We start from the raw sequence: 59545 nt of genomic DNA on the forward strand, positions 1-59545 counted from the left end.
AACATACAAACTTTCTTTGGCCTGCGAATCAATTTGATGGCCTTAGAGCCTAGTTTGTTTAGACTTGCATGCCTTTTAGTTTTTCTACTTTCAATTTCATCATGAGAAATAAAATATTGTGACTAAAAATGAAAAGAAATCAATATAAAAAATAAGAAAATTTGAAAAACATAACATATGAGAATATATTTAAAGATTTATATGAAAAGAACTTTGATCATTTTAATTGATTGATCCTTTAGATTAAATTTATTTTAAAAAATATGAGATAGAAAATTAAAAGATAAAAGTGCGGTGGACTAAGTTTCAATTCGTACTTATATTTGAAATAAGTAGAAAATCTTCCTTATTCCAATCACACTGTGAATCTGTGTGAAATAGAGAGCCTTCTCTTTTCAAATCAAAGGTAATTTTATGTGAAAAATAATGCACATACATTAACATTTTGAATTTTAAAATTTTATGTGAAAAATAATGCACATACATTAACATTTTGAATTTTTTAAAGAAGTGATTGAGACTTAATAATAAAATATATGGTCTCTTCGGAAATACATATCACTTTTCATTGTATCAATGGAGCACATTATAAAGCCATATAATTTCTTTTTTCTTTTTTATGGTAACTAAGGTGGTATGATTCAAGAGGATAAAAATTTTAAAAAATTTAAAAGTTTATTAAAAATTTTGGAAACAAAAGAACGTGATGATGATTGAATGAGCAATTTTAATGTCTTGTTTGTTATTTTTATTGTTATATTATATAGAAGAGATTATTAACCATCATAAAAAAAATTTAAAAAAAGTAAAAATTTATTAGTTTGACACTTGGCCACAATGAACAAGAGTTTAATTCTATTAAAAGATAAAAGATTGAGTCCCTTAAGAAACTGTTGTTTGTAAAACTATGTTATCTGATCAAATTTTTGTTATACTTGTACACACAAAGTCCTTGCCAGAATGGAACTATAAGGGGACCGAGGGAGTTCCCGCAGCACAACATCTCCTGATCTTGTTGTTGGAAAGAGGTCTGTTAAAATTTCGGTCATATTGTTTTATGTTCTTGGTGACCTTCTCCTGCACATTAATTACCACATTCAAGGTTGTCCTCTGTACTAATCTTATGCCAAATCGACAACAATGGATATAATCAGACCAGGTAGGTTTCAAGGGCCAAGAAGAAAACGGATTGGGCTTCAATACGTTAGCAAGCGAATGGTAACTTTTGAAAAATGAAACATGCTACCATAATTTGTCCAAAATGTTTAATATTTAGAAAATTTTACGATCATTATTAATTAGGCGTTACTCTTCATTTTTATCAAACTTAGTTTGACAACAATAATCCCGATCGTCTAGGAAAGTTAGATGCTAAGATCTATATATAGCGTCCCTTACGGGATTTCAAGAAGCTAAAAAATGATAGGCGCATCACAACAGGTTAGATTGAAACAAACATGAGAATGCAATTCAGAAGAACGTGTAGGAATTTGGAAACAAAAGAAAGTGAATGTAATAATAAGCATAGAATGAGGGTATCACTGTAATTTACACTAACTAAATTCATGTGATCAATAAAAATTTCTAAAGTATAAACATTTAGGGGAACAAAATGAAAGGACGTGCAATCTTTATTAATTATTAATTAAATATTATAGTTATTGGCTTTTCTTTTCTTTTCCCCAAGCTCATGAGTGTATGGCTCTGTCCATGATGTGCATAGGCAGTATTTGATTAATATATGCAAATAATTAATCAACCAAACTTGTAAAGCGTGTATAGATGCCTCTCACATGACTCGAATGAGCACGACTTTATCTAAAATCCCCGAAAGTCCATGAATCACTTCCAGAACCAAGCGTGAGAGGGTGACCCAAAAAGATTAAGAATATTAAATCGCCCTCTAACTAACTAACATATTTCTTTTGTCGGTGAGATCATGGTGCTTCCTCAGTCTATTAGATGAAAACAATCCCTATTCGAGCGTCGGCTTGATCCGGGTCACGAGATGTTTTCGGGTGAGTTTCGAATCAACGTACTACAGATCAAGTCCATTCACTGTAAACTCAATTTGTCGGTGAGCCACATCCTACTTTTTTTATTTTCCAAATCTTAAACCCAAAAGGCTAATTTTTCATATTATTGTTTCACTACTTTGTTGCTGATCACAAGAGCCTTATAGAGATTAAAGGATACTTAGCTTCAATCATACATGTCTTCCCCCTTTTTATCGATGTTTTCATCAATCATTTATGTCTCCTCCCCTTAAACATTCTTGGCCCTGTGCATGCTTCCTAATAATGCCTCTCGCACTTCCTCTCTCCACCCCCTTAATCTCATTTCTTTCTTTCTTTGTGATTTGTTTGGTTAGGGTTTTTTTTGCAAAGGGTGGCCCCAAAGGACAGCTCTACACAAAGGATAGAATACCATTTTCTTTCATGTCCAAATTCTGCACAATTAGCTTGAACATATATATGGTTTTTGTTTAAAGAACCAAAAGGGGAAGGGGCCTTATGTTCATTTATTCTCTTTATTGTGTGTCATTTTATCCTCTAAAATTTTCATTGACCCTATGTTGGTTGGCATGTGATTCTTTGAGGGGACTGTCCAATCATAAACTACTCATCTACTTGCTTCTCGATCATGTCTGCCCAAATTAATTGGTTCCTTTTGTACTCCGTTATAAAATAAGGGTAGAAAAACATTTAATTGAGGTCTGTTCATGATGGGAACAACTTCTTCAGCTGATCGATTGATCCTCTTCGATCTGGCCAACGAGCTCTAATCATCAGAGATTACAAAGAGGAGGCAAATATGGGGTTGATGGCCTCTTTTGAGCCCCCTTTAACGTCCAATTCAGTCAATGAGAGTATTTGGCGAAAAAATCAAATGGTAGAGACCAGTCAGAGAAAGAAGGAGCGCTTGTAAGTGTACGTGTTATGCGTGAGTAGTAGGAGATATTCCAAATTACGCATGCACGTTTTTTTTATTTTTTTGGAGACTTGCTAAATTTTTTTTCTTATAAGGGAGGATCATGAGCCACTAGTATAACAAAATAAAAATTTTAATAACTAACAAAAAGGCATGGATAATCCCAATACAAAAATTGAACCTACAACCTCTTGATTAACAGACAAGCGACGTTGAATTTAATAACCTCGGTAATTTTACTAAATTATTGTCTTGATATTTCCTTATGGCCACATTGGTTGCCCGACTCGATCAGGATATAAATGGAAGGACGGAATGGGATATAAAATTCCATGAAAATCAAGTATATCGTGTTTGGTACATGTTAAGGTATAAGATAAGATTGGGATATGAGATATATGGAATTGAGGGTACCATTGATCCGACAGGTCTTTGTCGGCATCAAAAGTTCTTGGCAACTTAGAATGGATAGTGAAAACTAGAATCGAGCCTCCACCATCCCAAAATCATCCCTCCCCTCTCTCCTCAATGAGAGAGAAAGAGAGAGAGAAGGGATGGGAGAGGGGACGGTCCGTGGCTTGATGCCGGTCACTACTACCCCAATCAAGGTATCTTATGACCTCATATATCCATAATATAAAAGGGAATAGGAACTAAGGTAGTTAAGGTAACTTCCATTATTTCAAAAATGCCCACTAAAAAAAAAGAATTCTAACTATTTAAATTAGAAAAAAATTAAAAAACAACTTAATAATTTTATTTAAATTATTGTCCAGTGTACACATAATATTAATTTTAACCATCTATTTTACCACTCCACTATTTTTTCTCACCTCTTCTTTCTCTTTACTTTCTTTCACCCGTCTCACAATTATTCTTTTGTATTTTAATTAATTTCATTGATTACTCGCTATACATTAACAGATAACTATACATACTAAAAAATTGTATTGTAACTATAATTGTAATTATTAAGACATATAAAAAGCTCAAAAAAATCAAAAAGGCTTGGTTGCCTACTCGGTCCGTGATATAGTCATAAAACTTTGAAAGTCAATGGTGCAAGTCACATATCACTCATCAATTTAACCCAATAGGGTTAGCCTTGTGATTAAGGAGTGTGACTTCCTTGGAGAAATCTCAAATTCAAGTTTGCTTCGTGAGTTTGGAGGATGTTCATGTGGACCGTTGAGATTATGGGCAAAGCCCGAAACTTCTCATTATATATATATATATATAAAAGACGCGAGAAAAAAAATAAAATAGTCCGTGAGTAATGCGAGTACGTTTCTTGCAGTCTTCTAAAGCAAAATTTGACTAGAGAATAGTACTAGTAGCTAGAGTTTGCCTACTAGAAATTGACCTGTTATACCAATAGATGATCTGTTTTAATGAAGTAGAGAAAAGAACAAGAAAATAAATATCTCGTGATTAGTGTCAAACTGCAGTCAAATATTGGAATTATTCTCAATTAAAAAGTTCAAAAGACATTTCACGGTCTTACCGAATTATTTATACCAACAAGAAAATTAATTTAGTTTTGTATTTTACTCCGATCAATGTCATACATATTTAAAAAATTGTTCAAGTCACACACCTCACTCATCAATTTAACTCAATAGGGTTGGCCTTGTAATTAAGGAGTGTGACTTTCTTGGAGAAGTCTCAAGTTCAAGTATGTTCTGTGAGCTTGGAGGGTATTCACGTGGACTGTGAAGATTATGGGTAAAGCCTGAAACTCCTCATTATTAAAAAAAAATGCAAGAAAAAAAATATACTATAGTCTGTGAGTAGCACGAGTACGCTTCTTGTGTTCTTCTAGTCAAATTTTGACTAGAGAATAGTACTAGTAGCTAGGGTATGCCTTCTATAAATTGACCTATTATACCAATTGATGATATATTTTAATGAAGTAGAGAAAATAATAAGAAAATAGTGTTTGATTTTAGAGTTAAGTAGAGTTGAGTTTTGATTTTAATTGAGTTGTAATGATTGTGTTGTTGAATTACGAGAAAAAGTGTAAAAAAGTAATGAATAGTTGAGGAAAAGTAATGATTATACTGTTGAATTGTGAAAAAAATAATTGATAGTTGAGATAATTTAATATTAAAAATTAAATTAAATGGTTAAAAAATTAAAGAAAAAAAGAAAAGTAATAATTGTGCTGATGATTTCTATTGTGTAGTGAGTAGAGTTAAGGTTATAATTAAAATTTTAAAAATATGATTGTAAAACCAAATGGAGCTTTAAAACATATCGTGATTAGTGTCAAACCGACGGTCAAATATTGGAATTAGTCTCAATTAAAAAGTTCAAAAGATATTTTGTGGTCTTACCGAATTATATATACCAACAAGAGCGTGACTTCCTTGGAGAAGTATGAAGTTCAAGTCTGTTCAGTGAGCTTGGAAGGTGTTCGCGTGAATCGAAAAGATTATGGACAAAACTCGAAACTCCTCATTATAATAATAAAAAAAGATGCAAGGAAAAAAATATACAATAGTCCGTGAGTAGCACGAGTACGCTTGGTGTTCTAAGCAATTTTTTACTAGAGCATAGTCCTAGTAGCTAGAGTATGACTACTATGAATTGACCTATTATACCAATTGATGATCCGTTTTAATGAAGTAGAGAAAATAATAAGAAAATAAATATTTTGTGATTAGTGTCAAACTGCGGTCAAATATTGAAATTAGTCTCAATTAAAAAGTTCAAAAGACATTTCACGGTCTTACCGAATTATATATACCAACAAGAAAATTAATTTAATTTTGTATTTTACTCCTATCAATGTCATGCATATTTAAACAATGGCATGACGGTACTAATCGGAACCTGCTCAGAAGGAGATGAAAGTGTCATTTAACTAACAGTAAAGATGATGTACCATAATTATTACGCAGGATATGTACAATGATGATGGTGTAGTGACTAGATCATAAATTGTTTATAAAATTGAACTGGACGACCAACATCTGTGCCGGGCCTGGCTCACCTTAATTAATATATATATATATATATAGCCACCCAAACCCAACGCTCTCATTCCATCCTATTCAATTTAGTTTCATCAATTTCTCTTCTAATTTCTGGGGTTCCTAAATCAAATGGATTCAAGCTTGAAGGCTGCTCCTACTCATGCTCATCCCGAGACGATGGACTTGCTATCTCGAGCGTGGTGCGACTTCGCCCTCCATCAAGCTCACCAACCCGAGTTGGTCCACGACCGATCAATCGTCCTCTTGGACCCTCCCCCTGTCAAGAAGCTCGATAGTGAACCCAACTCTCCCCTTCATTTCATGGTGAGTAGTACCACCTATAACAAGCTTAATTACAACCTGCAATATATAAGATTATCCATTTATCTTCCCGGCTTCAATCAGAGATATCTTCAACTTTCGCCAACGTATAAACTATATTATGAAGCACCTAATCGACTCATATCTCTAGTCTAACGGTTCTACGGTTTATCAAATATAAATTTTGCGCCAAAGTAGAAGTACCAAGTTTGGCTAATTTGACTGAGAATTTGAATATAATACAACCTCCGAGCGCAGGCAATGGAGAAGAGTGTGAAGATGCAGGACGATGCCGATTTCTCCCCGTTACCCCCTTGGAAATCCAATGATGTTAAGGTACATACATGAGAAGATATCGAAAACAATATTTATTACTTCCTTATATCATTCTGTCTGTCCAATGCGGTCTTTCAAACTCTATAATTTTACGCTCCATATTTATTTCTCATTAGCGCTCAAAATATTGAATGTAAAATCGGGACTATGAACGTCCTATTTATTTTTATGTTTTCCTAATTTATTTTCTTTTGTGCAGTCATGGATATGGATGCAGCAGGCAATGCACCCAGAGCTGAATTACAGAAGTTGTTTCAGAAAGAAATGGGTACACAGATCAATCTTCTTCTCTTAAGCTTCTTCAGCCTCTATTTATTAATGTTTCGATCGAGTGATTGCAAGATTTTATATACTTTCTTCATGCGAAAGGCTTCAAATGGAATCCCACCTTTTCTCCTTTCTTTTTTCTTTTTCTCTCTCTTTTTCTTTTTAATTCTGAAAACTCTTTATTTGGGCCTTCCCCACTTGATATATGTAAGTACAATAGATCTCGACTAATCAGTTTCAAACTAGATCGGCCTGCTAAAAATCTTCAAATTATAGATTATTTTTATTCACAATACTCGAATATGAAATCTTGCTAAAAAGAAAGAGGTGCCAAAGCACATTAATACGAGGAAATAATTTGAAAACCACCATTTGAATTAAATTTTGCAATTATAAATGTAACTTTTAACTCAAATTTAGTGGACGATTATAAAAATTACTTATACACACACATATATTATATATTTGTGGTCCATTTTTAGTTCATTGCTTAAATCAGCGACGGAGCTAGAAATTATATTTAGTGGGTTAAATTAAAAATTTTAATTTTAACAAAGACTTGTAAGAAAATTTTGAGAACAAGAGTCAAATAATAAAACAGATTAGGAGGGGTATTTATCTAGCTTAGGGTGCAAAATTTGAAAATTTAATAATATTATATGTTTAATTAATTCAAATTGCAAAATTCAAGGGGCAAGTGCCCCTAAAACTCTTTTTTTTTTTGTAAAAAATTATGAGAGACATTGCTCTCACAATTTCAAGAATCAAGTATCAAAGGTTATTCCCTTCAATAAGTATGTTCCTTGGATTCAAATTTATATTCTCCTTTTTACTCTCTTCGTCCCTAATTTAAATTCATATCTTCAAACATTTTATTACAAAATTATTAATTATTTTTCACAAATTTATGTCAATATTAATCAAGCTTTAGCTTTGTTTTAAGATTCGTAGCTTTGAAAAGACCCTTCGCGCAGGTGCAACTGACCATCATTGAGCTATCATCATAACGCTGCTTTACTGTTGTCTACCATGCCACCTTAGTTCAATAATATTGCATGAAATCATCTATACACCTATCATTACTTAAGGATATCGAGGGGCCGAGAGGGCAATTGCCCTCTCCCTCCCCCACCTAAAACAAACCTTGACGATCAATGAAAATTTACATATTATTTTCTGATTCTCGATAAAATTACTTATATTTGACCTTAATTCGAAAATTTTATACATATTCGATCCATTCATTATAGGTTACATGGAATAAGATTGTGCCGTTTAAATTGGCTTCAATCAAGAAATGGCTCAAAGAGGTTAAGCAAAGAAGGAAAGAGGAAGGAAGACTACAGAGAGCCGAGGTCCACGCCGCAATTTCAGTGGCCGGAGTGGCCGCAGCTCTGGTAGCCATCGCGGCCGAGAAAACCCAGAATGGGCGGCCGCCAACAACGAAGGAGGCAGCGGTGGCCTCAGCAGCCGCTCTTGTGGCGGCTCAGTGCGCTCAGGTGGCGGAGGCGATGGGGGCGAAGAGAGAACAGCTCAGTTCGGCCATAAATTCGGCCATGAGCAGTACAACCGCCGGTGACATCTTGACCCTCACGGCCGCAGCTACAACATGTAATCATCATCCTTATAATAATAATTTTTTCTCTTTAATGATTACACCCAAACTTTTTAATGAATTTTCTTTTGGCCCACAAATTTCAAAATTTGGAGCTTTAACCCAGTCAAATAAGAAAAGTTAATTTCGGCCCCTCCACTTTCAAAATCCTTCAATCTTATGTAAGTTTTACTACTTCTCGGCATGATTTGGGATTATCTTATCTCACAATAAGAAAATAATGAAAAACCAATAGACTAACAATTTGTAATGTTTCTTTTTGTGGGGAGGAACAATTTGTAATGTTTTTAATTTGTGTTGAAATTACTGTGTGAACCAAATATTAATTATTTCTAAATTTGTCTCTCCTTTTACTTTTCCAGCACTAAAAGGAGCTGAAATTCTAAAGGCAAGGACTGGATGCACAAGCAAATTAAACGGAGAGGCACCTGTGCTTCCAATCGAGGACTCCAACGACCACAATGATAGTAGTCACCATTTCGATTTTGATAAATGCCGATCTCTCTTATCTAAAGGGGCACACCTTACGATTGAAACTCCGGACGGTTCGCATCCAATCTAATCTTCATATTAGATTAATAATTAGGAGTTAATATTTGAACTCGACAGATTCTAATTAATTGGGGCTGATAGTTCGAGATACTTTTTAGAATATTCACGATCTATGTTAACTTGGTACTGAGTTACCTGCACAAGATTAAAACAAGAGATGTGTACAATCATCCTTGAGCATTTGGCACTGACAAGATTTTTCAGGAATAATCTTGGATAATCGTCGTGGTCCTCGATTTGCATTCTTTTTCACTTTGGATCCACAAGTTCTATTTTTCTTTTTCTTTTTCTTTTTGCATTCTTTATTGTTTCTATGCTAATTTATGTCATGTCTGTCTTGTTGCGAACAGGGAGGTATGTAGTAAGATCAGTATCTATCATCTTGAACAATGATGGAAAGGTACACATGCACCGCGCGTTTGATTTATGTCTACTCTTCCTTTTATTTTTCTGTTTTTCTATAGCACAGTTTTACTTTTGGAACTTTTTATTTCGACATCGAGATCTCGTATCAAGTTTCTCTCTAGACGAAAATATAGCACCTAAATTATCACTGAAAAGAAAAAATATTGCCTAAATTACTTATTTTGCTTTTTATGTGATAAAAATTTACCGAGCAATAATGCTAAGCAATGAAATGACATTTTGATTAAGCTCCATTACCGACAATTTTCCAGGTCATTCTGAAGATAAGGAAGCTCAATTTATTGCGAAGCAAGAAGGAAAGTATGTCCCTGGCATTTTCGTTATTTTCTTAGTTTTTCATATCCTTCCCGGAAACCAGAATATCAGACAAGAAGTTGAACTTCATAAGCTATACATGAAAGTACAAGGACCGAAAATAAAATAACGAAAAACTCAAGCGCTTTCTTGTAATAAGCTAAAATATATTTTTCCCTCGCAGGCATTGTGCTTGACCTCCATGCGGAGCTGTACAAAGATCCAGACACAGAAGATGCTGAGACATGCTACCTGATTGTGTTGTCGACGAACTCCGGGACTGTGAAACTCGACATGTTGGACGACTACAAGCTCTACAAGACTTGGGCCACGACAATTAATCACATGTTGACGATTTCCGCTTCATCTTTTTCCAAATATCATCTCCAATTTTATGAAAAATAAGTGAATAATCTCTCTGCATTTATATTATCAATCAAAGCGTGCGTTCATTCACATATCTTATTGATATAATAATAAATCTTATGTAGTTTTATTCTTGTAATTACTTCGATTTGATGGAGACTACATCTTGTAAAAATAAAAGCTATTAATCAATACTATACTATCACTAGGAAATCTCTTCTACGTCGAATTCAAATTAAGGAATTCACCCGAAAATATTAACAGAAACAAAATGGTGTTACTTGAGAACTTCTCTGATTTGAGTGAAGTCCAACAAAGGACCATTACCAGATCATAAGCTTAGAAACAAAGCAAGAGGCCCTAAAAATATGTAAAGAACATCTAAAACCTCCTTATCCATTGGGTCGATGACGGATGATCATACGGAGAATCAGAACCTATTGAATCTCACTCGCAATCCCGGACGAATTGCCTATAAATGACCTCACATGAATTATCGTAGTTTAAGCTAACAGCTTGGATTGAGAAATTCGGAGAAAAAGTTAAAAGTGGGATGCGTCCTTCCCTACCATAAGCCCAACATGGGTAGCCCAAGGCCCACAGTGGGTGGTTAAAGGCCAACATAGACCTAAATAGGATTTTCTTTTTCATTTTTTTTCCTGATTATTATAAAAAAAAATTCAATAAGATTATGAGGTATTCTACGTATATTACATGCAACTAATTCCCAACCAGCATCTTGGTCCCGTTCACAAGTTTCTTTCGAGAGATTTGAATATCTACAATAAAAGTAAAATTCATCCACATAAAGTGCAGTTTGCCAATTATGTCACACCTTATGGTTAGTACAATTTTATTTCTCCTATTTGGAAAGGAAAAACCTTTTCTTTTTCATTTTAAATGCATGTTGGGGTATTAATTTATTGGAAAAAGAATAACAATATGAAAACGCTTATATTAAATCGCATAGACCTTCTCTGAGCTAACAATTCCCCAGAGCGGGAGATACAAGAGCAAGACATCAATGTATATGCGAGGGTAGCAACTTTGGCGAAGATTTGCCTTGGGATATGGCGAGGATATTCCTACGGCACAGGTGATGAGGCCCGAGGGCATTCTAGTGTTTGGTCATGGTGATGCCGGCCAGGGAGAAGGGCAAGAATGCAGCTACGTAAGCACAATGGCGAATTCGTTCGTGACTAGAATGTACATTGCTACCGGATACTGCCAAGTCCCGACCCACGGGTCCATATCTTAGACACAGAAGTTCATTTCTATCATCAGGTGACATGAAAGTAGGGTTGTATCAGGACCAGAAAAGTGCAACATCTCTGCTCTGTAAAGCAGAGCAAGCACCGTTGGTGCAATCAAACTACAGATGCCATTTTGTCCCCTCCCATGTTAGATGTCTATGGCAGCCAAGGCATGGATCCGACCAAATACCCACAAAGAAAAATTATCTGGTCCCCACCCCAGACTGTCCTTACACCTTCGAAAGCCGTCGAATCTGCTAGATGTTGGGGGTTAGGTAAGAGGGTGAGGAGGTAGTGCAGATTTGACGGTTTTGAAGGCATAAGAACTGTGCGATGGAGGGCTGGCAACATTGATTTCGTAATCTAATTTTAAAATTTTAATTCTAACTTTAACTATATTTACTATACAACAAAAGTCAAAAATACAATTATTACATTTTCATTTTTCTTCAATTTTTTGAACCATTCAATTCAATTTTTAATAATAAATTTTCTCAACTATTCATTATTTTTTTCACAATTCAACAATATAATTATTATTTTTTTTACTTTTTTATACTTTTTCTTATAATTCAACATCACAATCATTACAAACAAATTAAAATCAAAACTCAACTCAACTCAAAAATCAAACGCACAAAATTTTCTATGAAATAATGTCACTGCAAGTGAAATCATATGAAACAATTTGCCACTACAAATGAAGCTAAAGGACAAAATCAAAGACAGTGTAGTAGAGTGTAAGTAATAAATGACTCAAAAGGCAAAATTACCCCAACTTTAATTTTGTGGGCAACTTCAAGGGCTAGCCGATGCTCGCACTCGCAGTTCCGAACAAAACAAGGGAAAGTACTCCTGAGTCCTGAGGATTTTCAGGTTCTATCCTAAATTATAAGGTGAACTAGCAGATGTTTCGCCGCATGTTCGGTAGAAGGGACATTGACAGTGCCTTCATCGCTGCAGATAAGGAAGTGATAGTAATAAATCAACAAAAGCAGGACAAGAATGTTGCAGTTGGGACTGAAATTCGAAAGTAGTTTGAGAAGTCAAGGTATATCCAAATTCCAGAATCTGCTGTTAATCCAGTAGGGGTCTTTCTACTTCGCCAAATACGAAACAGAGAGCTGGAGTTGGAGACTCGCTGAACATGAGAAGGATGAACGTAGCTCAGACTGAAAATTAAGAACGTCTAATCGTTCCATGCCGAACGAACTCAACTGAATTTTCCATGAGAAGCAAAATTATGCAGACATCGGCTTGTGATGAAAAGATGATCGTGCATCAAGCCCGTTACAAAGCCTAGCCCAAATTCTTTTATGTGATAGCCCAAATCAAAGTTTCATCTTTAATTCCACGTGAAACTTTTGTTCACCATGTTTCATATTTTCTGAACCTTCATGCACGCTGGAGCTATACATGTTCGTGGATTTGCACATTTTTCTTTTTCGATTACAATAAAGCTCATAAACCTAGTATAGTAAAAGGAAAACCTAAATAAAAGAATATGAGATGTCTCAAAATTCAAAATCTCTTTATTTCAAATAAAAACATATGTCACTACACATCTTTTTCGCTGGGATGACCGCGTTCACTCTGTCCCTTGTAGGGTTAGGTGATTCCAGTCTTCTAAATCGAGAGCCAAGTATGGAGTTCAAAACGGAAACTAGATTCCCATGTGAGGTTTCTTATAGGTTCCAATCTTCTTCGGTGAATATACGAGCATTTCATAAGTGGCAGGGAGGTAATGTAATTGCACGAATAATGTGACTGCTGGTGTAATCACACAAAATATTGCATTAGTTCAAGGTCTGGTTTGCACGGAGTTCTACATAAAATTCGGAAACAAATACGCGTAACAATCACGACGCCATAATCATATGTATTTAGGTTAAACCTTTTACTCCGGCCACGAATTTCCCTGCTGATGCTCAATCACTTTTCCGCATTAAATTTTAAATAGACCTAGGTCAACATAGTAACCATTAAAATGTTGTCCCACATCGTATGCGGAGGAAACTAGTATAGGCATCTTTGTAAGGAGACTTATCGACCGATCTTCTCCAGACGTCTTTTGAAAATGCAGATTCAATCCAACACTCGAACCAATAAGCTAGATTTTCTGAACTCGCCATGTCTACGATGCAAACTAGGATAGGATTACGACCGCATGTCGTTTCGCACAACAGCGTCTTCAATGTCACATATAATACGACATCCACAACTACCTCATCATCAAACTGTACAGCCAAATGGATTATACCTTAGCTGGAATTGTCCTGCATGCTAAACAGCCACTTATAAGCATTTTTATCAATTTGAATCTCATTAACTGTGAGTTTCCAGTTACCTGCACTGTTATAAAAACTTCATAGCGACTCCCCAATATTAGTTTTGTCAGCTTAAATGAGAATGTCTTGGTTTAGCGAAACTCCGAAAAATCTTTGCACTGTAGGGCTGGAACCATTGGAAGATACTATCGAGTAATATTGTCGTGCTGTTGATACATTTGTTTAACTGGGAATTCTCATTGGCAGACTTCACGGGCGAGTTAAATCAAAAGGAACCGAAAATTTCGGGGTCTGATTAGAATTGTTCTTGATGTAATTTAAACCTTCTCAACTTAATGGGCTTCTTATTTTTGCTTCTCCCGGAGAAAACAATTAAAAAGAAAAAAAAAAGATTATGACATAAAAAAAATTTAAAGACCTGCTAAGTAGAGAGGTGACGATGGGCATCAAATATAAGCAATTAAAAGGACTTCAGTTGAACAACAGACTTTCATTATCCAAAGACCAAAAGATACAAATGTCTGCCTGCAACGGAATGAATTCACCAAGAAAATCCAGTAACTTCATCCTCAACCCAATCAACTACACATGCTAAAGCTCAGGAGAAATAGACAGGATATATTAAGATGTGAGATTCGGATGAGATGAGAGTAGAAAAAATTCATAAAAAATATATATAAAATGACCATAGCAAGAATGCATGACGTACAAAGTCTTGCAAGGTCAAGAAAAAAAATATAAATAATAATCGTAATTAATAAAATATAAAAATAGTATATATATATTTTTTGAAAATCAGCTCAGATAGGATAGCGCCATCAAGATATCAAGTTATCGTCCCGGAGATGACACGCTTGGATTTGCATTTCAAGTAAAACCTCCGGTGTAAGGGGAGGCGGAACAGGTCCACTCTCTTCATCAATCTCGTGATTTGCATATCAAACAAGCAAGGAATGTGAGGATGGAAGTGACAGGCTCGACTCATATTTGGAGGGGATTTAAGGTAACATCTCGGAAATCCTAATGAGGACAGAACCGAAGTGAAGTGATGGAAATGGGCAAAAGAAAAGAAACCATGGACGATGATGTTCCGTTTTGTTTGTTTTGTTTGGTGGCTTGAAAGGACCTTGGTTGTTGGAGGTGCAGATTTATAGAATGGAAGGAAGAGGACAATTGTAGAGAGAGAGAGAGAGAGAGAGAGAGGTAAGAATTAATTAATTAACGAGAGAGGCCAGAGTGGGCCAAGAAAAAGAACAAAGAAAAACAAAAAGAAAAAACGAGGGAGGCCAGAGGAGCAGTAACAGTAACCGTAGAAATTTCATCAGTTCTTGATATTTGTGAAAAGATGTTGACATTTTCTCATGTATTTTCCCTTCAATCTCCAATAAATATTATCCCTCATATTCAAGAAATTACCAAATATCGATTACCCCAGTTTAATTGCCAAATATATGTAGGAGAGACAACTTAAGTTGCCAAATATCCATGCTAATCCTAAAAAGAACCGGGAGGAGGCGAGGAGGATTTAGACTGCAAGCTGTGGATTAGAATCTTCGAGCAGAAGAGTAGAAATCGGACCTTTGTTGTCATACTAAGGCTAATAGAAGACCAATATAGCAAGCGAGACCAATACGATGACTATAAGGCCCTCTGCTCATCTGCACCGTGCCCATATTAATACGCTAATGCCACTGCATTCAGATAGTCTCTAACATAAAAGAGAAAAAACACTAATATATGAAAACCGGGGGTTCTACTTTCGTCGCCTCTACACGAATGGATGGTGAAGCTCCTAATAAAATGCATGACATTGGCGACCTCGATCACATCTTAAATAAAACAACCACTTTGGTGTGGTGTTTATAAATTGTATGGGGGGGGTTGTAATCGTCCCAATTAAAATCATAAGAAAAGAAAAGGCCAAAAAAAAAAAGAAAATGAAAATAAAAAGTACGGAAATAGATAGATGAGTGAAAAAGAAAAGACGGAGAGATTGACCGATGATGAGATATGAGAGAGGGGGGAAGTACAGGTAAAGGGGGAAATGAGGGCAGGGCAAGGCAGTGACATTTAATTATCAGAAAATCTTTCATTTCTCCTCTCATCAGTCATCAGTCATCAGTCTATCTATTGGATCTGTTCTGCTCTGTTGCTATGTGTTTGAAAATCTTTTACCTCCTCCTTCACGTTAACGCAATATACAGAATATACTTCCCTTCTATCCCTTCTCCCCATAATAGAGAAGATGTGAGAGGAGAGAATATTATGGAGTGATCCTCTGCTCTGCCACACTCTTCTGGTTCTGTTCACCGGTCATACACTCTCTCTCTCTCCCTTTCCCCTCTCTGACTTTTAGATTTTGAGAAGCCACTCAAGTTTCAACAATCTTCGTTAGCCCATAGCATTGGAGTACATGGAACCTCATCAGAAGTTGCTTTTTTTTTTTTTTGACCCATAAGGAATTGGTTCAGTGGTGAAGATGAACTCTAGTGTTCACCTGATCTTGATTTTGATTCCTCTTGAGGCCACTTGCCTCGGCTTAACCGTGCAGTTTATCTGTTTCACGTGTCATGGAGGGTGCACGGACCTGAGAGATTAGTTGAGTGAAATTTGAACACCTCTGGTTATCAAAGAAAAAAAAGTTTGCTCTTTTTAAAAATTGATTGGGCGTTGAGCTTATATTCTATTCAAAAACTTACATCGACGGTGGCGCCCAACCCTCTTATAATATCCAAAGTTATTTTTATATGCTTTTAACACGGGATCGTATATAGGATCCTTGCAAGGGTCATATGAGAAGCATAGTATGGGACTAAAGTCTGCCTTTGATGCCATCTTAAAGTTTCATTGGACTACAAATGATCAAGTTCATATTCAACCGAAAAGTTTAATTTATAGGTCATGATATCTGACTCTCTTATAAATCAAAGGTTATTTTTTATATTTTTAATGTGAAATTATATATAGGATTCTTAATAATCTTACCTTATAATATCGTAAAGAAGAAAAATCAACAAGATTTTTACTGTTGATAACTCTTATGGTAATTAACAGAGTGATTAATGCTTTTTTTTTCCTTTTCTTTGCATTTCAATTTGTGTATTCCTCACGCAATGTGACATAATAGAGTCATCGAAGAATTTCTAGTTCTACACATATGTATCGTGAGCAAGTTTGATTAGAATAAAAGTTTCTTTTTTATTTGGTAGTTATTTCTTTAAAGATTTGAGTAAAATTCCTATATATCCAACGTAGATCAGTTCAAGCGGTTCAACGTTCATTTCACTTAAGTAAGGTCTCGGATTCGAGTATTTGTGAATGTAAAAAATTTACATTAAAAAAGCTTTATCCCTTAGTGGGTTGACATTGCTCGATTGGATTAATAGGGATTCATTGAACTTACTGATACTAAGGTCTACACCGAAAATTAACATCTGGCCATGAAAAACAAGTAAAAATTTCGGACAATCATAGAGCAAGCAAGGACACTGTATATTAACTAATTCATCATAAATTACACAGAAAAAAAAAAGAAAGAATTCTTTTCAAATAATTACCGGATCAGGAATGTGAGCTGGATGGAAATGTGAGGAGGGATCATACATCAGATTTGGCGAGGATCATTATAGCTTCCAGCTTTCAAATTTACATGCAAAAGGATGGGTTTCCAAAAAGCTCTGCAAGCTATATTTCAGTGCATTTACTTCCAATAAATACATACGGGCTTCTTTTTTTGGGTGAAATTTTTTTTAAAAAAAAATCCGTGGAATCCTTTCCAATACCATCAATATAATTTTGAGAAAACTGTCAAATACACCATGAAAAATTAAAATTATATTAAATCAATCCTACATACATTTTTTATATCACATAAACCCTTAATCGTTGAAAAATACGTCTAATTAATCTTTCTGTCAGCCTCTCGTAAAAAAATAGACAGAATTTTCTGGCATTTTTTTATTGCTCTTTAAAAGTTTACCTTTATACACTCCAATAGAAGGTCGCCACCTCAGCAGATTCATGGAAGAAAGAATGGTGTCGGTTTAGCCTAAATATTAGTTTTACTCCACAAATTATATATGAATCCAAAATTGAATAAAGGCATAGCGATACGAGATGATTTTGCAAAATAAAGTGTTTAGCTTTAGCATTCATGAGTACGGACTGGTACCAGGTAGAAGGATAACAATTTGGCTATACAAAAATTCATACTCTCTTTTGACAGGTTATTCTTTTCAATTCATTTGGTACCATACAAACGTTACGGGCCGAACACCCGCTAAGTCAGCCAACAAAGGTTAGACGCCTCGGGGTCGAATAAATATACAAAGTGTCATCGGAATACATAGCATCACCAAAATGCGAAAAGATCAATCCCTAGCGAGCTTAGCTAAGCTATCGGCCACCATGTTAGCTTCCCTGTAGTTATGCTCCATCCTAAAACCTGCAAAGTGCTGAATGAGATTCCTGCAATCTGAAATAATGGGGGCATTAGAACTAAATTATTACAATCGGGGCTTGTAATTAGATGATACACTACCTTGGAAACCCAGGTGTATGTTACCTGGGCAATGAGAAACAACATGATTGAGTGTCATATAAATGGCGCCATTCTTTCATGGTGTCTTCCAGTCCTCTTTTCATGGTACACTATTCTGCATATATGGCCGACGATAGAGGATTCGAGGACTGCTGTGCAACGGGGAATTACAGATTCTATCTTATGTACTCATATGCAGAAGACGAAATCTTCGCTTGTTTCCTCGTATAGGGAACTCCGGCGAGCAAGAAAACAAAGACAATAAAGTTTTTTTTCAACTGTATTGTGCAATGGAGCTTTGCACCTGCAAAACTCCAAAATCGATTATACTTCAACCAAAGACAAGAATCACCATAATCGAGAGTGAAGAAAACAATAACCCATGCTTTCATGTGGAAACACCTGAACATCGATCATTTTATTCAAGACATTCAACATGAAGTCATCGACGACGACATTGCAAAGCCTGAAATCATCTCTCTAGTCTACGAAAAACTCCTAAGTAATCCTCAGAAAACATAATTCATGAAAAACCCGGGTAAGTTTTCAAGCTTCCTTCAATCTTCCGATCCCGACGACATAATTGAGTTGAGCCTTCCGCTTTATTTTTGTTCAGCTCCTGAGGGAAAATAACTCAATGGGCTGCATCTTCTTCTTCACAGAACTTGCAGTACTTGTCTGAGTCCATCAACTTCTCCACTTCACTTGAATCGCTCAGCTCCACCTTTATAATCCATCCCTTCTCGTAGGGGCTTGAGTTGACCTGTTATGGGGGGGACAAACTTATGTTAATTTGCACAAAAAGCCAAGAATATCGACATGGCAGAAAAAAAAAATCTCCCACTATATTTTGACATATTCTTAACCGAAGAAAGCAACAATCCGAGGTGAACTGTGGTCTTTGTTTGGAGTTTTACTTGTCAGAACTCGTTCATAAAACCAGGTTCAGAAAACAACTTTTTAAAGCCTTTTTTACTACAGAACTCTAATTTCCACGAAAACACCAACTCCAAACCTGCTGACAACTCGTCCAGTTGTAAAACACACTGTTCAAACGTTAAGAAACAAGTTTCTCAAACTGATTCTGCAACCAGTTTCAAGAGCAAAATTTTGAAAACTGAAAACCTTTTCCGAACTGAATGCTGCTGCAATTAACAGAATCCACTTAAACAGGCAAAGCAAAGCAGACTCACGAGTCCAGGAGAGTCACTGAGCTCCTCGTTGACTTCAATAACCTTTCCTGAAACAGGGGAGATGATATCACTGGTGGCCTTGACACTCTCAACGGCCCCGAAGCCGTTGCCCTGTGCCACGGTGGACCCCTCTTCTGGTAATTCAACATAGACGACATCCCCCAGATGGTCCTGGGCATGGTCAGTTATGCCAACAGTTGCAGAATTGCCCTCGACTTTTACCCACTCATGAGAGTCAGCATACTTAAGGTCCTTGGGAACTGCAGTAAATTGGAAATGTGAATGAAAGATCAGTTCTTCCGAGTAGAATACAAAGGAACTCCTCTGAAAGTTTAGGCAGCTCTCCTGACAAGAGATAGGAGTTTCAAGAGAAAAAGGTGCATACAAATGAATCAGCATAGGAATCAGAAATCTTTATGGGCAAATGCAGAAAACAGGGTTTGCAATTGTAACAATGGAAGCTTAACATGACAGGTGCAGCAAATATGAATAAATCAACTCAGTGAAATGAAAAACCGCCTTCTCAATAAATCAACAGAGAACTAAGGAATTTTCCTGAAACTTTAGACACCGTGGCCAGGATCCTCTCCAGACATGACATAGGTATTTGCGAGAAAAAGACATAGAAATAGGAATCAGAAACCCCTTCTTGGCCAATTGCAGGATACAGGGCGTGAAACTTTGGAAGCTTAACATGACAAATGCAGCAAATATGGATTCAATCAACACAACAACCTTTGGTCTTTTCCTTGAATGAAAGGTCCCATGAATGGTCCCTTAAAAACGCCTTGTGAAGTATTACAAGAAAAAAGATTTCCTTGGATGAAAAATATGATAAGGTGCAAACTCATCGAGGTCGGATCAATGGCTTCATATCCAAGCAGTATGAATTAGATCGGCAGCTCTAACTGCAATCTACAATGTCCAGAAGGTTTCAGATTTAATGACTAAATACAGCCTTTGCTCCTCTCTCAAACTATTATTTGGCATCAGTGTCTGCATTAGAAATTACCTTTCAATCAATATCCATCTAAGATCAATCAAACCAAACGATTCAGAAAAAAAATGAATATAAAGGGGCTCTAAGGCATTATTAGTCTATCACGCAATGCTCAATAGCAACAATAAAACCACCATTCTGATAAAACCACAAGTTGCACGACCGTACTGATCATAGCATTGAACGGATCCGGTGCTGGATCACAACAAAACCGCACAACCCATCAATCAAAATCGGATCTTTCATACCACCCTCATGAAAAAATGCCACCATTTTCAAGAAGGAACAGATTGCACATCCCCAGGGCCATGAAAGTGAGATCTAGCTTCCGACTCATCAAATGCACCAATCATTTCGAAACGAAGGAGTGTCAAAAAAAGGAGAGAACTATTCTTTACCGGTAGCAAGGCCTCTGCTGAAGACGGAGACCCTCAGGCGAGAAGCTGCCCTTGAAGCCCACATCAACCTTGAAGCCATGACTGCGTAAGCTCTTCCGCTTCCTCTTCCTCCTCTGTCTCTCTCAGGGCGGCAAGAGGTTGATGAGTGAGTCGGCCCTCACTCTGTCGCACTAAAGAAGCAAAAGGGTTGGTGGCATAAAGCAACCATTAAGCCCATTTCTCTCTTAAGCAGGAATATTTTATTTAACATTTTTCACTAATAAAGTGGCAACATTTTCTCAAAATATTCGTATTTGTATATAAATTATTTTATAATTTTTTGGTATATTTTTTAATTTCAAAATTTAGAAACAATGCGTCGGGGCATCGGCGGCAGCCACCAGCCCTGCTGATGGCGCCGATTTTCTCCGTCGATGGGAATAGGATGTTCCTGACTTGCATATAGGATCTGGGGTTTGCATCATTTCATTATTGGAAATTAAAGACAGCCCAACGAATCTTACTTGAAAAAAAAAAAAGGAATAATGATTAAAAAAATTTGGAGATACATAAAATATATAAAGGAAGATTTGTGCATTGAGGTGGTGACAACATACAGGACCAAACAGAGCAGAAACAAGTTAATCTAACAGAAGAAAAAGGACAGAACAAAAACAAACGAACCCACTGAGCAGTAGTTGGTGGGAGTGGAGACTGGCGATTATTTAAACATATCATTTCGGTGGCAAGGCCCCGTTTGCTATTTATATAATAATTTAACTATATCCAATTTAATTTTATTCTTTTTAAACTTTAACATTATTATTATTATTATTTCATCTTTTTCATTCATTTAATAATAATTTCTCATTCATAATTTTTCCAAATCATTTTTATAATCAATCTTTTTACTAATAAATTTCACATTTATTTTTACATCTATATATACATACATATATATTCTCACACATCAATATATTTAGAAGAAATTACGCTATATAGCCCATGATTTACGCGTTTTGTCAAATATATCTTATACTTTTTTTTGGTCAGATATATTACATGATTTATATTTTGCTCGAAATCTACTACGGCGTTATCTTATCCGTTAATGAAATGTTAACAGGCTCCAAATCTATCACATGATTTTAATTTTTTTCCCAAATATATCCTATAGTTTTAATTATTTCCTCAAAACTATCCCATGATTTTAATTTTTTCTCAAATATATCCCGAATAAAAGGGGTCACAGTGGTAAAATCGTTAAACGTTGACGAAAATATAACGGCGTGATATATTTAAAGCAAAATGTAAACCATGGTATATATCTAACAAAAAAGTACATTATAAATTTGACAAAATTGATAAACCGTAAGCTATATGGGGTAAAACCCTCCTATATTTATAAACATTATAATTATTGCATAAAATCAAGTTGAGTTTGATTACTATTCAATAAACACAATACCACATAAAGTGGAATCCCAAGGCGGTAATATAAAAGGCTCTCTCTCTCTCTCTCTCCCCCTCTCTCTCTTGTTAATGTTAAAATGCGTAGCGATCTCTTAATAAATTAATGCTTTGTTTAGTTTTAAAATCACAATCTTACTCTACTTCACTGGAAAATTATAATTCTAAGGTGCAATCAATTAGTACTTCACTTTATTCTTTTCTTAATTCCAAAACACAAATAGTACTTTTTTAATTTTTTCTTCAATTTAATAATAATTCTCTAATATATTTTTTCTTAATCATTATTATAAACTAATATTTTGATACTAAATTTTCATAATTATTCATTTTTTTCAATTTTATAATAAATCCCCTCACATATTTTCTCTTGACAATTATTACAACTAATTCTTTAATAATAAATATTTTCAATTATTTTGTCTTCATTCCGTGAAGTAGAGTAGAGTAATAATTTTACTCCGAAAACAAATGCAAACTAAAATTGTTGTTTAGCTTGAGTTTACATTTTTTTGCATTAAAAAAGCTCGTTTGTTCTATTTTTCAGAGGGCAATATCTCATTTGTCAGGATTAGCTGCTCTTGGGCTCGAGTTCGTATTTTTGTCACATTGCTTTTCCTTTGCAGTAATCTCGGTGATTTGTTGTGTTTTTGTCTTTTGTAATCTTTATTTTAAACATTTTACCCTATACTCGTTTTTGTTATCAATGAGCCAAAAAAAAAAGAGGCTGGAGTTCGATTATTTGGAACTTCCACAAAAAAAAAATTTTAAGGCTCACATGTCCCTACATTTTCACTTTTCACTTATTTGCCCTAGGAGATCTTTTTATTTTCAATATTTTTAAGAAACTTCTCCAAATTTTCTTTAACATTCTTCTTAAAACATATTATATCATACAAATATTTCCATTACTGCTTGAGCTACATGTCCCCACTTTTTCACTTTTCATTTAATCGCCGAGGACTTCTTTTTTCCCCAATATTTTCAAGAAACTTCTCGAATTTTTCTTTACATTCTTCTTAAATCATATTATATCATACAAATATTTTCATTACTACATTGAAAATGGTTACTTGCTTTCTGAGGATGCCTTGTGTAATGTCATGAATTTTTTATCTTTTTATTTTTAACTCAGAATGTTTCTTTATATTATTATAAAGAAAATTAAAACTGAACAGAAAAAGGAAAAAATTCTTTATTTTGCAGAAATTTTCGAGGAGATTTTCCGGATCCAATTATACAAAATTTCGTTATTATGAAATATGTAAGAATACAAGGATATATAATTTATCGACTATTTAATTCTATTAATAAATATCCAAAGTATCTTTTGATAAGTTACCAATTACTCAGTTAATTTTTATTTCATTAACGCTGTTATTTTGATTTATTTTCTTTCACGGGCAAAAATGTTGGCTACATCATGCTTTTTTTTTCAAATATTATTTACTTTTAAAGTCGAAATCTAATTTTCTATATTACATTTCTACGCATTGCATTAATATTAAAAGGTGATTATATATATAAAAAAACTTTTTTTTTTCATTCTCTCAATGGAGTGCGAGCACGGCCATAGTCGACCAAGGCACGGTCCTTACAAACTATACGGGTATTATGAACCCCCAAAAAATCAGAAAAAAAAAGAGAGTATGTCTGATACACCCGGTGGAGGTGTATCAAAACATATAACAGTCCGATCAGTATAATAGACATGGCTAGCTGGTCTAGCAAGGTAGTCAGCAACCGCATTAGTATCCCAATATGCGTTCATCATCTTGGAGTTAGTGAAGCCCCGAAGTAGATTCCTGCAATCTGAAATTATGGGCATTAGGGCAAGGTTCTCATGACATATACCGGTAACAAGATCAACGATTACCTGCGCACTCAACTCTACCTAAATCGATGGCCATTTTTAATGCCATCACGTAAAAGTGCTTTCGTCCATTCTGCCGGGACGCTTGCTTGGGCCGACTATCCGTCCTGTTCCAGCCCATTTCTGATTTGAATGGGTATTTTTCGGTCAATTTGAATGGGTATCTAATTTCGAGTAAATAGGCAATTTGATTCTTGATTTTCGACAGTTTTGTCAATTTGGTCTCTAACTTATTTTTTGCATCAATTCGTTCATTCGCTTTTTGAAATTGTATCAATTGGGTTCTTGTAACATCAATTAGGTCCTTCACTTTCCCATTTTGCATTAATCCAATCCATATAGATAACATTGTACATCAAATAGGTCGCAATAACATCAAGTGGGTCCCTCTAATTCGGATTGGCGTCGTTGGATTAACGGTATCTAAATACCATTAAGTTTTGATAAACTAATTTGATGTGTCAGTTCACCAACTAATGTAACTTTTTTCTACATTCGAGTTTTTGTTACGTTAGATAGGTCCCTCAAATTAGTATATTCTTCAATTTTCTTTTTCCACTAAAAAAAAACACAAAAAGAAAGAAAGAAGAATAATAGTGGGGGAGTTCGGGTGGGGGCACCCCTTCTGAAAAAAATGACGTCGTTTTTTAACTCAATACAACATCATTTTGAGTAATTGCCTCAAAATGACATCATTTTCTTTTTTTCCTTTTTTTAGGGGAGCTCCAGTAGGGGCTCTTCACCTGCGAGAACCTTCTGGTGACCTCGCCTTGAGGGAGGTTGTCGACAGGGGAGTCCCACCCGAGCTTCCCGTTCCCCTAAATCTAGGGGGAGCTCGAGTGGGGCTCCCTCGCTGGCTTTACCCTCCGACGACCTCGCATGGGGGAAGATCGCCGGTGGGGGAGCCCCTACAATGTATATCTATATACAATATATAAAAGTTGAGACGACGCATCAAAATGTGTCATATAAGATGAAGCAGGTCTTTAATTGTGCGACCTTTCAAATCACAAAAAAAAAAGATGTGATAAGTGATGCAATAACATCATGTCATTTCTCTTTTAAAAGCCAAAAGGTAGAATTCATGCGTCATCATGAGTATATATTAATTGTTAATATATATGGTGGAGAAAATATGATGACTATGAGAAAACTAAGCTTGCATTTGGTTTTTGAGTTGGATAAGTGATCATCTTAACTTGATTTTGTGTAATTATTGCAAATATTGATACATATGCTAATGTGTGAAAATATATATACGTATGTATGCATATATGAAAGTAAATTGATGATTTATTATTAAAAAATTGATTATAAAAAGTAGTTAAGAAATTTATTATTAAAAAAATTAATTATAAAAAATAGTTAAAAAATATGAGTGATAAATTGTTATTAAATGATAAAATAATAAAGATTATATTTTGAATTTGGAGAAAAAATAGAGTTGAGTCCAGTTGAATAAAATTATTACTATAAAAACCAACAAAGCCATATATATTTGACATCTTAACTTTGCTTATTTTTCTATTTTAGTCATATTACTTTATTTTTACTCGTTTTCATATGGTATTTTCTTATTACTTTTCAGTATTCAACTCGTACGGTAATTCAATTTAATTTTATTTTTCTGATTTCGTCCGATAATCCAATTTTCTATAAGGAAAAAAAATTTCAAGTTTGAGTTGCAAAGGATAACCAAGAAAGAAACAATAAATGGGGGATCCAACATAAGCCAAGAGAAAAGAAAGAGAGAAAGGGACTTTGTGACAGAATTATTTTATTTTTCTTTGGTTCGGTCCACATTGTTTCTTCCTTGTTTATTACTGAGAGAGTTAGAGAAGGAAGCTGTCTCCACACGAGAAGAAGAAACGGAAATGGCAATCCTCTGCTCAATCTCTCCATCTTCTTCCACTTCCCACCCTCATCTCCCTTCCTCCTCTCTCTCCCGCTCCTTTTTCCGGTTGCCCCAGTCCTCCGCATCCTCTCGCTGCCGCCTACGCCGGCCAATCGCGGCCGCGCAATTATGCCCCCAGGAGACCACCCACCGCATCGACAAGTCGCTGGTTCAAATATCGGAGGCTATGACAGAGGACGAGCTGTGGGCTGCCGCCTGCCTCCGCGTCCGCAGTTTCTACGAATTCGACCCCGCCACTTTCCGCGTCCAAGTGAGCTCCGCCCCGATCCCCCTCTCCACACTGTCCTTTGCTAATTCATCAGTTCATTGAAAGAGTTGCGATATCCTCCGGTGGAAGCTGTTCTCTTCTCTCACATAATATTTGATTCCATAATCAATGAAGTTACGACGAAAATATGAATTTCGAAACGAATTGTCTTGTATAAGTCCATTGGGGAGATCACGGTCGAATTACAGTTTTAGTCTATGCCCTTTTTGTCAGCTAAATGCGGTGCGGCGGCTGTTTTGTACTGCAGTGTCTCGCCCAATATCACGTTTTTAGGACCCAAAATCGCGCATTGCCGGAAATTGGAAGCCAAATTTTCATTGCTTTAGATAGAGAACACTCTTTTGCCTCGGCTATAGCGAAAGACTTTTGTCAACACAAAGTGAATGGAACACAATGAAATTGTAAATGTTGGATCAGTTCTTGTTGTTAAAAAGTGAATTTCTGTAGACCAAGATGTGAAAGAGGAAAACTTGGCCATTTCTGGACGTTGGGCCCGGCCTTCTAATAGCATCAACAAGTTTGCAGTCCCTGACCTTCGCTAAAATCGAAAGTTCAGGGCCTAACCTTTATTATATTACTCCTTGCCCTCTTGTTATCTCGTTGGATCTCATTTGACATGCATTTCCCTTTTGTTAAGTTCTATTAGGATCATAGAAGGTACTTGGCTGAGCGTGAATTTGAAGCACTCAAAGAGCGTGTTGCTGGGAAGAGAGAGGGTTTCAGAAGGGTGTCTTGCATAAATGCTACTCTTCCTTTGTCGCATGTTCTGAATACTTCCGATGATTTATGTGCCTCCTGTAAGGTTAGTTTACTAATGTCCCTTTGGTCTTTTCAATATCGTGGGATGATGTAATATCATATGGACATGAGTAGATTTTCTGTATTGGATTCCTGCTCTGTTGATCCTGAAGATTTTCGATTTTTGCTGCATGAAAACTGTGGACTTTGGGTTCATCCTTCAGTTTTATTGAAAAACATATCTTCAAATGTCCAACTTGAAGCTTACTGCTACCTTTTTCTTGGTTGACATGCTATCATATGTAAAATGGTCTCATACTTTATTACGCATTTCTCAGCTTTTGGCATGTTCTTTGTAGTTTACAGAAAGTGGAGAGGAACGAGTAGTTGTTGGATCACTTGATCTTAACAATTGCCATCATCTTCCCGATGAAATTGCTGGAAAGAAACCCGAGGTAAGCGACGATATTTCAGTGTCTGCTGATTTCTTTCACTTTCTTTCCAGCTGGGTTCTGCTTTATTTCACTCTGCCTCATTATTTTAAGCAGCTGAATAAGCTTTTTATTTATTGCAGTTAAGTTGCTAGTCCTCTAATTTTCCCCTTTTTTCTTTTTTTCCTGGGGCAAAGGGGATTGGAGCTGATTTTGCGAGGGCATACATAAGTAATGTATGTGTTGCCAAGGAGCTGCACAGAAATGGGCTGGGTTATGCTCTCATTGCAAAATCAAAGATTGTCGCTGAAAAATGGGGTAAGAGAACTCGACTGAAAGCTATTCATAGATGGAATGAAAAGGCAATATGATGAGATAACCATGGAGTCCCATTTGGTTCAGCAGGAGCTAAACAATGTTTAAGGAAATTGCCATGCGAAATCTGACTATTTTATATATGGTTTCCACTATATATTATGTTTCCATTTCTTTCGTGGCAAATAAAGACGTACTTTATTTGCGCCTGAACCGGAAACTGAAATGCCTGCATGTAAACCTTAGTGGTTGCTTTGATGAATTATGATAGGGTTTGTCTCAGCTCAAATAAGCATTTATTATTATGAATTGGTTGGATAACTGAGGTGGTGCTTGATAAGTTAATAGATTGATAAGTTCTGGAACACAAAGTTTCATCACATTTTTATTTGAATGTTCTAACTCATTATTCCCCAGTAGTATAACTGTGCCAGAACTGACCGTTAGTGCTTCAAAGTTGATTAGAGTTTATCAGAGAAAAAAAAAAGAAAAGCAGGAAGGAACGAGGGCAGAGAAACACCTCAAGAGAGGTTTACCGTTTAACCACTGATTAAATCAGGAAATCGCTGAATGTGCTCCTTTAAACTATTGCAGGAATAAGTGATTTGTATGTCCATGTCGCCGTGAACAACATACCAGCTAAGAACTTGTACATGAAGGGCGGGTTCATCTTCGAGAGTGACGAACCTGCATGGCAAGCCAGATTTCTTGATCGCCCTCGCAGAATTCTCCTGTGGACCTCTCTGCCGGTCAAATATGAATTGTGACATCTTAGTTACTCTCTTTAGTTGTGCATTTTCCCCCGTTTTGGGTATTAGAAGAATGCTTCTCAATCTGTAATTTATCTGATCATATGGAATAGGGGTTGTATAGAAAATTGTACATGTTCATCTGTGGGTCGAAAACGATATTTGATAGCATAGATTATATGCAGACGTGATTCTTTACCGTATATGACAATTTATATAATCACCCGAGGATGTAAACTGCGCACTTCTATGTTGATGGGTTTCTATTAGAGGAATGTCAAGTGGGTTTATACTTTGAAATTTATGCAGATAAAGATTCAGGATTCATACAGAGAAATTCGGAACTTCAACAGGTCGATCATTTTACGCAAGAGTACAAAGATGATGAACAAAAATGATATTTGCTCTAGATTTTGCATGTGGAGGTCTTGTTCGATTCTGTCTAGTGAGAGACCGATTGGGACGATTGAAACTATTGAATAGCCTCACAGTCGAGACCAGTGTCATGTAAATACTATTTAGCCTATCCAAGAAATTTTCCTTTCTTCCTCGCAAGTGAAAATGGTAATTTGATAAGCCGAAACCCCAAAAGTTGGAAGAGAATCAACCCGAAAATATAGACCTCACCAAGCAATAAAGGATCCTAAAATTGAGAAAGAACTACCGTCATGTATTGATATGCAGCAAAAGCGTTCCACATGCTCTCTTCTACGGAGAACCTGCTCCCTATTCTCAAAACCAGGGCCTTTTCCATGCCAAAAGCCTCGTAAATTTTTTCAACATGAGAGAACAAAAACCCGAGAATTTACACCTCCATCTAGAGAAAGCAAAGAACAAAATGAAGCTTTTTAAGAACAAAATCGAGCTCCCAAAAAACTATCTTCTCTGGCTTATAATACAACCTCCCAAAAAAAAAAGCTCGCGTTTCAAACCCATCCCGTTCTGGACTTCATATGCGTTTCGCCTTGCAGTTCATCGTTTGATCTCTACAGAAGACCAGCAAAGCTTTAGAGGAATCCATTACCGCACACGAACCACTTCAATGTCATATATCAGCCACGATTCTGGACTCACACTCTTATCTTTGAGTTTGTCACTTCCTTCGCTGCAATGAAATGCACCACAGTATACACCAATGTGAGAGGTGGAACCTCCAAGTTGGTAAATTGAAGTTCATGGAGAAAGAGTATGTGGCATTTCTTTACCGTAGAGATGGGGGAATGATGAGCCTTCTCTTGCCACCAGCTCGAACACCTGAATAAATGGCAGTGAGGGATACCAAGGAAAAAAGAGAGCCAATAAAACTCTAAAATTAATCGATTTCAGCCAAAAAGGCTGAGAAAGGTATAACTATTTCTCGGCCTTTTGGCTAAGATCAAGTAACTCTAAAATTACAAAATAGAAGTATGCTCGATCATTGAATTACCTTCAAGACCATCATCCCAACCCTCCAATACTGCTCCAGAACCTGAAAGATGTAGTGAATTCCATATCAGGCCATAGAAAACTCAAACCACTAGGGTTGCCAAGACATGAGCGAATTGCAAGAGAGTGAGATCAGAAGGATCAAACTTTTATCATACCAAGGCGGAACTTCAAGTGCTTTTTTCCGATATTTGAATCAAATATCTGCCCACTCTCCTTTATCTTGCCAACAAAATGTACAGTTATCTGAAAAGAATTAAATTAGAAATTCAAGCCAGTATTGTGCCACACATATATTTTTAGAAACCATCAACATAACCAAAGCTCTACCTTTTTACCACAAACTGCAATTTTTCCATCGGGAAATCCAGGTTCTAGCTCCTCCATGATTAATCCATTTGAAAACTTCTTAACTTGTGATGCCTGAATCTCAGTATCCCCTTTAAAACTGATCTTTCCATTGTCTTTATCAGCAGGTATCGCTACTTTGACATTAATTTCATTCTCTAGTGTTTTACTTTTCTTCCGTTTCTTCTGTTTTTTCTTCTTGTTAGATCCCTCTTCATTGATATCACCTTGAGCTTCTAACGGAACTTCCTTGATTTCTGAGTGAGCATTCTCAGATTGCTCTTTCTTCTTCCTTTTCCCTTTTTTAGTGAGTTCCCGGTCACCACTACAATCAAATTCCATGTCATCAGATAGTCAAAGAAGACACCTCTATAATTTAATGCAGATCTGGATGAACACATTTTTATATTTCATAGAGCCCCTGCTATTGTTTTGTCCTGTTACAAGTTACAACTTTGAAAATCCCTGATCTGTTACAGTAGTTCCCATTTTTCAGTTTTTGTTAAATAGAAAAAGAAAAACGAGACAATGAAAAAGCGAATTTGATTGCATCAATGCTTTCAGAAGATGTTCTCTTTGTTGAAGACAAAACGACTTGCTTTTGTTTTCTAAAACATTGATGAAAAGAACATTAAACACATTTCTTGCAAAGAAGAAATCACAATATGATATATGTAAAGATAACCCTATGCAGTTAGGATGCAAAAATTGCTAGAACTCTGAAAGGCATTTAAATATGTAAAGAAGGCAGCAGTGACAGTTTTAACCTATCACTAACCCACCTTTCACTCATGGGAGCAGAAGGATCACCAGCTGTCAATTTTTCAGCAATATTGTGATCTTCCTTTGCCTTATATTCAATATCATCATGAGATCCCTGTGAATTATCCTCTTTATCAGCTATTTTTGAGTCATTTTGCTTCTTAGACAGAGACTTGAAGAACTCATCGACTATGTCTTCGCTATCTGATGATTGGAGTTGTTCCTTGACATCAACATTATTCTGTGGTGGTCTATCCTCTTTATCGGATTCACTCAATCTATACGTTTTCTTCAGCCTCCGCCGCTTGACGTTGCTCTTCTTAGAGCTCTCTTCATTCGACATCTCCTCATTTGGCACTAGAATTATAAAAGATTGATTGGTTATAAAATATACAATCAATTCTTTTATTCTCATACATGTTATAATCAGTTCAAATAAATATATTTTAGCTTGCCGTTCATCTTGCAGTTATTATCGGCTTTAAAAGCTCACTATCAAAAAGAAAATAATTAAAGGAAAATGGGAATGGGAACTTACAAGGAGAAGGTGGCACTGCAGTTGGATTGTCATCATCGATGAAGCTGTCATCATACTCTTCATCATCCATAGATCTGTCTGATTCTGTTGCAGCAATATCTTCCCCGAATGATTCTCTGGTAAATATTGTAAAGGATAGAAACCTTTAAGTTGATACTCCTAGCTCAATAATCGAGCACAATACATATAGTGTTCCCAGATTCCCAGAGAAATGAATCACATAACGGATACTAACTACGCCAACTGGAAGTCCGTTCAACATAACAGAAGCAAAGTAGGATAATTCTTGATTGATCACTTCACTATAAATCAATAACGGCAACTAAAACATCAGTTTCATGAAAATATAATTGAAAGCTTGAAGGATACGACTCCTCATTCATATGGGAGAAACGACCATTTCCCAAGTAGTAACCGGTGATGTGGACGCTCCGGGAACCAATTACCGAAAAGACAACCTCATCAGCCTCCTCAAACTCCAAGTTGAGCTGACAAGACTCGCTCTTCTCAGGAAACAAAGAGCATAGAAACACGGGGCTCTTGTTTCCCACATTACACTGAACAACACTTTTATTTGTGCCAGAACCAATCCCCAACGTTGCCTGTCCCAAATCATGATTGGAATCAAATCAATGGACAGCTTTGGAAAGGAGGAAACCAACAAAATTGCATTACACATCCGCATATGACTGAATAGCAGAGCAGAAATTTTCCAATCATTCTCGTGGAGAGTTGAGCTACAGACAGGATCATACAATTCATAAGGGGACAAAATTCACCTTGTTCTGTTTGTTTTCTTTGATGGTCGGATAATGGATTAATAAGATCAAGAAAAACAAAAAACAAATGAAGAGTTGAAAAACGAAACCGGAAGCCGGAAGCTCAAGCTCACAAATTTCACGGTTGGTAAAGTGCAATCGTAACGATCGGATATCGTACTCTTACAGAAACTTCACATCGGGGAATGGGAAAAAAGCAAAATTTACACTACAAAGAGCATATAGAGCATCAACACATCCACCATGGCCTACCAAAAATAAAATAAAATTGTTCTTCCTTATAAATAAAAAACAGAAAATGAAAACGGAATTTACCTGCGAGACATGAAGTCTTCCTTTGGTACCGTTTGGTGGGTGAGTGAAAGGTCTTAAGGGTTTCACTTCAACACCTACACGATCGACAACATCGTATCACCAACAAAACGATCATCCTTAAAGGCACTTTCAGATGTTCGCAAAGCTAAGATCTTTCATCACGTTTTCAAGATTTCACGAACGAAACTTAATAACAACGAAAAATTTTTGTAGGAAAAGGTGATGAATGGAGAGGAAATATCCATCAAACTTGAGAAGAACGGAGCATTCTACAGACCCCAGAAAGCCATTCTTGAGCCGAAGGGCGCGCAACAGTTCGTGGAAATGGAGGATTTCGGTCGCTGTCGGGAGGACGGATGAGTTGAAATCAGAGGACGCCGATTAGGGTTCCTGAAGAAACGGCGGGAAAATTTTGGGACTTTTCATTTCTTTGGTGATCATCGAACATAATATGATGGGAAAATGACACTTGATGTCCCATATATTTGGGATTTTTTGACATCGAGTCCTAAAATATCATTTCGAAAAATCAAATTTTAAAAAGTTTGAAAAAATATCAGCGGTGGTCCTTTCCGTCAAAGCTGTTAATGGAAGCGCCAGCAAGGCGGACGACGCATCCAACCGGCCTTTAACTGTCGACGTGGCACGAATGCCCGACTGAACCCAAGTAGATGGCCCGGATTTTGACTACCCGACTTGAATTTCTCTACCCGGCTTCAACACAAAACTCTCAAATTTCCCAAAATAGTAACCCTAATTCGTCCCTCCCCTCTCGAGATCTCAAATTCGTAAACCCTAATTTTTCCTTCCTGAAATCTAGCTATTCCCTCTTCCCTTCCATAGCACGAACCCTAAATTACGAAATCTTTCTATTCACTTGAAATATTCAATTGAAACTGTTCTCCTTCCTGTCCCTTTCGATCGAAATCTTCGATTGAAACTGTCTCCTCTCCTGTCCCCTTCGATTGAAATCTTCGAGCAGTGTGTGATTGAATCCGCAATGGAGCTCTTCGATTGAATCATATTTCCTGAACCTAATACCCTCTTGAATCCCCTCAACCCTACCACAAACCATTTTGTCCCCTTCGATCGAGCTTCGTACTCCATCTCTTACTGCAATCCCATCCTGAAAGCCCCTGCCCCACGTGAAATCCCTAAAATCGAAACCCTAATCCTTAAGAAATTCTATGCCGCGAGCGAAATCCCCTGCTTCGAAACCCTAATCCCTTCTTGCTTCATAGTTGTCATGGAAGCGGTCATTGGTCGGGGAAAAGGACAGCAAGCTTCTAAAGGAAAGGCCCAAGAGGGGAGACATTTGGTTCAAAGGAATCTGCTACCTTGTCTGGGAGCAATGCGGGCGTTTGTAACTGCAGATTTCGACTTCAACAGAAGATTTCACGGACAGCAGACAACCCAGGTAGAAGATTTGATGGATGTCCAAGGTATAAGGATAATGGGGGGTGTGGGTATTTTAAGTGGATTGACCATCCATTTGAAGCTTCAATTTCGGATGTCCAAGGTATAGGGATAATGGGGGGTGTGGGTATTTTAGGTGGATTGACTATCCATTTAAAGCTTCGATTTCGGAAGTTGTTACTGAAGAAGAAATTTTCTCTTCTGAATGGAAAATAAAGTACCTGAAATTAAAGATTAAGGAATTGGAAGAGGAGTTAAAGCACCGGCAGAGTCATTGTAATGATGTTACGGTAGTTGTTTTTGCAATTTGCATCTGTAGTTTGATTGAAATTTTGTTTGGGATGTGGTTGTGCAGTAAATTCTGTATTGGCAAGTAGGCTTGTACTTTGTACTAAGTCATTTGACTGGTAATGAAATACATTTTTTGTTGGATATCAGTGTATTTCTATTGTCTGGTAATGAAATACAATTTATATTGGATATCAGTGCATTTCTGTTGGATGTGAGCGTTTTGCAGATCTTTGGATATGATTGTTGGATATCAGTGTTTTGGAGATATGTTATATTGCAGATCTTTGGATATCAGTAGAAAGGGTGTTTTTTCAATATGGTGAAAGGGTGTTTTGGAGATATATTCTATTGCAGTATCAGTAGAAAGGGTGTTTGTTCAATCTGGATATCATTAAGGCTGGTCCTGCCCTGTCTTTGTGCTGCATTCTCGCCTGGTTTGTTTGTTTTCACCAAGGTTTTTCATGAATTTAGCAACTATTTTCCAATGACAGTTCATCTCTTTACACCTCACTCTTATATACTCTTTGCAATTTTTTTTAAGTATACATTCCTTTGGGTCTTCATAGAAGCCAAACAAATTACATCCTTAAACTGTTTTCCATCTTCAAACAGTTGACCTACTGTAAAAGTTGGCCACTCACAAGTCAGTTCATATTGAGGGAATGTACCTGACTTTCTGAAGTAACTTATCAGTTGCTTTTCTCTCACTGTGTTCTCTTCCCCAAACTCTGAACTTAATTCACCATAGTTAATATTGCAGGCCTCATTAGAAGATGGATAATCGATTATGTATCCTTCATCTCCTGCATTAACAGCAACGATAACGTCCTCTTTCTCTTTGCCCTTGTTGTCTTGCTTATCTTGTCTTGCTTCCCTTATAATAGTTTGTACATCCTTCTGTAGATTCAAACCCTTCAACTTTTCAGCTCTCTTCGCCTTCGCAATTTCAACTTCGGATACGATGTCTTGGAGCTCAGGATCATCTTCTTCACTTAAATTTGCAAGCACATCCCCAAAAGCAAAATCACTCTCACTCCCACTACTATTCTCTTCACTTTCTTCAGCGGCTCAATCTACAACAGCATCACCTCCCTTCCTTCCTAAAGCACTTCCCTCAGTAACCTCATCACCTTAATTAGTAGCCGCCTTATGTTGCTGAAATGCTTTAGGGTTAGGGTCGGTTATGTGCTTGACATACAGTTGGCAATGTTTATGCTCCAATAGCTGCCCTATGAGTTGAATGACAGAACTGTCATTGTAAACCTCAAATAATCTCTTTTAACCCCTTCCCATGGACCCGACACAATACTACCTCTACATTACCTTTGTACCCCATCTTTTCTAATTCTTTTACTATATGGGTAATAGACATTTTGTCTGGATCAATATCCCAATGCAATATTGCACCCTCACTGTGCAACAATTCTCCTCCTTCTTCCTTAAAGGACCCGCCATGGTGTATTTCAAGAGTGTATCTATGATAATTGAAGTTGTAAAAGTCATCAATTCTACAAGACCAATGTAACAGACCAAGTATCACAATATTGACAAGCATCATGATATTGATAATCTTTCATTAAAACAAAGTTTGCTCAAAAATTTTAACAGTTCATGAAGAGTACTTACTAAGGAAAACTCAGTAAATGATCAGTACTGAGGACTTCTTCTTCTTCGGATCTTCTTCTTCGAGTCAGGTCTGCTGCTCCCCACCTGCAACCTCGTCCCCTCTCCTCCTCTCCCGTATAATGTGGCCTCGTAAACCAATTGGGGGTGCTTCGTCTTGTTGTTCTCCTACGAACAGAGACAACAAGAACTCACAATCTTCTTCGAAACTTTCAGACTTTCAGTTCGATCAAATGCTGAATTGTATAGGCAAATCAGGAACTCACAAGTACATGAGTTGCAAGTTCTGTTTTAAGCCATGAGCTTGTGCTCGTAAGTTAGTCGATGACCTATCTAGGGTTCTTTATAAAGATGTTGCTGCTGCTGTTCGAAGAGACACAAAATATTCACCAGCAAGTACTCATTTTTGTTGTAACCTTTATAGATGTAAGCTGAAGATGCTAATTAATATCATCAGCTCATCTGGTTTCTACGATATGCTTCTCATTAAAGTTGAATGATGAAAATCATGAACACCGAGATTGAAACTGAAGAAATTGGAAGCTCCCTCATTTACTGAACTCACAATCTTCGAAACTGAAGAAATTAAAGTTCACCTCTACGATTTCGAAAGTCTGGAAGAAATTGGAAGCTACGGAAGAAATTGGAAGCTACATAGCACCGAGATTGCACTGAAATCTCCACATATGGAAGAAATTTTCTAGCCGAGTCGGGGAAAGGAAGAGAAGGGCGGGAATCTAGAAGTTTTAGGGTTTCAACCCGAGATATTGGGTTTTCTATTCGAGGCAAGGGTGCCACGTCATCATTTAACGGACACGTGGAAGGAGTTGACGGCGTTAAATCCACGGTAGTGGGTCGGTAACGGCTTTGACGGAAAGGACCACTGCTGACACTTTTCCAAACCTTTTAGGATTTGATTTTTCAAAGTGAAACTTTTAGGACTCGATGTCAAAAAATCCCAAACTTATAGGACCTTAAGTGTCATTTTCCCATAATATAATTAGATAATGGTATTTAGGTTTCTGAAAATTTAAGATCTTAATAAAACAAGTGCTTAATTAATTAAGTGAAGAATGATTAGATGAAAATTATGATGGTTGAAATTATATTTACATAAATGCCCCAATACTTTAAAATATTTTCCCTTTTGCCCATATTTTATTTTAATTTTTTAAATTCAGAAAATTAAAAAAATTGAAAATTTCAATAAAAAAAGAAGCATATCAGGGTTTTAGATCGGAGAGGCCCCGGGAGAAAGAGGGAGAGAGGGAAATCGAGGTGGTGGTGGCCTCGATCTGGAAATGAATAACATACAAGCAAAATCTTGAGAAATGAGTAATGCAATTGTGTTATATTTTTGCTTATGAATCGGGAGATTTTAGATTTAATTTTTGTCAATATGATTACTTTTACTCTTTTATTTCAAATTTTTTTTATATTAGTCCATAAGCATGTAATTGAAACTTAGTATTTTTTTTTTGTGTGAACTATGGTATCCGGAAGTCCAATTGAATTCCGAATAATACAGTCTAGCCGAGTCGATTAGTCAGAATTCAATTGAACTTTCGAATATCATGGCTCACACTAAAAATCTAATATTTTTTTTTACTAAAATTTAAGGAACAAAGAAGTAAAGACCATTTATGAGATCTTTCACTGCGGTCTCCCTCTCCCATAACCGCCAATTTGTTTTCCCACTCAAATAAAACCAAAGAAAAAGAAAAGGTCGGGGCAAGAAATGATTTCCTGAACTGAGATCACCAAACCAGTTATGCGCTCGTGTAATAGTTGCTTGACACTTGCGTGTATTATATCATCATTTTGATAAAATTAGTGAGTTTATTAGCCATCCGCGGTAAGAGATTTTTTTAAATTAATAGTGGAGAGCTACCGTGAGAGCTGGTTTCGAAGGGTGACGGCCAGTCTTGAAGTGGACTCGGAGGCAGTGGCTCGCACTGCAACATCAGCAAATGGGTGGCTCGGGTTGGTATAGTGCATTGTCGAGGGATGATAGGAGCATAAAGACGGGATTGTCATGGGTCATACACTCATACCTATCAAAAAGAGAATGTACGTACTAATTGGCTGGCAAACTATGTGCTCTCTTGCTCGTAACAACTCTACACGTGGTGTTGCCTGATCTCTTGCTGTTGGGGTATAATATAACTATGCTCTCTATATCTCGTTTTCATATTTCGTCTTTGTATTATGTACCGTTTTATTTTTAATGCATTCGGCCTTTGTGCCACCCCGTATTACAAAAGAAATAAAAAAAAAAACAAGGGGAAAATTAACCATGTCAGCCTCTCTCATTCGCCGGTTAATGTTTCATCGGGCAATAATTTCCCGCAGGGGCAGACTGCAGAGGATAGCTTGTTCATAAAGACATGATTATTACTGCCAGAATGGCCGAATGGACATGTCCTTGGCAAATGTAATATAAAGAGCTCTTCTTCATTTCACCCTTCTGTGGCCAAAACCTCCATTTCTTCCTGTCTTCTCCTTCTTCTATCTCAGAGTGGCAATGGAGCAAAAATCAGACACCAACGTTAGCATGACTGAAGGAGGAGACACCGTCAAGATCCTCTTGAAAACTCAGGTCTCTCTGCCAATGTTTCTCTCTTCCTTTCTCATTACACCTTCGATGTCTGCCTTTCTGACGTACGTATGTGCAAAATGTTTTCCGTTCTTAAAATCGCAGGGTCAGCGTAAGGTATGCTGTCAAATGAATCGGAGCTGCCAACTAGAGCGGCTTTTCCGGACATTCTGTACCATGATGGACCTCGACTACCGGTTCGTCGAGTTCCTCCACAATGGACATCGTGTCTTTGGGTCCAGCTCTCCGGATCAAGTGACTAACCGACTGCCCTTCGACATTAATTGCATGTCATGCACCGTTTTATGTTTTTAAATCGAGAGAAATAACCATAAGCTCCTGCTGCTTTCGATGTGTAGCTCGATCTGGACGAAGCAGAAGCTGACGAAGGTATGATCGAGATCGATGCCTTTGTGCGCCAAATGGGAGGTTGTCCCAGACGATATGAAGGCCGAGAAATCGCTGATTTCTCGAAGAATATTATTAACTACTAATCATAATCAAGCATGCGCTCAGAAGAAGTTAAGCTACGATTGACAGCTTTTGTGTTATTAGTTATCGCAGGTAGACTAGACAGCTAATGTAATCCTTATAACCCGAAGTGAGCTGACCTGCTAAGTCTCTTGCATCTAAATTCAGCGGTGCTTATGCCGTCGAATGGTATCGATAAGTATTTTTGTATGTATACGTCCAACGTATTGTTCTCTACACTGCTATTTGGTTACTAAACTAGCTTGGAAGAGCTTCGGCGACAGACTTTCAGGTACCCAAACTTCCCGGCGCCGGGGGATGAGCCCTCAAAGATGAAGGGCAGATACCCTGTTGCAGCTTTATATTTCTGCTGAACCTGCATGATATTAGTCGGTATATTAAAGACAGGACATGATGGCTAGTTTCTTGTCCCGGGGATTTGTTGGCTTTAACATATCACCCGAGTAGATGGATAAAATTCTTACCTCGAGAATCTGTTGACTGCTCCTCAAGCAATTCCTCCCGACCACACAGACTGTCCCACCTGATCCCCCACCAGTAATCTTTGCTCCGTAGAGAGTCCCATCCTCAGATTTAGGCCTCTTCCAGTGCTGCATTTCCTGCACTAACTGGACCAGCCTATCGGTCCCATCAGAACCGAGTCCACAGGCGCTGTAGCTGTAATGGCACTGCGAATAATTGTTGAACAGATAGCGAGCTGAGAATCTAATGTCATAGTTAGACCGATCTCCAGTTTCTTCTTTTTTTATCTTCTAATCCACGAAATATAATTTAAAGACCTCTGCTCTTCAAGTTTTCGGAAAACAAAATATCGTGAAGTCCAGCTCAAAAATTAAACGTCTCTTGCTATAGGTATCTCTAGCCAGGTGAGAATCTATTATATTTGTGTGGAAGGAAGCACTATGCATGTAAAATTTCAAATACTGTAAATTCGGTGAGTACCTGATACAGAAGCTCCCCAAGGGCCGTAAGCTGCTCGTCTGAGCTTACTGAAGTAAGTAGAGCCTTGAAAGCCTACCAAATATTGACAAAGACATAATAAATCTCTATTTTGGGTATCAACCAACAAGAACATTCGATAAAATAAGAGCATTCAGGATTTCAGATCCTCCATTATTGGGCCGCCAAAGCCGTTCAAATGCTTAGATCTAATCTTGACCCGATCCAACAGAATCATTTTCAAAATAAGAAGCCACAATATCCTTTAACTGGACTGCTATGTCAGGATGGATTTATTTTGCATCCTAAAAGAGTACACTCCGTCCAACTCCTGAATGAGAGCCACAGTATTAACTTCAGTACGTTAAGTTCATAAGATGACAAGATTGAATAACAAGAAGTTCCAGCACCAATATCTAAGTACTCACCTTGACTCTGAAATTTTCATATATCGGATGTCTAGCAGAGGCTCGAACTCCATAAGCGCGCTTAGGATCAATAACCGTGACCGTGTCATGGTGATCAGTGTATTTCTCCAAAAATGCCTCACCAAATATAGACTCGGGAAGGACATTAGCATAGAGAGCTTCGTATCTGTCAGTTATGCAAAAGAACAGCCAAATTAATGAGCTTTAATAATTCGTGCAATGATACAATGGTCTACCATGAGTCAGTTAATTTGCAAATACAGCTTGCCTAGATCGGTCTGGCAAGTGGTCTCCGTGTAAAACCAGTTTCACTGACCAATCCAGTCTTTGTAACTATGCGTGATACTTTCTTTCTCATTCAACAGTTCTAGAAACAAAGCCATCATGAAGGGAGACTAGGCTACCTGTGAGGTGTTAGGTTACACAAATAATCTAATGACGCTTCGTTTTCCAGTAATTCGACCCCATCCTCCTCCACTTCATCAGGATTTAAGCCATTTTCAGTACTTGAAAAGGAGCGGGAGAGCTTTGTTGATGCCGTGGACTTAATCATCTCTCTTCCCATGAAGGCACCTATTCTAACCGAGCCATAATCTCCACCTCCAATACTGCCCAATGGAATTCACGTTTACTGTTAGTATAAGACAGTCGGAAAAGAATGTAAGAGGTTAAACCATTTGTTTATGTTTTGCTGATGCTTCCAGAACATGCTTCAGTCTCACTATGCAAGAACAAAATTATAGCATTGATTCTGCTTTCAGATTTCCAGTGCTTTTGGGTTAAAAAAAAAAAAGAAGAAGAAGAAAAGAAAAAAGCTCTAGTAATGAGAATTAGAATTCTGAACAGTGGGGGTTTCCAATGAGGACTTCGGGAACTGAGATATTAAATTTTTTATTTTAAAGCACTAGAAATATGTTTAAAAAAAAAAACCAAAGGAATCGGGGAAGTGGCACCTGTGTCGAATTCCTGAATCAATTCCCCAAAACCGTATGTGAGTGGGGATCTCCACAAGCCCGAGTACCTCAGCAGGCTGCATTATATGACAAATTCATATTATTTTCTTTCCTTCAGTTTTACAGAATAAAATTTCCACTGCATAGCAGAAATAATGCGTACCTGACAAACCATTGCAAGGAGTTTATTCGTTTCACCACATGCGGAGGTCATCTGGTCCATCACACCGCACGGAGCTCCCACAATGTGGTTCTCAACCTATTAACATTTTTGAGTAATTAATAGAGATAGCACAACCATAATGAATTTATCAAAATAGAAAGTAGAGAGTAAAAGTAAAACTTATTTCATTGAGAAGGTGTTGTGACAACACAAACCTTTTGGCATAGCAGAGCAAGCTTTCTTGGACTGATATCTAACCCTGCAACACTCAAAAATACGGCACAATCATATGATCAGAGTGCCATAAGTCCAAAGTCCTCTTATAATAGAAAAGGGACATTATTGCGACTGAATCTATACCAGCAATCGTCAGTAGGAACTAAGCTACTATTTTTCAAATCTTAAGCAGTGAAAATATATTTCAAATAAACTATTAGTGGCCAGCTTTCCTCCATAACAAAGTCGAGAAACTAGTTCTCCATGAAAGAATAAGATATTCAGGAGCAGGTCCTCAGGTAAATCATGAAAAATGTAGCAGCCAATAGAAAAAATTGCTGCAAACAATAGAAAGGATTTGACAGGTTTATGCGCACAATTTCTCCTAATACAGAGGATTTCAAAGTTATCCTTCATTTCAAAGTTATCCTTCACATGAAAGGCGTCTTTCACTTGCTGCATGTTGAAATTCGATATTTGTCGAGGAAGAAGAATGCAACTTGCAAAAAGGACAGAGAAAAATCACCATGAGCAGCAGCAATGCCAGACATGCTAGCAACCTCTACTGAGGCAGACGAAGATACACCTTTGCCTTCTGGAACAGCAGAAGAGACCTGAAGATGCAACATGAGATAGTCAGTGTAAAAATCCCAGCTTCTCATTCTCTTGTACTGGAAAATAAAAAAATAATTAAAAGAAATGTCCCATTGCAACTCCCAGGACATTCACAGAATATTTTGTCATCTTAATACACATTGAAAAGTGTGATTCATCCTTTTTCACAAAACAATTGGGAACTAAAGAAGTTCCATTAGTGACCCTAAACAGAAAAATTTCATGCATCAAGCGTTTGAATAGAAGATGATCTGTTTGACTAGCCCCTGAATGCTTATGCTGCACTTTTTTAAGACACTGAAATGTCAAGGATGCTATCTATGGAGATAGCTGTGGAAAGAGTGACTTCTAGTAACAAGGATCATCACTACTTATCTGAGCTTGCTAGGAACAATGTAGACAAAGATCATCAAAATTAGCAAAGGCAGCAAAGTCAATTTTTTGAAGTATTTATTTGTTCGCAGAGAACATGTTGCTATAAATCTAATACAGAGAGTTCACAGAATACAAAATTATGATAACGAATACATGAAAAAACATATAGCAAAGTATGATGTCATGCTTGATCCATGGAATACATATCTTTAGATCCTTTGCGTTTAAATGGTACAAAAGCAAGGACAGCAAATGCAGAAAAGCTGCACATAAATTAAAATCTCTTCACAAATTCAGAAAGGTCAATTAGAAGGGAAGTATAAAGAAAGAACCGCAAAACAAACAAAACATAATGAGAAGTAAACAAGGAATTTTTCTTTTCAATGGTAAGTAAAATGATCATTGATAAAATATCTGGGAAGACTTCTTACCAGCATACTAATGCTATCCTCAAAGCGTACACCTAATTCTGTTATTAAAACTAGAATTGTCCCAGCAACGTATGCTGCCCATCTACAATTGGAAACACATGACCATTTAATGTTATCTCCAGCTAAGAGACATTACCTTTTCTGAAAACAAAAATAACCACCATGACTAGGACATACTTTTGTGATGGATCTCGAGCAAAGTATTTCTTTGCTTTCTCATAAGATATTGGCTTCCCATCCTCCATAAAATCAGACAAATCCATGTCAAAAGTTGGGCCACGATTGCTCAGTTCTGATCCGTAGGATACCTTAACATAACCAATATGCACAAATAAACAGCTTAACAGTTAATACTCTCAGATTGCTTTAGCCCTCAGAAAGCATTTTAGCATTCCCTTCACGGAGAAGAAAATTTTCTAGTGTAACATCACTTTTAGAGAGCTAGAACAAGTCTTTTCAATTATGAAGATATTGAAACAGGCAGAGTAGTTGTACTCTTATTCAGATACATACAATTTGGAGAACGGGGGTTGGTCCTTGTCCTTTGGCTTGTTGCCGGGCTAGGGCATGTTTCCAGAGCCTATGTTTAGATGGGTTATTCCTCTGAACAGCAACATGGCAAGCTTCTCTGATAGGCATCTGAGATATAGAGATAAAGGGAGAAACACTTAGAGCCTGACTTTATCATGTTTCTCAATGATATTATCCAAGCAGCTACGACCTTTGAGATCAACAGAAATGATATTGCTTAATGTTTGTGACTAAGAGCTTTGTACTCAAAATCATTTTCTTTGCATACTAATGTTTAGCAGAGTCGCTCGTTCAATGTTTATGAAAAGCCAAATGAACCTCACTAATATAGTATGTGCCTCAGACCCCAAATTATCTGGTTTTCTGATTCAGATCAACATCCTATGACTAATGTATGTTGTAGTATAAGTGTGATCTCTAGAAGAAACAGATATCAACTTACCTGCAAAACAAGGCTTCCTGAATAGTCTGCGATTCCTCCCATCACATCCAATCTTCCAGGTGCCCTGGTCACAAAGATGTCTTCCTGTTTGTGTTGACACAATAAACAGTTGGATTTTTACTGGTCATCTAGCTATTATCATCACCATCATAAAGGATTTCCAAAGTATTGAGAGAAATAAGACAAGGGGGAACTTTAATCTGCAAATTGAAGTTGAATCAAGACCAAACTAAGTTCTGCAAATCACGCTTCATATGCAAACGGAAAAAAAGAAAGGGAGAAATATAAAGCTAAAAGGACATTCTAATAAGACAGAATCAAGACCTCCCAATTGAAGAGTCCAGCAGCTGCCTTCCGCTCACGCATCTGTCGCTTCTCAGTATTTTTTATAGAATCATTTGTGGCATTTAGCCCAGCCAAACTCTTTAAGAAACTCTTTGTATCAGATAAACCCTGAATATCTCCATGAATAATCTCAAGATCTTCATCATACCTATCATTATGTGGAAAGTAGAGTACTAATGAAACCAATTTATTGACTTTGCATTAAACTTGGCAAAACACAAACTGAACAAAACTTACAAGTCCATTTGGGAAATTCTTTCATTTGCTTCAAATTTAGGGGACCCAGTACTGAGACTCAGTTCATTTTCAGCATTTGCATACCACTCAGGAATGCATAGATCTCGTCCCGGGGCCCGTTGTAGTTGATAGCCAAGAACTATGGCATCTCGCAATCTTCTTGCGCCACTAAGCTATATAATTATCATAAAATCTGAATTAGAAACTTGGGCGGGTAGGTTAGATACTCCAGCAGAAAGATATCCATGACATAATAAGATAGAACAGTGCAAAATTCATTACCTTATCCGATGCATAATTTTTTCCAACAGCTGTCTCCTGCAAGATGTGAGCCGCCACCTACAATTCAAGTATCATTGCTGTCAGAAAGTACTCCACCCAAAACCACTAAAAGAAATGTCAACTGGAGACAACGATAACTTCACGATCAAAACACTATAACAACAATGAAGCTTAACAATACACCTAAAGCATAGCTGTTTATTTGATTTTATTACTCATAATCAAGAGCAAAATATTTAAAAGGGTGTTAAAATTTTAAACTATATTTAGCAAATATTACCTCGCCACCATTAATTCCTCCCTCATAGCATGGTTTCAGATTGATGGCATGCTCAAGATAAGGCTTCCAATGGCCAACAAGTAAATCCCTCCTGATCATCTCCACACCAGCTTGATAGTACTGCGGAAAAGATTTAACTACATGTCATCCATTGAACATATGTTCATATTATATAAGCATAAATAGAGTATCATGCATCGTTTGTTTGACATTTAAATAAATTCTACAAGATCATCAATTTGACATCCGCAAAAACTGAGAAAATAAACCGACAGTAATTAATATCTAACTTTCATTTGCAAAGGTGAGAAGACCAGAAATGAGAAAACATACAGAAGAATCAGTACCTCTAGCATGTTTCTCAAAAAAGGTTCTTCGTTAAAATAATCTCGGCGCACAAAGACAAAGGGGAGCTTGTATGCAAGAGCTTCACTCACAGTACCATATCCAATTTTACCTGAAACAATGAAAATAGCATGAGGTACCTTCAAAATTTATAATAATAACCTCAGACACCGAGATTATGTACTCACCAAGCATGCAGTCAGAAGCTGCAATAAGATCGGGTGTGTATGCATCTTTTGCAAGCTTTATGAAATTTGGTGGAAGGTCTTCGCTTTCGGAGGCACCACATACCTAGACAAATGAGCAGTACAACCCATGTAAAAGAGAAAGCTTACAACTCTGAAAGTTAACAACCACATTATGCTTGCAGCATATGGAAAAATGCCAGCAAGTACCAGGCACAGCCACCCGGAAGGCAAGTATCTCTCCTCCAACTTCCAGCCTGATGGCTGCAGGAAAGAAAAAATTTCTTCAGATACATCACTAATCAGGGATTTCCCTTTCATGGAAGTATTTGCAATTTTCAAATCCAACAATCTGTAAATTGATGACAACAAAGAATACTAGTAAACAATACTCCACCATAAAATAGCATACTAAGCAAAAAGTAAATATATATATATATATATATACACACACACACATATATATTCTTTTAATGTGTCAGTTAGATGGCTGCTTCCTCAAAGGTGCATCATCTGAAAAATTAGATAAGTTGCACTGTGTGAACAATGACCAACAGTCCAAGTGCCAATGTCAGCAAACATACATATTATTTAGGAAAATTATACCACAAGAAATAAACGGAATTCTTATGCTACTTGTCAGCGTTCAAATCAGACTGATTGGGAGGGAAAGAGTGATGGCATTATAAATTACTCAACTGAAAGGAATTTGATTTAGTAAAACCTAAGGAACTTATACAAATTCATTTTCAATAGTCAAAAATATATAAAGTGGTAAACCCACCTGTCCACCAAAATTGAGGATAACCACCTTCACATGCTCTCCAATTCCAAGTTCCTCTCTCACCTAAAAAAAGGTTTTTGAGATGCTATTACACATTATATTACATCAGTAAGGTATTAGCTTGAGTTTTTTATTCAAACCTCCTTACGGGATCTGTGCAACCTCCTCACCACCAAAGGTACGTCTATAACATCACGGAAAGCAGGCACTAGGAGAGCAACACATTCAGTAAAAGGCAATTTATTAACAATTTGAAACTGATACAAGCAAAAAAACCCTTTCTATTTGAATTAAGGAAGGTTAGCAACATACTTGGGCAGTATCCTGGAAGGCGGATTAAGAATTCACAGTGTGAATAATCTTCTGCAATCTGCATGGAACATTATGAGGAATTAATGCATTCAAGAAATAAAGAGAACATTTTCCCGAACTGGTCATAAAAACTGGAGGCTCATAAAGATCCACGTGGAGTGGATCGTTGAGAGGGGAGGCATATAAATTGATGGCTTTGTCTCTGCACCAATGAAATGGTACATAATTCATATCACGGCAAACATTATGAAAGGGTTACTGGGGGTGAGATGTCAGCACACAAGATTATAGGAACAGAAGCCCACTGAAAAGCATTAAGAGAAGTTTGGCCTACTTAGAAAGAGCAACCGGAAGATCATCAAGCAAAAAATAGTGAATGATTCACTCAAAAAGCTTACGTGGGATCCCGCCACTATTTATAGCAGGTAGTAACAATCTCATATTCTAGAGTTGAAATCAAAGGAATTTTGCCTGTAAGTGCAAATTCTTGATCTAAACCTTTTAGAAGGTTCTATGTTCAATGTTATGCATCTAATGCATTTTACCTATGGCTAAGCTAGATAAGATGAGTAACCTGCATTTTACATATGGCTAAGCTAGGTAAGATGTATAACCTGCCATAATCAAGCATCTATTTTTTGGTAAACAAGTACGGATGAAGTTATGTGAATAAAGGTAACCTGCCAAACTATCTTGCGATGATGATTTCCAGCAGCCATGACATACTCTGCGTAGATAAAATCCCAACTGCACAGTCCAAAAGAAGACAGTGGAGCAGAGGTTAGAGATATTTCAAGTGCTTATTACTTGATTAGTATGTAAAGAGCTAGTTTGTTCAGGCTAAATCAGGCTTATCAATATTCAAACCAAAATTTGCAAATAGATAATAGATATCATTTGAGTATCTGTAGCAGAGTTTTTGCATATAGGACTCAGATGATTACTGCCTCGAAAACGAATTACATATTTCCCAAAATAAATTTGGGTCTTACTCACAGGAATGAAATGGATTCTACAAAAATAGAAAAGTACTTAGCCAAGGAAAATAGATCCTAACTATGCTAATAAAATGAAAAAAAGGAAGATAGCAGTTTAAGTCCCAGGCGCGAGGGGCTTCTATACAACTCTTAACTAGCTAAGAAAGTAAAAAGTGTCAGCAATGAAAATTCACCTGAAGTTAGTCACACAGACAGACCGAATTCCAGCATCTGCTGCAGCACGACATGCAACTGGAACAACATCTGAAACCTGTTCCAGTAAAAGAAGATTCAACCAGATCCTTCGACTGTTAATTCAACATACTGCTCCAATAAAAAGCTAATGCAGAAAGGAAACCATAGCAGAGACAGTACCACCAGGTCGGCCTTGATGGATTTTAGCCACTCCACTTCTGTCGTTAATATAGAATCTCGGGGTACAACAGCTGTCTCGGAGTACTAGTCAAGCCAATAGTAGGAGGGTGCATCAGAAACGGTGTAAAGATATACTAGCAAAACCCAACAAACTTGCGTCAAATTTGCTTCACTTTAATATTAAATCCATGAGAAGAAACCATAGCTGCATCAGTAACATTGCCACTAAGAACATAACTAATCCAATTTACCTTCTCCAGGGAAGCAAGGCGATCCACTGTTAATGCATCTGCCTGAACTGCTCCACAGTCTAGAAGCACCTACTCGAGCAGAATAACTAATTCAGCTCTAGAAGGTCCATAAAAAAATCAATAAGAAAAAAAGAAAAGGGCTTCTTATGCAATATAAATAGTAATACATAAATCTTAAATGACTAAAGGTATGAATTGTGATCTAACTAGCTTGTCTTAGTTATTCAGGGGCTGGAAGTGCTCTGCAACTGTGCAACTCTTGTGCTTTTGAGATATATACTCTACAGATCAGAAACTATTTATACTCCTCTTCTGCAACAGCGCAACCCATTTTCTAACAATAATAGCAATTAAATGCCCTATTGCAAGGGCAAACAAAATAGCATTAGATAATTAAGAAGTCAATGCATGTTGCCATTCAAAACAGCTTGATCGACAAAAATCTCAAAGCCCCTATAAGGTTTGATTATGAATGCATTATTACTTCAAAACAAAGCAATCAACCTAGGAGAGAACATAACTATTAAACTGCGAAATCAGCCCAAGTAAATATTGACAAAAGGAATCAAGACTGAATATGTGACATTAAAACATTATATTTGTCACCGTTGTTTAGAAAGAGCAACGCACAGTTCTATGAATTACCTTGCGAATGAAGAGCCTGGGTGACTGAATTTCAGAGGTAAAAACAAAGTCCGGAGCACCGGTCACGGCATGCACAATGTGTCCCGCATTAATAAGGTGTCTAACAACCTAAGGATTTTCCACGAGTGACAATTGTCAGACACGATCCCAAAGTAGCAACAGAATATTGCTCCAATTAAATGGGAAAAAAGAAAGAAAAACAATGAACAGGTTAGTGCCAATCACATTGTTGACGCTCACTGATTTCTAAGCGGGCAATGAACATGGAGCTTGATATTCTTGAAAAACCTTCTTCATGATTAACATCAGAATAAAACTAGACTTAAGCAGAAGCATAGACAGTCTCAGTTCATTGATTGATGCTCAAAACATTCCACAGCTTCGAAATCATTCTGGAAATCGCCTGAATGATCGCACTAACGGGCACAATCCGAGACCAAGAACTAACACGACAAGACCTTCTGCATGCTACTGATTATGCCACCAACAATAAAACAGAGAAAAAGATGGACTCTTTTCAACACTTGGGTCGACTAATCCCATAGCAGGCACCTGAAAAACAGGAAGATGACTCCGTCGACTTCATCAAGAACTCATCCAAAGATCATCTCCGGGTCCATCGACAACTTCCCTGCTTCGAAATTTACCAAATTCCCCACTTCCCAACAAAGGGGAATCGAATCTTGGGGAGCGTAGAAACAGAGGAAGTCGGCAAAAGAAGAAATTTCGAGGTCAGAGAAGCAGCAGGTACCTCGACGACCCTAGTGGCGTGGCCGAAACCGTGGCCGGTAACGTAGTAGGCGAAGACGAGGGGGCGGTGCTTCCTCACTCCGTCACCCTTCTGCTCTATGCCCACCATGGTTTCAGAAGCTTCTCGTGATCGAGGCAGAGTGAGTGAGCTTGGAAGGAGAGGGGAAGGAGACTGGAGACGGGGCTGAGAAGAGCAGTGAGGAGGAAGATGATGTTATGCTGTTTCTTGATATGGCATGGGGATGAGCGCAAGCAAAAGCAAGAGAAGGATCAGTTAAGGGCAGGATCAGAGCGATTGATCGCTGCTGACGAGGAGACGTCGCCATCGGCATTTTATCCATTTGCCCGCGGCGCCGGCGCGTATTTATATCTTTCAGGTTGTTAGTCCCACGCAACCATTTTCCTTTATTTTCCGGATAATAATAAGACAAAAATAATATTAAAAAAATAGGAAAAAGAAACATATTTTTATTTCACCTAGGAAAAAATTCAAGGTTTGGACTCGCTGATAAGCTAAGCTGACAACAAGTAATAGATCTAGGGTTCAATTCTCTCGGAAGTCGACATCTGGAATTTAATTGGCGGGCCCCAAGTCGTATAATACATCGCCCGGTGGACTAGTCGGTTGCTACGGCGCTGGACACCATCGACAGTAAAAAAAAAAGGAGAGGAAAAAATTAAAGGTGAACAATGCTGAATTCCCGAGTTATATGATGTTCTTGTTGGGTCATGCGGGTTCTCCTTAATAATTATGACGTGGAGAATTGATACTTTCGTGTCTAGTCAATCATCAATTTTTCCGATATAATGAGTCGCATGCGTTGCATTTGACATCTTTTAGGACGAAAGGTCATTTGATCTTACAAAAGAAATCAAATGATAAGATTACCCTCGGCAATTGCTGGGGGTAAGTAATGGGTTCCGATGGTGGTATTTTTTTCGCTCGGTAAGTTCCGATGGTGGTTGCCGGCGAGACACCAGCGTCGAAACCCATTACCCCTGGAAAGTGTGGAGGTTTTTCTTTTAATTTTTATTTTACAATTTTTTATTTCATGATTTTTCTAATCAGGCCAGATGATCTTTTGCTCTTTAAAAAAAGTCTCATGCCATGCATGTGATCCCATTTTAGTCGGAGAATTGACGAGGAGCCAAAGCGTACAGTTTTCTATTTTTCATGGAGGTTGGGGACAATTGTGCAAAATCAAAAAGTATCTCATAATCTAGAGGAACCTGCATTTATCTTAAAATAAAAAAAAAATATTTCGTACTAAAATGACTTGGCGGTTCGACGCTTATTTAAGCAAGGTTTTAGGTTCGAGTCGTTGTGAATGCAGAAAATTTACGTTGGAATGGCTTTATCTCTTAATAGACCGACTCGATTTGACTGAATTAATTAAATCCAATTGAATTTTCGAATACCAAAATTCAGGAAATTTTTTTTGATATATATATATATATTTGGGTCAAATTTCAAAGATAAAGAAGGTAACTTTTTTTGGCTTTTATATCTGTATGTATAAGATAAGATATTCCGAATAGGATATAATCAATTATATTATTCATTTACGAGATTTCACATTCTGAAAATATTATATCTTTTTCGGATGAAAATTTGATATTCGAAAATTTAATTAGATCCCGACTAATCCAATTGAGTAGGATCGATCCACTAAGAAGTAACGCTCTCCCATCGTAAAAATTATAACATGACCCTGAACCATTGATAACATATCAGCATTAGAATATATCCCAATTTCATTTTTTTCCCCATTACTTCTTTACCACAACTTCCAGAGTCTGACTAATCGTTCCATTCTAAGTTCAAACTTTAGTTATTTATATTAAAGGGCAGTATATTCTCTCTCTCTTTTCCTTTTTCCTTTTTCCTTTTTCCCCCTCTGCTTGGTAGGGGAAGTATATTCTACTAGCATATGCAATGAGGAATATTCGTTAGTAAGAAACAGAAAAAGATTATTTATCAAAAACACCATCAGAAGAAACATATAAATATGAAAAACTAAATAATATTTGGACTTCGATCCCCTAGTTAAAAAAAAAAACCTGATATTTTATAATTATATTTCCATAAATTGTTAATTGTATGGGAACACGATTGTCTTTTGTTGCTCTCACCCTTTTTCTTCTTAAAGTATCAATTAGTGTACCTTTATATGTTCGTTGTTTCTAATTTATTGAAGAAAAAGTCATGTTTACCTTGGAAAATAATGTTAATTTTCATTAGAAGTAATGTTCATTATTTATAAATAAGTTTTTTACTTATAAAAAAGTATATAATTAGTTTTTCATGTAAATAATTCATTAATTTATTGTTCGATCTATCGTTAAAATTTATAGATCTTGTAAGTTTTCTTAGAAGATGCTGGATCTTGATCAAGCTTTTATACGATAATCTAAATGACGATGGTTAACAAGATCCAAAGGAGATAATAATTGAGAAAATTTTCAAGCGCAATGTGTTGGTTTTTTGGCCATTCTTAATCGGTCACCAATGTTTAATGCATTCGGCATGATGACTTTCTGCCAAAGATACCCATTGTTCATTGAAAGAGCATGTCAGCTTACGCTGAAAGAGGGCAAGAATAGTGTTGGTTGGGGAGTAGGAGAAGTTCGAAATACGAGAGGTAAGGACGAAAATAGATATGAAAATTTCGGAGAATATTTATACATTCCTATCAAATTATCGATGGTTCGAGGAGTCACCTGCCTCCGTTATATATGCCGACTCCATGGCAGTATGAATCAAAAGTTTTCTCCATGCCCAGGCAAAGTTGAATTCAGATATTCGTTTAGAGAACGAGATCTCGACCTCCCTTATCCTCCAAAATATCTCTCTATCATCAATCAATAGGAGAACTCAAACTATGTCTACGTCGCAATTATTTGCGCTACAAGTATGAGAGAGCCCTAACTATTGTTCAACAGACGCATCAACTGCTTTGCTCGTATTATATCTTCGTCAATCCTGGACATTTCTAACACTGGTGGCCCTCCCTAGTTGCGTCCATGGAGTCATCGAAATCACGAAACGCACTTGGACACTCGATATGCAGGTTGGAAGGCCACTATCTCTTGCCAAGAAATTCATTTATTTTGCTGATCAAAATAAGAAAGGGCTAATATTTTCTTTTAGAAAAAAAAAAACCTGAATTTGACTTTCTTCTTTTATTCAATCCGGCCTACATCTATCAACTTGTGTTGGTTCAAGTAATTCGGCACTTGTTTTCTTTAAACAAGTTCTTGAGTTCGAATATTGTGGATGGAGAAAATTCACTTTAGGAGAGTTTTATCTTTAATGGGTCAATTCGACTCGAACTGGATTAGTCAGGTCAATGGGTTTCCGAATATCTTGATACATACAAAAAAAAAATATAGATCTAGATTGTTATAATGGGAGAAAAAAAAAGTAATTGATGTAACTTTCAATCTCCCAAAAATGCCCATTGCATAATAAATAAATATTCTAAATTGTAAAAGGGAAGAAGCCTACCAACAAAAGTATTGGTTGAGTGGTAAGCAGTTCACTCCCGTAAGAAGGAGAACACAAGCTCGAATCCCGGGAAGCGCACTTGTTGGGAGGGAGAATATCCTTTAATGCTCGATCTCCCAACTAGATTAGTTAGATCACATTGGGTTCTGGATACCATGGTACACACCGAAAAAAAAGGGAGGAAGCCAGACACAATTATACTGAAGCTGATTTGGTCATAATTATATATATTGCATTTGGCTCAAAAGGAATAGAAGAGAAGTTATTAGGTGATCTTATCTCACCACATAACGCGACGAAGCACCAATAAAAAATGCATGAAACTAAAGATTTGGTGCTAATCACTCGAATAACTATCATAATTATTCGTCATTAAGAATTTTTATTAGTTTTTCCTCAACACGTCATTTGAGGGAAAATTATCTAAAATTTTCTCGAATAGAAGGGATTTCAAGGAGGAGGTAACGTCATTCTCTTCTATATATGGTTAAGAAAGTCTTGTACTGTGTCAAAGAGAGAATGGGTTAAGAAGCTGAATTGGTCATATACAATCATACTGGATTAGTTTTGAACCAACCATATTGGTTAAGAAGCAATTAACATGGGTTAATTCAAACGGTTCGGCGCTTATTCTGCTTATGTAAAGTCTCAGGTTCGAGTCATTATGAATATAGAAAATTCATGCTGGGAGAAATTTACCTCTTAGTAGGCTAATCCAGTTCGACTGAATTAGTCAGCAATTGAACTTCCGAATATCATAATTCACCCAAAAAAAAAGAGAATGCAGATTTTTTTTAATCTTAAATATAAGATAGGTGGGTCCATTTTTGCTGATAAGTTTGGCTTGCGTCCATCGAGAGTTTTTAAATTTGTATAGTTGAGAGTTTGGCCTGCATGCCATCATCTTGGACGAGCATGTTAAAGTTTTGTACTGCTTGTACATAAACTGATTGGAATGGAACGAATTGACACTTATTCAAAAAAAATCTAAATTTAAAGTTATTTGACTACTATGAAGCAATATTATTAAAATCGGATCGGACACTAAACCAGTCGAGGTATGGGTTCACGGGTTTATAGATTCAATCGGGTGTTAGATGGATCTGACCGCACGTCTAATTAAAATGAAGAAAGACTGATATATTAAATATATACACAGTAATTCAAATAAATAAAATAATGAATGAAAGAAAGTGTTTTTTATTGAAGTTGTTTATTCTTTTGTTATGTTTAAAGAGATCGAGAATGATCAAAAGGAAACAAATATTGCTATTGCTTAAATGGTTAAGAGGTTACGCATGTAGCTCTTAGAGAGATTGATGTCCTTGGTTCAAGTCTTCATGCATGCAATTTAATTTTTCAATAAAATGGAACCTATAGAACTGATTGGTTCATATGGATTCATTGGGTTCAATCAAAAAATCACCCGGTTTAATGGGCTCACCAGTCTAAAAGTGAAACTTCGATTTTTAAAAGAATTGGACTGGACAAGGTGTAGGCTCCCGGTCGAACCGATTCGATCGGCTGGTCTAGTCCGATTTTAATAACACTGCTTCGAAGTTAAAATGGCATGTAAATTTTATCTTTTTTAACTACTCATTTTAACCACTCTCCCACTATTCTCTCTTACTCACTGTCCCTTCATCTCTCCTTATGCGTCCGTTCTCTCTCCCATTTCTCTTTGTTTACTTCTTCAATTACATCGACACATATTTTTAAATTTAATTTACTTGTATATAACCAATTCTACTTTCTGCTAAACTAGTGTTTATCCATGCGTTGTATGAGATTTTTACATAAGTTATTAATCAAATTAGAAAAACTAATTATACTTATAATATTAATATATAATTTATATGCTTGATTTCATGAACTATGCTCATGAGTTTTCCTTATGACAAAAAAAAGAAAATTTTTTATGCTTGATTATATGTCTCATAATTCTATTATACCTGATCTAGCATAATTTTCTTTATATATCAGCAATGAAAAGACATCCATGATTACCAACGTGAGTTGGTTCAAGCGATCCGGCGTTTGTTACGTTTGGGCAAGATCTCAGGTTCGAGTTCTCGTAAAAAAAGAGACATACATAATTTAATACAGCTACTATTAAAAGACACTACCAACAGAGGCTCGATATGGAGCAGCAACGACTCATGAGGCGGGAGCACCAGTAGCTTGGAGTTGGGTAGAGGAAGATCAACTCCGGCTCTACTACAGAGGGACGGGGCACTCGGCAGTAGCAACGTCAACCCAGGATGTAGAGACGACAGGATTGAGCGGTGAGCGGCGAGCATGAGCAGGTCGGGGCGGGTCATGGCAGGTCGCGCGTTATATCCATTCCCACCCTGCCCCCGGCGCTGGTATTTATTTTTCTGCCCATCCCTACCCTATGTTCAAGCTCGGGTCGGGTAATATCCTTCCCAAACACGTCTGGGCAGATCGAGTAGCTGCGCAACAGGCCAAAATTACCATTCCTACTTAGCAATGGTAGTCGGCATAGGACTCTCACGCCCTTCCATCCCACTCGAGCCAACAAACAGAAAAAGGAAATCACATTTCTCTCCTAGTATTATTACATTTCATACTATTATACTAATTCCATTTTATTCCATTCCTTAGTATCAAAATGACCTAATATAATTTAAAATAATTATTAAAGTATTAAATTTCATAGCACAAACTTAATATGCAAACCAAAACATATAACTAATTCAATATATTCATACAACGAATACTTCAGAATAATGGATTTAATTTTTATAACTTTACATGTTATTAAATATAACTACAAATTTAATCGACAATGGTGCATGTGCAACGAATATAATTAATATAACGGTCCGAAACCTTGATCCCTTCAACGAACAGTGCCATGACTGGAACATGATTTCTCCGGAGGACCTCAGATTACACATAATTAGATCCTCATTCTAGAGATTATTTCTTGATATCGGTAAAGGCACGGCTCGAAGAGGCTGCGCATTTTGTAAGGTGACTCCGAATTTCTCTACCATTTTCATGGTTTCTGGAGAAACCCCATCTTCGAGCTTCCAATCAAAGAGAGTTAAGGAGCGAACCGAGCATCAGGTGTGACATTCTCATGGCCAATGGCAGGCCCGGGCATAATCTCCGCCCACCACCGAACGGCAAGAGCTCGAAGTTTTGTCCCTTGACATCAATGTCCAGCCCCAAGAACCTCTCTGGAATAAACTCATCTGGATTCTTCCATGTGGCCGGATCCCTGCCAATGGCCCAGGCATTGACCAGGATTTGTGTACCCTCCGGGATGGTGTAGCCACCGACCTGCACTGTCGCTCCAGCTCTACGGGGGACGAGCAGCGGGAACGGCGGGTGCATCCGGAAAGTCTCCTTGACCGTGGCTTGTAAGTATGGTAGTCGAGCAATATCAGATTCCTCGACAGGGTTGCCCCTACCGATCACCTCTTCGAGCTCGGCCTGCGCTTTCAATAGCTTCTCGGGATTGCCAAGCAGCTCTGCCATCGCCATCTCCAATGTTCTTGAAGTGCTATCAGTACCCGCGATAAAGAGGTCCTAAACATCATTGGGAAATTGAAAGAGAAAAACAATTACCGGAAGGAAGGTTACTGAGAGACAAGTTCATCTCACCCGTAAAACGAAAGAAATCAAAAGGTAAGTTGAAGGATTTAATTCAGCATATCATTGAACTTCGCTTTCGTGTCCATTCCGGCAGAGATGTTTCATGACTAGGAAACTATAGAAATAGAGATTCAAACTGACCCAGAACAGGTGCTTCATTAGAAACGGATCCATTCCCTCCTCTTTATCTTCGCTAAGGTCAAGAAGTGTATCTAGCATATCATTCTTCCTAACAAAGCCTGAGACCTCCCTGACCTGCAGCCTATCACTGATGATCCTATCAAAAACATCGAACGTTCGCTCGAAATAACCAGTCATCCTCCGTTTCACCCCCTGCAGGTCCATCCTCTTCAGTACCGGGAAGTAGTCTGCCCAGTTTGGCTTCCCTACCTCCACCATGATCTGCCACACTATCTCCTTGAACTCCTTGGCTGATGCGGAGTTGGGGTCTGCCAGGTCCATGGAGAGGATGGTTTTTCCCAGCAGGTTGAGTGAAGCCATGAACCCTGCATCACCAATGTCCACCGAGCTTCCCGTCTCACTACACTTTCCTACGTGAGCCAGGAGTTCCTGTATAGCTAAATATGTCAATTTTCGTATGTAAAAGTAGAAGATAGATAGGATTATTTTAACTACTACGGGATGTTCGTGGACCATGTACAACAGCCACACCGATTCTTGTTTCATCTTTGATGTATATTAGTTTTCTTCTTTACAAACCTGGATTTTTCGGCGGCGGAGGTGTTGGTTTGAGTCGAGGGCCTTTGGCGCAAAGAGGTGCGCGTTGCAAATCCGGCGGAGGTTCCTCCAGAGTGGATCGGAGACAGGGATCCAAGGTAACCCGAGCTCATGATGGCGGAAGGAGGTGAGGGACTCGGGGATGTGGCGGTTGGAGAAGGAGACATCATGGTTCTGGAGGATCTCTTGTGCCATCGGGGCCGAGGAGATGACCACGATGGTGACACTGCCTAGCTTCAGGCTCATTATCGGGCCATGGATGCTGGCAAGATCGCTTAAAGACCTCTGTGGTGGAGAACCAAGCTGGAGGAGGTTCCCGATCACCGGGAGCGGCCGCGGTCCTGGAGGCAGGGTCTCACTTTGGTTCCTTCTTCTACCTCTGTTTGCAAAGTAGAGGAGGGCTTGGAGCAGCCCCACGAGAGGTAGAGCCCCAAACATCAACAGCAAGAAGTCCATAAGTGCTCTCTTTCTATCTCTCTCTCTCACCCTGTGGCTGTTCTTCTTGTCTTGATAATTAGCTTGAAAGCTCGCTTCTTCGGTGCTCAACGATCATCATCCATCATACAATAAACTAATAGTTTTATTAATAGGAGGACGGAATATAAATCCTAAAATTAATAGTTGCTATTAAAGTGTTAGAAACATAGAATAATTCTATATTATATGGTTTCTTTGTTTGTATTTATCATCTGAATTTTCAGATCTGCGCTTTCTTTTTTGTTTTAGCAAAAAATTATTGTTAATAAATCTATCTCTAAATTTTATCGAAGAATTAGTTATATATATATATATATATATATATATTTTCCTTCTCTCGCACGGGCTTCTGCACTAGTATATATATATGAAACACAAATATTACCAAGGTTTACCCGATTCCCGGTAAAATGAGTAATCATACTGAATCCAATTTATTTGTTATGTGATAATTTTTAGTTATCCTGATGATTTTTTTTGGGTGAATCGGGGGTTGTAGCCTGTTATCCCGATAAACTTTTTTCGGTGTAAATCCTGATTTCCAGAAACCCAATTGGGTCCCGACTAATCCAGTCGAGCTTGGTCGGCCTACTAAGGGGTAGAACTCTCGTAGCGTAAATTTTCTATATTCATAAAGACTCGAACCCGAGACTTTACTTAAGCAGAACTAACGCTGAGCTGCTTGGACCGAGTGTTATCCCGATGAACTTTGAGTTCTAGCAATTCTTTATATGCGTGTTTTTGGTAAATTTACCGTTCACATCGCAGGGAATGAAGGAAACGGTGGATGAATGAGATTTAAGAGATAAGGGCATTATTCTCTATCTTCTCTACATATCTTCAACTAGATGATTTGGGCGAGTGATCCATTAAAGCAAATAGTCACCTCATATATACATCTCTAAGAATTTAAATTGACGTGCCGTTTTCAGTATATATAGTTTGCAATTCCTGATACGTAGGAATATAATTTTTGTGAAGTCGGTCAATTGGCGAGCTAGGTGAATTTTTTTTTATATAAATAGAATTTTTAATAATTTTGTAAAATATATAGTGTGCAATTGCTGATACAGAGGAATATAGATAGGAATTTTTCTAAAGCCCATTTGAGTTGGTAAGGAATTTCCGGGCTGAGGTTGAAAATTTTAAATCAATTGGGGTTGAAAGGAGACCGGGCAAGAGGGAGCGTGGGTGAAATTTTTTTCGGCCACAAGAAAGGTCGTGATGTACTGGAATTTTGTTTTTTTTTTTAAATT

The 59545-nt window shown here is 37.2% G+C and overlaps 6 protein-coding genes and 1 pseudogene across 8 annotated transcripts; 3 read left to right on the forward strand and 4 right to left on the reverse strand.

The window, feature by feature from the left end:
* The first annotated feature begins 5965 nt into the window (after positions 1–5965).
* On the forward strand, positions 5966–10225 carry LOC116195011 (VAN3-binding protein). Its single transcript, XM_031523961.1, has 8 exons — positions 5966–6233; positions 6489–6566; positions 6766–6834; positions 8084–8444; positions 8811–8993; positions 9351–9400; positions 9678–9726; positions 9905–10225. Exons 1-8 carry the CDS (start codon positions 6039–6041, stop codon positions 10123–10125), a joined length of 1206 nt encoding a protein of 401 aa, XP_031379821.1. The 5' UTR covers positions 5966–6038; the 3' UTR covers positions 10126–10225.
* Positions 10226–18527: 8302 nt separating this feature from the next.
* LOC116193782 (glycine cleavage system H protein 2, mitochondrial-like) lies at positions 18528–20964 on the reverse strand. Its single transcript, XM_031522530.1, has 3 exons — positions 20759–20964; positions 19361–19620; positions 18528–18930 (listed from the first exon to the last, which is right to left on the reverse strand). The coding sequence occupies exons 1-3, from the start codon at positions 20835–20837 to the stop codon at positions 18802–18804; spliced, it is 468 nt and encodes a 155-aa protein (XP_031378390.1). The 5' UTR covers positions 20838–20964; the 3' UTR covers positions 18528–18801.
* Positions 20965–25841: 4877 nt separating this feature from the next.
* On the forward strand, positions 25842–28796 carry LOC116193870. The gene is made up of 5 exons (XM_031522613.1): positions 25842–26245; positions 26910–27065; positions 27361–27456; positions 27630–27750; positions 28342–28796. Exons 1-5 carry the CDS (start codon positions 25955–25957, stop codon positions 28512–28514), a joined length of 837 nt encoding a protein of 278 aa, XP_031378473.1. The 5' UTR covers positions 25842–25954; the 3' UTR covers positions 28515–28796.
* A 341-nt stretch (positions 28797–29137) lies between these two features.
* On the reverse strand, positions 29138–33109 carry LOC116197927 (peptidyl-prolyl cis-trans isomerase FKBP43). Of its 2 annotated transcripts, XM_031528206.1 has the most exons (11): positions 32941–33109; positions 32664–32737; positions 31939–32171; positions 31570–31685; positions 31052–31388; positions 30252–30594; positions 30080–30167; positions 29923–29964; positions 29702–29750; positions 29571–29601; positions 29138–29482 (listed from the first exon to the last, which is right to left on the reverse strand). In XM_031528206.1, the coding sequence occupies exons 1-11, from the start codon at positions 32951–32953 to the stop codon at positions 29423–29425; spliced, it is 1386 nt and encodes a 461-aa protein (XP_031384066.1). In that variant the 5' UTR covers positions 32954–33109; the 3' UTR covers positions 29138–29422. The 2 variants fall into 2 exon arrangements, with proteins under 2 accessions (XP_031384066.1, XP_031384067.1); XM_031528207.1 differs by having other exon boundaries at positions 29138–29601; positions 32941–33108.
* Positions 33110–38467: 5358 nt separating this feature from the next.
* Positions 38468–39274, forward strand: LOC116196319. The gene is made up of 3 exons (XM_031525984.1): positions 38468–38592; positions 38695–38844; positions 38949–39274. Exons 1-3 carry the CDS (start codon positions 38518–38520, stop codon positions 39081–39083), a joined length of 360 nt encoding a protein of 119 aa, XP_031381844.1. The 5' UTR covers positions 38468–38517; the 3' UTR covers positions 39084–39274.
* LOC116196318 (L-arabinokinase-like) lies at positions 39035–50282 on the reverse strand. 2 transcript variants are annotated; one of them, XM_031525981.1, is made up of 29 exons: positions 49944–50281; positions 49193–49300; positions 48548–48616; positions 48297–48380; positions 48116–48192; positions 47625–47691; positions 46945–47002; positions 46773–46840; positions 46633–46695; positions 46059–46112; positions 45852–45954; positions 45666–45775; positions 45319–45438; positions 45039–45095; positions 44757–44929; positions 44499–44667; positions 44175–44258; positions 43715–43840; positions 43379–43509; positions 43202–43283; positions 42307–42394; positions 41780–41823; positions 41565–41660; positions 41402–41478; positions 40853–41056; positions 40449–40614; positions 40024–40095; positions 39546–39749; positions 39035–39436 (listed from the first exon to the last, which is right to left on the reverse strand). In XM_031525981.1, the coding sequence occupies exons 1-29, from the start codon at positions 50049–50051 to the stop codon at positions 39314–39316; spliced, it is 2985 nt and encodes a 994-aa protein (XP_031381841.1). In that variant the 5' UTR covers positions 50052–50281; the 3' UTR covers positions 39035–39313. The 2 variants fall into 2 exon arrangements, with proteins under 2 accessions (XP_031381841.1, XP_031381843.1); XM_031525983.1 differs by lacking the exons at positions 43202–43283; positions 43379–43509 and having other exon boundaries at positions 49944–50282.
* Positions 50283–56151: 5869 nt separating this feature from the next.
* On the reverse strand, positions 56152–58418 carry LOC116194563 (annotated as a pseudogene).
* Between the last annotated feature and the right edge of the window lie 1127 nt (positions 58419–59545).

This window comes from Punica granatum, chromosome 2 (assembly GCF_007655135.1).
Source record: "Punica granatum isolate Tunisia-2019 chromosome 2, ASM765513v2, whole genome shotgun sequence".
Taxonomy (NCBI): Eukaryota; Viridiplantae; Streptophyta; class Magnoliopsida; order Myrtales; family Lythraceae; genus Punica; species Punica granatum.

Coding starts and splice junctions, on each gene's coding strand:
- LOC116195011 (XM_031523961.1), top strand. CDS start 6,039: ATGGATTCAAGCTTGAAGGCTGCTCCTACTCATGCTCATCCCGAGACG. Junction 6,835..8,083: donor GTTGTTTCAGAAAGAAATGG/GTACACAGATCA, acceptor CATTCATTATAG/GTTACATGGAATAAGATTGT. Junction 8,994..9,350: donor TACGATTGAAACTCCGGACG/GTTCGCATCCAA, acceptor TGTTGCGAACAG/GGAGGTATGTAGTAAGATCA.
- LOC116193782 (XM_031522530.1), bottom strand. CDS start 20,837: ATGGCTTCAAGGTTGATGTGGGCTTCAAGGGCAGCTTCTCGCCTGAGG. Junction 19,621..20,758: donor CAGCAGAGGCCTTGCTACCG/GTAAAGAATAGT, acceptor AATTTACTGCAG/TTCCCAAGGACCTTAAGTAT. Junction 18,931..19,360: donor TCAGTGACTCTCCTGGACTC/GTGAGTCTGCTT, acceptor CCCCCATAACAG/GTCAACTCAAGCCCCTACGA.
- LOC116193870 (XM_031522613.1), top strand. CDS start 25,955: ATGGCAATCCTCTGCTCAATCTCTCCATCTTCTTCCACTTCCCACCCT. Junction 26,246..26,909: donor CCGCCACTTTCCGCGTCCAA/GTGAGCTCCGCC, acceptor AAGTTCTATTAG/GATCATAGAAGGTACTTGGC. Junction 27,457..27,629: donor TTGCTGGAAAGAAACCCGAG/GTAAGCGACGAT, acceptor CCTGGGGCAAAG/GGGATTGGAGCTGATTTTGC.
- LOC116197927 (XM_031528206.1), bottom strand. Junction 31,686..31,938: donor TCCCATATGAATGAGGAGTC/GTATCCTTCAAG, acceptor AATATTTACCAG/AGAATCATTCGGGGAAGATA. Junction 29,965..30,079: donor GCACTTGAAGTTCCGCCTTG/GTATGATAAAAG, acceptor TACATCTTTCAG/GTTCTGGAGCAGTATTGGAG.
- LOC116196319 (XM_031525984.1), top strand. CDS start 38,518: ATGGAGCAAAAATCAGACACCAACGTTAGCATGACTGAAGGAGGAGAC. Junction 38,593..38,694: donor AGATCCTCTTGAAAACTCAG/GTCTCTCTGCCA, acceptor TTAAAATCGCAG/GGTCAGCGTAAGGTATGCTG. Junction 38,845..38,948: donor GGTCCAGCTCTCCGGATCAA/GTGACTAACCGA, acceptor TTCGATGTGTAG/CTCGATCTGGACGAAGCAGA.
- LOC116196318 (XM_031525981.1), bottom strand. CDS start 50,051: ATGGTGGGCATAGAGCAGAAGGGTGACGGAGTGAGGAAGCACCGCCCC. Junction 48,617..49,192: donor CCAGGCTCTTCATTCGCAAG/GTAATTCATAGA, acceptor CTGCTCGAGTAG/GTGCTTCTAGACTGTGGAGC. Junction 43,510..43,714: donor CAACCCCCGTTCTCCAAATT/GTATGTATCTGA, acceptor GGTTATGTTAAG/GTATCCTACGGATCAGAACT.